This window comes from Mercenaria mercenaria, chromosome 4, assembly GCF_021730395.1.
Source record: "Mercenaria mercenaria strain notata chromosome 4, MADL_Memer_1, whole genome shotgun sequence".
Taxonomy (NCBI): Eukaryota; Metazoa; Mollusca; class Bivalvia; order Venerida; family Veneridae; genus Mercenaria; species Mercenaria mercenaria.
Genome location: NC_069364.1, coordinates 83,296,204 through 83,368,292, shown reverse-complemented (window position 1 = coordinate 83,368,292; position 72,089 = coordinate 83,296,204). Strand labels below are relative to the sequence as shown.

General features: G+C 34.9%; 1 protein-coding gene across 3 annotated transcripts; it reads right to left on the bottom strand.

Moving 5' to 3' along the window:
• Positions 1–12,634: 12,634 nt before the first annotated feature.
• On the bottom strand, positions 12,635–66,975 carry LOC123552322 (baculoviral IAP repeat-containing protein 7-like). Of its 3 annotated transcripts, none has more exons than XM_053541836.1 (8): positions 66,724–66,975; positions 39,458–39,523; positions 34,979–35,942; positions 29,966–30,126; positions 27,229–27,343; positions 25,445–25,626; positions 24,494–24,599; positions 12,635–23,792 (listed from the first exon to the last, which is right to left on the bottom strand). In XM_053541836.1, exons 3-8 carry the CDS (start codon positions 35,916–35,918, stop codon positions 23,596–23,598), a joined length of 1,701 nt encoding a protein of 566 aa, XP_053397811.1. In that variant the 5' UTR covers positions 35,919–35,942; positions 39,458–39,523; positions 66,724–66,975; the 3' UTR covers positions 12,635–23,595. The 3 variants fall into 3 exon arrangements, with proteins under 3 accessions (XP_053397811.1, XP_053397810.1, XP_053397809.1); XM_053541835.1 differs by lacking the exon at positions 66,724–66,975 and adding an exon at positions 59,714–59,758; XM_053541834.1 differs by lacking the exon at positions 66,724–66,975 and adding an exon at positions 48,988–49,077.
• Positions 66,976–72,089: the final 5,114 nt, after the last annotated feature.

Sequence of the window (72,089 nt, the reverse complement as noted above, 5' to 3'; positions counted from 1 at the left end):
AATATCCTCATTGCTTTGCAGGTAACGTCGAGTTTTGGGGGATGTTTAATTTACTGTGGTGTACTGTGGTATCCCTTGCGTCCGTGTGGCGCTGCTTGTTGCTCTACAGGTAACGTGGAGCAATAACGTGGTGCTTTACGAGTACGTCTGGTTTTCCTCCCGGTCGACTGGTTTTTCAAATAGCTTTCATTGGAGTGGCCATACTCTGCCAAAATATTGATAAAACTTTTATATTGAAAGGAATATTTCATAGGTTGAATTAGCACTGTTTACAGTATCTTACGTGCCGGTAATTGAAATATGTGACTGTATTCATATCTGAAATGTACAAATAAACATGTAAAAATGTGAATGCTACTTGTCTTCTGGTTATAATTTCGGGTAATAAAATAATAAAAATTATTTTGCCTAAAAATAATTACTTTTATTTTTCCCGAAATTTATGGCTATCTCGTTGCTAGGTGTGTTAGCTATAAACTATCGTCGTTGTCAAGTAATCCAGTTTTCTAGTTCCTTGTCTAAACATAACAGATTAATGATAAACGCCTATTCGTCAGGGAACCACTCGAGCGTTATATTAAATCGAGAGCACGTGCAATCTTCTCAGTTGAACTAAAGGTGTATTGGCTAGCGCTTCAGATCGATGTTAAATTGCCCACCCGCCACACCCCAGTAATAATAATAATAATAATAATAATAAAAATTGTTGTATACTACAATTCATTATATTTTGTACCTTTAATTCTGTTATGACAATCTGACTGTTTTGTGAAGTATTTATGTTGCAGATAATATGCTGCCATTGGGTGCCAACTCCGGAAGTGATCAGACTCCATGTACTTTCCACAGCATTAATTGAACGGATTCCTGGCTACAAAACAATTTGTGAAACAGACAAATCTAAAAGGATATCATTCTTCCGGATTGTTGCTTTATGAGAAATCAAAAGGACAATTTAGAATTAATACATGTATAATTTTTTATTACTAAAATTCCAGTTTAATCATTTCCATATTTATATTACAATTATTTTTATGTCACTCCTAATTGTAAGGGCCTGGAAGAATTCTGTCGACCGTGGGGGTGATCGGGCGTGCTTTGGGACGTTTTGATGGTACGGATGTTACGGTGTATATTAAAGGTATTGCTCTAGTGCCTTGGCAATATCTGACTAGCCTTGCTTAAATGTATCATAGCCTTGCTGATGTCATAGCCTTGCTCATCATATAGTATTTGCCTCGCTTAGAATTACAGTACGTTGCCTTGCTCCATTGGTCCGCTAAATGTTCCTCATTACTTTGCAGGTAACGTCGAGTTATGGGGAATATTTAATTTACTGTGGTGTACTGTAGCCTTGCTCATTATAGTATTTGCCTTGCTTAGAAGTACAGTACGTTGCCTTGCTCCGCTAAATATTGTGGTGTACTGTAGCCTTGCTCGTTGCTTAGAATTACAGTACGTTGCCTTGCTCCGTTGGTCCGCTAAATATTGTTGTGTACTGTAGCCTTGCTCGTTGCTTAGAACCACAGTACGTTGCCTTGCTCCGTTGGTCCGCTAAATATTCCTCATTGCTTTGCAGGTAACGTCGAGTTTTGGGGATGTTAATTTACTGTGGTGTACTGTGGTATCCCTTGCGTCCGTGTGCGCGCTTGTTGCTCTACAGGTAACGTGGAGCAATAACGTGGTGCTTTACGAGTACGTCTGGTTTCCTCCTCCGGTCGACTGGTTTTTCAAATAGCTTTCATTGGAGTGGCCATACTCTGCCAAAATATTGATAATAACTTTTATATTGAAAGGAATATTTCATAGGTTGAATTAGCACTGTTTACAGTATCTTACGTGCCGGTAATTGAAATATGTGACTGTATTCATATCTGAAATGTACAAATAAACATGTAAAAATGTGAATGCTACTTGTATTCTGGTTATAATTTCGGGTAATAAAATAAAAATTTCGTCCAAGAAATTAAAACTGTGTGCCCTTTCATATCTAAATACAAATGAAGTCTATAAATCTCATAGAAATATTATACTCTTTCCAGCTTGAACTTTGTGACATGATCTTGTGTGGGTAAAAATTAATGGTAAAATTTGAATTAAAAACAATTTGAATAAAAGAAAAATGTATAAATAAAATGTATTATGTGTGTATAACAAGGTCAAACTTGATCTTATATATATTAATATATATTTTTATAAGATCTAAACTTGCTTTTTTTGCAAATACAAGATTTTGTATTTTCACGCATGGTTGAGCTGCTTCTGAAAATACTTTGTCTGGTGGTTACTCAATAACATATGAGCCGCACCATGAGAAAACCAACATACAGCGTTTGTGACCATGCAGCACGGATCCAGACTAGCCTGCGCATTCGCACAGTCTGGTCAGGATCCATGCTGTTCGCTTTCAAAGCCTATTGCAATTAGAGAAACCAGTAGCGAACAGCATGGATCCTGACCAAACTGCGCGGATGCACAGGCTGGTCTGGATCCAAGCTGGTCGCAAATGCAATATGTTGGTTTTCTTATGGCCCAGCTCAATTATGATGATGTAGGCAGATATCTCTAATAATAGTAATGCTGAATTTTGACTTGTTTTGCCATGAACATAGGGATACATTTTGTTTTTGATTTTTAGCTCCACTATACGAAGTATAAGGAGAGCTATCCTACTCGCCCCGGCGTCGGCGTCTTTCCGCGTCCCCACCTTGGTTAAAGTTTTGGTGCACTTTCTCTTTTTTCAACTTATCTCTGTAATTACTTGATGGATTTGATTCAAACTTGAAATACTTATTCCTCATCATCATCCACATCATCTGACATAAGGGCCATAATTCTGGCACCAATATTTCATGAATTATCCCCCCTTTTCACTTAGATTTTCAGGTTAAAGTTTTGATGCACTTTCACTCTATCTCTGTTATAACTGAATGGATTTGATTCAAACTTAAAATAGTTGTTCAACATCATCACCCACATCATATGACACAAGGTGCATAACTCTGGCACCATTTTTTCCATGAATTATTCCCCCTTTTTACTTAGAATTTCAGGTTAAAGTTTTGGTGCACTTTCACTCTACTTCCGTTATTACTTCATATGACACAAGGTGCATAACTCTGGCACCATTTTTTCCATGAATTATTCCCCCTTTTTACTTAGAATTTCAGGTTAAAGTTTTGGTGCACTTTCACTCTACTTCCGTTATTACTGAATGGATTTGATTCAAACTTAAAATAGTTGTTCAGCATCATCACCCACATCATATGACTCAAGATGCATAACTCTGGCACAATTTTTCATGAATTATTCCCCTTTTTACTTAGAATTTAAGGTTAAAGTTTTATGCACTTTCACTCTATCTCTGTTATAACTGAATGGATTTGATTCAAACTTAAAATAGTTGTTCAACATCATCACCCACATCATATGACACAAGGTGCATAACTCTGGCACCATTTTTTCCATGAATTATTCCCCCTTTTTACTTAGAATTTCAGGTTAAAGTTTTGGTGCACTTTCACTCTACTTCCGTTATTACATCATATGACACAAGGTGCATAACTCTGGCACCATTTTTTCCATGAATTATTCCCCCTTTTTACTTAGAATTTCAGGTTAAAGTTTTGGTGCACTTTCACTCTACTTCCGTTATTACTGAATGGATTTGATTCAAACTTAAAATAGTTGTTCAGCATCATCACCCACATCATATGACTCAAGATGCATAACTCTGGCACAATTTTTCATGAATTATTCCCCTTTTTACTTAGAATTTAAGGTTAAAGTTTTATGCACTTTCACTCTATCTCTGTTATTACTGAATGGATCTGATTCAAACTTAAACAATTGTTCAACATCATCACCCACATCATATGACACAAGGTGCATAACTCTGGTACCATTTTTAGCTCGACTATTCGAAGAATAGTCTAGCTATTCTACTCACCCTGGCGTCGGCGTCGGCGTCAGCGTCGGCGTCACACCTTGGTTAAGTTTTTGCATGCAAGTACATACAGCTATCATTTAAAGGCATATAGCTTTGAAACTTATTTATTCTTTTTCTAGGTCAATTACCAACCTCACTGGGTCAAGTTCCATAACTCTAACATGTATTTTGAGCAAATTATGCCCCCTTTTGGACTTAGAAAATTCTGGTTAAAGTTTTACATGCAAGTTACTATCTCCAAAACTAATGCAGATATTGAATTGAAACTTCACATGTGTCTTTCGAGGTTATAAAACTAGTTGATAGCACCAAGTCCATAACTCTGACCTTCATTTTGGCCAAATTATGCCCCCTTTTGTACTTAGAAAATTTTGGTTAAAGTTTTGCGTGCAAGTACATACAGCTATTACTAAAAGGCATATAGATTTGAAACTTATTTTTTCTTTTTCTAGATCAATTACCTACCTCACTGGGTCAAGTCCCATAACTCTGACATGTATTTTGGCCAAATTATGCCCCCTTTTGGACTTAGAAAATTCTGGTTAAAGTTTTGCGTGCAAGTACATACAGCTATTACTAAAAGGCATATTGATTTGAAACTTATTTTTTCTTTTTCTAGATCAATTACCTACCTCACTGGCCAAGTCCCATAACTCTGACATGTATTTTGAGCAAATTATGCCCCCTTTTGGACTTAGAAAATCCTGGTTAAAGTTTTACATGCAAGTTACTATCTCCAAAACTAATGCAGATATTAAATTGAAACTTCACATGTGTCTTCGGGTTATAAAACTAGTTGATAGAATCAAGTCCCATAACTCTGACATGTATTTTGGGCAAATTATGCACCCTTTTGGACTTAGAAAATCCTGGTTAAAGTTTTGCGTGCAAGTACATACAGCTATTACCAAAAGGCATATAGCTTTGAAACTTATTTATTCTTTTTCTAGGTCAGTTACCAACCTCACTGGGTCAAGTTCCATAACTCTTAACATGTATTTTGAGCAAATTATGCTCCCTTTTGGACTTAGAAAATTCTGCTTAAAGTTTTACATGCAAGTTACTATCTCCAAAACTAATGCAGATATGGAATTGAAACTTAACATGTTTCTTCGGGGTTATTAAACTAGTTGATAGCATCAAGTCCCATAACTCTGATATGCATTTTGGTCAAATTATGTCCCGTTTCGAACTTAAAACTCTTTTGATATTTAACATTTTGGGTAATAATTTCCTGCTTCTGTGACAATATTTCGAATAGTCGAGCTTGGCTGTCTTACGGACAGCTCTTGTTTTATGAATTATTCCCCCTTTTTACTTAGAATTTCAGGTTAAAGTTTTGGTGCACTTTCACTCTACTTCCGTTATTAGTGAATGGATTTGATTCAAACTTAAAATAGTTGTTCAGCATCATCACCCACATCATATGACACAAGATGCATAACTCTGGCACAATTTTTCATGAATTATTCCCCTTTTTACTTAGAATTTTAGGTTAAAGTTTTGATGCACTTTCACTCTGTCTCTGTTATTACTGAATGGATTTGATTCAAACTTAAAATAGTTGTTCAACATCATCACCCACACCATATGACACAAGGTACATAACTCTGGCACCAATATTTAATGAATTATGCCCATTTTTACTTAGGATATACTTATATAGTGTTTTGATAGATTTTATTTTTACCTCTCTTATTACTTTAAGTTGATATTTTTGACATAGACTCAGGCTATTGTGTAATATCTTCATCCACAATTGGAGTCATTAAACACTCCAGTGACAGCTCTAGTTTCCTCAGATGTGCCCAGTTTCACTATCCAACATCGAAATAGTCGAGCGCGCTGTCTCCTGTGACAGCTCTTGTTCCTATATACAGTTATGTAGAAACACTAAAATACTCTGTTTTAATGTTATATCTAGGTTATAAGAATTGTCTAACTCGACTAATTCTTGAATGCATCATTTTGATGGAAGTGTCATGTTTTGTTCCAGCAAATTTCATGTTAATGTAACTGTCAAGTCATAAATCAGTTTGATTCTGAATTGGAAGTTTTTTCATCTTGTTTTTGATCATTGTCTTTATTAAATGATACAAAATTACAAATACAGTCAAACCAGCTTAAGGAGGTAGGTTACCTTGATTTTTGTATGTGCGCATGTCCAACCGGAAGCTTACGTGACGATTTACTATGACGTTTACGACAAACTAAATGTGTTTGTATATCCATTCTTCTGGAAATAAATCATGAACCTACCTCTGATCTTATGTTTAATGGCTTAATAATGCAGAAATAATGAATGAATTGCCGCAGAAACGCTTCAAAACATTGTTGCCTTAAAATGACGTCATGACGTTACGTGTCAGTTACCGCGCAAAATTAATAGCTTTTATTTGAAAAGTACGTTATTCTGTGCATTTTCTTTTTTTTAAACTATTTATAAACAAGCATTATTTGCTGAAATACTTTTTATTAGCCTTTTGCTCTGAATAATAATAAATATTTTGCTTCTTTTATGTAATTATATTGAAATGTTATGCGGAATTTAAGAAAATGGATGATGGTAACTGATGTGATTGGGAATATACCTTGATAAAAGGTAACTTATTACGGCTATTTACAAATAAAAATCGGACAGTTTGATTTGTTATATCTTTTCCCCAGTTTCCGTTCATAATTTGTTACTTAAATACTAAAACTAAGCTCTAAAACTGTTCAAATTTCAGTTTAAAATTGTGGTGTTTTGAATTAAATTGATGTTTCCATGGAAACGAAGCCCGTGACCTATATGTCTAATTGTAAAATTCAAAAGCGTTGATACTGGTCTATTTAAGGAACACAGCTTCGGCTTTTTATTTTCATTTCTACAATATCCATGAGAATTATAGCAGCATGCAGAACGATTTTTCAATAAAAATGTCAGACGATGGGCACCGCTGTAAGTAACGTCTTAAAGCTCTGAAATTTGTGTAAATAAATCCCATTCATACGAAAATATTACTTACGTTAGAAATAAGATGTTTTAAAGCTATATTAACAAGAAAGATAATTTTATATAATATTTTATATAAGAAATTATGATAAAAAGCAACATATAAGCTATTTTAAACATCTCTGTTGCCATGGTTACTCTAAACTTTAAAAAAACCATAGTACCATGTAAAGTTCTGGGTATTTTGCTAATTATATTGCCCAAATAATCTATGTTGGTCAATAACAGAATGGCACTGAAGTCGTTGAAAAACTCGTTTTCATACATAATTGTTGGGAAAATGAGAGAAAATGCGTTACCATGGAAACACGAGCCCCACGACATATATATTTTAAGCTTTTATTAGAAAGCTAATGCGCATACTAGTAAATATATTCATTATGCAGACTTCTACGGATATAAATGAAACCGAATTACACTAAAAAGTGTTAAATATCCGTATTTTCCTTCTGTTTTCAATATAAAATACCTTAAGAGGGTCATGTACTTCGAACCCGGATAAAAAATATACTTGAAGGGACAGAGATAAACGGAACTGAGATTGTAACAGTTAAATATTAAATTACACGAAATACAAAAAATCGCTGCGGTTCAACTAATTTGAATTTACCCTGGTAACAAGGTAACCTACCTCCTTAAGAGACCACTGTAGGCTGCATTAAGCAAAAACCTGTGTTATAAGACCATTAATTTTAGGTCCCTCTACAGTGCATTTCATACACATTGAACCTGTATTAAAAGACCATCTGTCTTATGAGACCACTTTTTTGCACTCCCTTATCTGGTCTCTTAAAACAGGTTTTACTGTATACGAAAGAGTATAACCTACAAGACGCCAGTGATGCTTTCCAAATGTTATCATATGCATGATGTCAGTACATTTCTATACAACTTCATCACTTTCTGGACCAAAAAGTGCTGTCAAGCTTTGATACATACCTGTTGAATCAGAAATTCACGCAAAGGATTTATTTTCACTTTATTTGCCAACTTTCGATATTCACAGGAATAAATACTTGCAAAATTGCTGTTATTTATGTAAATTACATTGTCACAAATTTGTCACACATCATGAATACTTTACCTTGCAAACCACTCCAGATTTTATTATTTGTGAACATATCTGATTTTACAGTAACCAAAAATTGCAACTGAAAATTGCTTATCTTTGATAATATTTTCTACTTTCCTGCTGTTAATTTTGTGTGTGGGGGGGTGGGGGGGGGCAGTTATAATATATACATAGTGTTGCTACTTAGTATTTTGTTATGTCTCTGAAGTTCAACAGTAAGAATAAGAAGTCTTGTTATAGCACTACAGTTAGATGACTGTATCATAAAACCTTTAATAGGGTGATTGTTGATGAACCATTTAGGTTTTTTGGCCATAAGGCCAAAGATCAAGTTCAGAATCACCTTAAAACTGAGATTACTAGAAAGCACTCAAACACAATTAACTTTATAGAATGTAGTTCAAAATTAATGGAGATTGCCCTAGATGAGAAGATGGACCCTACTTGTTTCTGGTCAAAGGTCAAAGCCATAATAAATCCATACCTTCAGAATGATTTCATATCAGTAACTAGACCAGTGAGGTTGTCTGCTGATCATTTCTAATATTTCTGCCATGTGTGAATGCCATACGACGAAGATCATTCACCATGACCTTGACCTTTGAAATACTAACCCTGAATTGACTAAAATTTGATTGTTCTAGCAGGCATAAAATAATTCAGATATTCATTAATGAAATTTTCTTTTATAAACAAGAGCTCCGCCAAGTGGGGCAATATACGCCCAAAGGGTTACATCAGAGGATGGGAGCAAAATTTAAAGAACTAGACTGTTGAAGCCCAAAGGACAGGAACAACAAAGGGAAGAAATTCCAAAAAAAATCTTAAGTCCGCAAAAAAATCCTTACCAGGTACAGGTATGTCAAAATACACCTAAAAATTGGGGGTACCATCCATGCTGTACCACAGAAAAAGGGTCACAGTTTTTCCCTACGGCCAAAAGTATAAAAGTTTCAAAATAAGCTGTTTATAGAAATATAAATGGGAGGTAATTCCAAAAAAAATTATTGTAAGTGAACAAAAAAGGTATCTGCCAAATAAAAACGAGATTTTTTATACCAGATTTATATAGCGCCCTTTTCATGATAAACACGTTCAAAGGCGCTTTACATATAGCACAGGGCGCGAAATTCATCCTCTACTAGTACAGACACAGAGCGATCTGACCAGAGGGACAGAGTGAGATAAAGCCCCCAGAACAGAGAGTGTGTGTGTGTGTGTTCGAGTTTAACGTCTTTTTCAACAATTTTTCAGTCATATAAACGACGGTGTCTACTTGTAGCAGTGAGCACAATGCCCAACTTTATAGTGCTGCCTCACTGGAATATCACGCCGTAGACACGTGGCATGATACCCCACCCAGTCACATTATACTGACACCGGGCTGACCAGTCCTAGCACAATCCCCTTAATGCTGAGCATCAAGCGAGGAAGCTGCTAGTACCATTATTTACGTCTTTGGTATGACGCGGCTGGGGATCGAACCCACGGCCTCCCGCACTCGAAGCGGACGCTCTACCACTAGGCTACCGAGGCGGTCCCAGAACAGAGAGAGATACAGGACTGTCTGGCTAACTAATAAGCTAGCTCTTTGCGAATAGACAGTCTGGTTCTTTAATGCGCCCGAGCATCTCAGAAATTTCCAGTGCCTGGACCAAGATTCAAACCCTGGACCTCTGGATTGGCAGTCAAGCATGTTACCACTAGACCACCGGCCCACCTATACAATATACACAAAGCAGTCATATTTGACCTTTGAGACCTAAGTGTGACCTTGACTTTGAAGCGAGTCATCCAAACATGCGCTCTGCACGTAGCTTGGTGTGGTGAACAGTTGTGCCAAGTTTCTTTGAAATCATTCAAGCAGTTCAAGAGTTACAGAGCAGACACAAAACAAACTGATGTGACCTTGACCTTAAAGCGAGACATCCAAAACATGTGCTACGCATGTCGTCTTGGTGTGATGAACATAAATTTTGTGTCAAGTTTCTTTCAAATCCTTCAAGGGATTCAAGAGTTACAGAGCTGCCACAAAATGGCTAATGGACGGACAGACAGACACCAGGGGTATGACATAATACGTCCCTTCGGGCCTATAAAAAATATAAGTCTGCCTAATGTTGATGAACATATATTCAACACTAATCTCTCCCACCCAGAAATGGAATAACATGTATTGATTTAGTGCCGTCCGTCTGTTTGTCTGTCAGTATGTCGCAAAGTTTGTCCATGAAACTCCCCAGACACCACAATGCAAATTTACACCAAACTTTACAACAGTGATCATTGCCAAGCCTAGTTGTGCATATCATCGGCAGGATCCGATTCATTTTCAGAGGAGTTATGGCCCTTGATTTGTCATATTTTTAAAGTGCTTACACTTCTTGCTGTATATCATTGGGCTGAACTTCACCAGAACACAGGGTACATTAGTCTGAAGCATAGTTTAGGGTAGCATTTGCATGTCCCAGTTCTATGATTTTCAACAGTTATGACCCTTGACTTGTCAAATTCTATGTCTGTGCAATTTCTCCTATATTACACCAAATTTCACACAAGTGATCAGTGCCAAGCCTAGTTGTGTGTATCATTGGAATATTATGAGAGTGATTTTCACTGAAATTAAGACCCATAATTTGTGGTGTTTTATGAAATATTCAGTTTACAATACCACCTACTAAATTTCCTTTAGGTCTTAGACAACCTTACATAATTTTCATAAGGTATCAGACCACTAAATTTCCTTTAGGTGTTAAACCAATAGTGTGACAGTTTTCCAGGGACTGTTCTTACACTGGGACAGGTATTAAGTGGTTTTAAGCAATGTGTACTAATCAGAGTGCAACACTTTTCCAGGCATGTCCTTATGTAGGACAGTTGCCAATGGTCATGTGACATTTCTCAAGAGGCACGATTATAATGCTGGTATGTGATAGTTCTTCAGAAACATGTACTAATATGTGGTAGTTTTCCAAGGATAGGCCCAATTGTGTTTGACAGTTTACCAGGGACATGTTCTTATGTGTACCAGTTTTCAGCAGACAGGCCCTAATGTGTAACAATTTTCAGGGACATGTACTAATGTATTACAATATTTAGGGACATGTCCTAATGTTTTGATAGTTTCCAGGGAAGGACTTCCTGTGTGACAAATTCCAGGGTCGTATTAATATGTTAACAATTTTCCATGGACACATACTCATGTGAAACAATTTTTCAAGGACATGACATTGTAATGTGTGACATTCCTCTAGGGACATGTCCTACTGTGTGGCAGTTTCCATGGGATATAGCCTTATTTGTAACAATTTTCTAGGGGCAGTTTTGTGGACACATATCCTATTATGTGATGATTTTCCGCAGGGAAATGCCTTGATGTTTGACATTTCTCTGTCCCAATAGTTTACCAAGGACATGTCCATTTCTGCAACAGCTTTTCAAGGACACCTTTTAAATCAGTGACAATTTTCCTAGGATATGTCAAAATTTGTGACTTTTCTCAAAGGGACAATTGTCCTAATGTGCAGTAGTTTTCCTGGGACATGTCATAATGTGTGCGAGTTTTCTAGGGACATTTTCTGATGTCTGACAGTTTCCGAAGGACATGTCCTAATGGGCAGTCATGGCTCTCGCGAGTGGGCGACTTGAGCGACATAGTCGCTTTGGAACTTCAAACTTCACTCAAATCTAACCTCAAAGTGAAATGCAAGTCGCCCGATTTTCTTTGATATCCACACTCGCTAATTACCGCTACCCTAACTTTTGACAATTTGCATGGTGTCAAAATGAGTGTCGAATACACATACACACACGCCGATAGCATAATTTTAAGCTCCGTCTACTTCAGGTACTTGCGAGATTTTCCACGAGAAGTGTGAAAGCGAATTAAATTATCAGATACAACAAAGTCAGTTGTGCTCAGCCAATTAGCACCGAGATTACATCTTTGACACTTTGCGTTAATTGTCAACATGTCCGAATGCAAAAAAAATGTTTTACGAAGAAATTGCTCATTAACCATGCGATTAGTTGTTGTCTATGGTAAAAGAACGACATGTAATGTAACTACATTAAATTGACTTCCATCGATGACTTGATTTGAATATGTATTTCTAGTTTACACAGTTTACTTCAGTTTTATTCAGGTGAGATACTGTTCGCCGAGTTGGTGACTCGGTGTTAATAATAAACACTTCGTACAAGATATAGCAAAAAAATGGCAGGTTAAATTTACAGCATCGTATTAAATGTTGAAAACAACTATTTTAATAATCTTGTAATGAAACAATAACCACTGCATGGGAAATGATCTAACTAAGAAAATGAATGGTCACATCAATGATTCTTATCTAGAAACAAGAAAATTACAGCCACCTTTCGAATCACTAAAGTCTCCCCACTTCTCCCTAAATCATCTTGAGGGAGAAGTGACTTCTCCCAAAAAATTGGACCTAGCTAGACCCCTGGGCCAGCAGACCTCCTGGTTCATGTGCGAAGCTTTCCAAAGACATTTTCTTTCATGCGACAGTTTTCCATTCATTTTGCTTTATATAATTCCTTGTTTTTCAATCGGGTTACAATATGATATCAGATTTCAGAAGAAAGAATCAAGAACACCTATTTTTTGCACTACTTTATTTACATAGCTACGTATTGCACACATGCAATTTAATTTATCACATTAAAAAGTAGTTTTTAAAGTTATAGTATTGATCATAACAATTACATACTGCCAGATATGGCAAAACCTAGAAAATACATACAAAGCAAAATCAGTGCTTTTTATTTTTCTCTGTAAACTTGAATAGATGTAATTAAGACAGCGTGATGTGTATGATGCCCATTAGGAGAATAACAATTATCATCTGACCTTGACCTTTAAGTAAATTAAAGAATTTTTATTTATAGCACAGGTTGCATCTTAGTGAAGTCAAATGGAACCAGTTGAAAACAACATTAGAAAGGTCTATGTAAAGTGCATTTCCTATTTTAAAACAGCCAAAACCCTAAAAGAAAACACTCATTTGGGAGTTTTGAATTCAGAATTGGAAAAAAACATACTTTTTTGCTTTGGGATTACCTCCTTATTTATAGGGGAAAAAAGCCCTGGGTTGTTTGTTTTAAGTTAAATGTCATTTTTCACAGTATTTCAGTTATGTTACTGCAGGCAGTTAATTTAACCAGTGTTCCTGGATTCTGTACTACCATAAACCTGTTCGCTGCAAGTAACTGGTAACTGACCCCAAACAAAACAGAAATAGAGGCCATAGACTTCAGACACAATGTCTTTATGAAATCATCACAGAGAATATACGCCTAACCAGAGGATCGAAATCACTACAATGCATTCCTTAGATCTTCGCCCTCCCTACTGAGCTAAGCTGGCAGTCTAAATTGGTGGTTGAGAGACAAAAGACTATCCATTTACACTAACAAATCACCCTGAACACTTGGTTCAGGTGCGATTGTAATAGCAATTTACGTAATATGTTACCATACATGTGTAACAACACATAATATTTACAGCATAGAAGAAAAGACAACAACACCACAGATATGTTTTGTACCTCCAACTTTTAACAGTGCAAAATAATGTACCTCAATTTTATACAATTTTTTACATAAACTTACATGACCTACACCACAGCCTAAGAAAGTGTTTTAAAAACAAGAGGGCCATAAGGTCCTGTATCGCTCACCTACTGACCTAAAGATCATCATGGTCATAAATGTGGCCTCTAAAGTGTTAACCAGCTTTTTCCTTTGATTTGACCCCGTGACCTAGTTTTTGACCCCACATGACCCAGATACGAACTTGACCTAAAAATCATCAAGTTTAACATTTTCACTAAGTTTCATGAAGATACAGTCATAAATGTGGCCTCTAGAGTGTTAACTAGCTTTTCCTTTGATTTGACCTAGTTTTTGACCCCACCTGACCCAGATTTGAACTTGACCTATAGATCATCAAGATTAACATTCTGACCAAGTTTCGTTAAGATATGGTCATAAATGTGGCCTCTACAGTGTTAACTAGCTTTTCCTTTGATTTGACCGGGTGACCTAGTTTTTGATCCTACATGACCCAGATTCAAAATGGACCTTGAGATCATCAAGATTAACATTCTGACCAAGTTTCATGAAGTTATAGTCATAAATGTGGCCTCTACAGTGTTAACAAACTTTTCCTTTGATCTGACCTGGTGACCTTGTTTTTGACCCTAGATAACCCAATATCAAATTCGTCCAAGACTTTATTGAGGATAACACTCTGACCAAGTTTCATTAAGATCGGGCCAAAATTGTGACCTCTAGACTGTTAACAAGCTTTTCCTTTGATCTGACCTGGTGTCCTAGTTTTTGACCCTAGATGAACAAAATTTCAAACTCGTCCAAGATTTTATTGAGGGTAACATTCCGACAGTTTCATTAAGATTGGGCCAAAAATGTGACCTCTGGAGTGTTAACAAGCTTTTCCTTTGATTTGACCTGGTGACCTAGTTTTTGACCCCAGATGACCCAATATCGAACTCGTCCAAGATTTTATTGAGGGTAACATTCTGACTAAGTTTCATTAGATTGGGCCAAAATTGTTAACAAGCTTTCCCTTTAATTTGACCTGGTGACCTACTTTTTGACCCCAGATGACCCAATATCGAACTCATCCAAGATTTTACTGAGGGTAACATTCTGACTAAGTTTCATTAAGATTGGGCCAAAAATGTGACCTCTAGAGTGTTAACAGTCAAATTGTTGACGACGGACGGATGACGACGGACCAAGGGCGATCACAAAAGCTAACCTTTGAGCACAGGTGAGCTAAAAATAACAATATAATAATAAAACAGAAATAAAATAACAATAGATTTGTGATGACATCATAGGATGCATCATCAATATCAAACCAAATGGCTTTCTTTGATTTAACTCTTATCATCATATACAGATTAAATATTGGAAATAAGCATAAACAAAGCACAAATTTAAGCTTTCGATTCAACATTTCAAATGTCAAATGTCAAAATAGTGACAAGTTTTTAGATAACAAATTAGGAATATTCATTTTGCTTACTAATCAATAATTACAGATGGTTGTAATAGTAAACACCTAAAAGAAGAATAATATAGTAACATACAAGTCCTTTATAGCATTTTTCTAATATTGTGATACATAATTATTATACCATTCATGTATCTAATCAAACTAATCTCAGCAGTCAGTGCCCCACTGTGTTACTACATATGTTTAGTTATTGTCGTCTTACTTTATATTTTTGTGTAAATGCCAATCGTTTACACATACATACAGACATTAATGTATGATATTGCTTTTGGGGTCGCTGCATTCTTGGGACATGACTATTTGTATTGGACCTTTGTCCTTGTTTTAAAGATCAGAAAAAAACAACTTAAGAACTTTACAGGCATAATCATGCAGCTTTTAAAAAACTTCCCTACTTCTAGCAAATAAACGGCTGATACAATTGGGTGCAAAGTTTTCAGGTTTTCAGTCAAATCATTGGAAAAAAGTCATTGCAATACACATCTCAACAGAAAATCAAGATTAAATACAGCACACTTGGATATAGCAAAATACACTCCTATATAATTGCCATTCTTTATTTCAAATAAATTCAACTAAATGTATGTCTATAGCACACTGGTGCCCCCCAGTCCTGTCACTGTATGCATATTTTCAACTAAGTCAAGGACCAATAACTGGTCTGACGTGTGAAATCCCAATTAAAACACCAGATGCACAATTTCACATGCTGAATCAATCCTGTGAGGTCTGATGACTCTAGGTCAAATAGTTTTATGTATGACTCGAATGCAGATGGACTGACAGATAGACAATTGGACAAAGGCAAATCTAAGTGCCCCCACACCACCCAAACAATTTGAGGGGGTCAACAAACAAAGTTATTTGGAAACAAAGATTTTACAATAGATCTTATCACAAAACTTAAGATTATTAGGGTGTGAAATAGCACAAACTAAGAAAAAACTAAGAAAAAAAAAGCAAATAAATAAGTGTTTAAATGCACTAAATAAGGTATGTGCACTAAAGAAATGGAAGAATATGCCACAGCACATATCATCCTAACATTCAGTTAAAATGGTAGTAAAAAGAATCAAGTAAATTAATAAAATGCTGTTATGATAATACAACAACCTAAAGTATGAAAGAAATGATTATCATGTGATAAATTCAAACTTTTTTTTATTAAGTTCACGTTTTATTTTTATTAAATGGGAAATGATATCAATTTATGAATTATATATACCACAAAATCTGAAAATCATAAAAACGTAGAAGTGTACTTCTGAATATTAAGGAAAGATATGAAAAGTTCATTGTAAAATAGAATCACATTGTAAGTGAATGCAATAAAAATATTAATTTCCATTGTACATATCTTGAATAAGTGTATTAATAACAATTTAATTTATTACACGACTTCTGATACAAATCTCCAGTCAGTAGTTTTTACCTAGGGCAATAGTTTTGAATATTGACCTGCGAGCCATTCAGTTTGTGCATAATATCATGATCTGTTCACTATTCAGATACAAAAATGTACAGAATGATCCCAAAGAGTCAACTATATACAAGTTTTACTCTTTACCGTAACTTACTTGTAGAAATATTGAAGTCAGTTAAAGGTACGCTTTCATTCCTTTCAGATATTACACTAAGCATTAGTTATATAATTTACTAGTGATGTGCTTATTAATCATGACATTGATGAATCATGAATAAACACGATAATTATGATGATGGAACTTTGCATCTCCAGACAAATTCTGACATTCTAAGAATGTCATTTAAAAACACTTAATTTAGTGATATAAAACTGTCTGGCAGGCAAAATTGTCACTCTTTGACTATTAATATGGAAGCAAAATGATTTCCTTTTTTTGAAAATGATGATACTGTTACTGATGGCGTTATGATATATTTAGCAAGCAAGACACGTAAATTAAAACAAGAGGGCCATGATGGTCCTATATCGCTCACCTGTTATCATTGCACTTGAGGACAAGAAGGTCCTCAGAAAAAATATCTAATTCCAAAGGACAGTAACAACAAAGGGAAGAAATTTAACCAAAAAGAAAAAAAAAATTCTTACAAGGTACAGATAATATTCAAAATACACCTACAAATTGGAGGTACCATCCATGTTGTACCACAGAAAAGTGGTCTTGGTTTTTCCCTACGGCCAATAATAAAAAAGTTACTAAAAATAAGCTATTTATAGTAACGTAAAAGGGAAGTAATTAAAAAAAAAATTATTGTAAGTGAAGAAAAGAAGGATCTGCCGAATAAATCTGTTGACATAAATGAAATTTCAGATCAGTATCTTCATTAGTTACGGAGATATACCCATTTTAATTTGAAATAAAGGGAGGTAATTTGACATAAAATTAGTCCATAGTTATCTACCCTGATTGGCTCAGTCCAACTAATGACAATAATGAAATTTCAAATAAGTACTATAAGTACTTACTGATATAAATCCATTTTGATTACAATCAGGGGAGGTAATCAGATATAAAATAACTGAACCTACGCTTGGATCTGATTTGTCATGGAATCCAAGAATTTTGTTGTTGAAGTTATTTTGGAAGTTTGTATCAAATAAAACCATAAATGAAGTCTCTATATGGCTGCAAAAGCCAAACTAGCCAATTTTGGACCTTTAAGGGGCCATAACTCTGGAACCCATAATGGAATCTGGCCAGTTCAAGAAAGGAACCAAGATCTTGTGGTGATACAAGTTGTGTGCAAGTTTGGTTAAAATCGAATCATAAATGAAGCTGCTACTGTGCAGACAAGGTCAAAATAGCTAATTTTGGCCCTTTCAGGGGCCATAACTCTGGAACCCATAATGGAATCTCAACAGTTCAAGAAAGGAACCAAGATCTTATGGTGATACAAGTTGTATGCCAGTTTGGTTAAAATCAAATAATAAATGAAGCTGCTATTGTGCAGACAAGGTCAAAATAGCTAATTTTGGCCCTTTCAGGGGCCATAACTCTGGAACCCATAATGAAATCTGGCCAGTTCAAAAAAGGAACCAAGACCTTATGGTGATACAAGTTGTGTGCCAGTTTGGTAAAAATCAAATCATAAATGAAGCTGCTATTGTGCAGACAAGGTCAAAATAGCTAATTTTGGCCCTTTCAGGGGCCATACCTCTGGAACCCATAATGGGATCTGGCCAGTTCAAGAAAGGAACCGAGATCTTATGGTGATACAAGTTGTGTGCAAGTTTGGTTAAAATAAAATCATAAATGAAACCTCTATCGTGCAGACAAGAAATTGTGGACGGACGACGGACGAAGGGCGATCACAAAAGCTCACCCTGTCACTACGTGACAAGTGAGCTAAAAATGAAAAATGTTGGGGTATATTTCATAAATCTGATTTTCTCTGTGATTACTTTGCAATCAGGCTTCTTTTGAACTGATTAAATGACAATGAAACTTTGAATTATTCCATATACTGTACTTCGCACTGTTCTTGCAACATGTAAATTATAAATAAACACGTTTTTAACTAATATAAGATAGACATAAACTTTTTCATGAATTCTGAAATACTGTCTTGTCAAAGTATCTAGCACTGATAAATGACAAAAATACAATATTACATATATATCTACCTCTATTGATGCTTTTCCATAATTGTGCTCTCTTAATCGAAATAATGACAACAAGAGATGTCCATAAAACAATCAATGCTTGACTATTCGAACTGTTGTCCCAGAAGCAGGAATATTACCCTAAATGTTAAAATATCTATAGGGTATTGATCCAATATCTGCATTAGTTTTGGAGATAGTAACTTGCATGCAAAACTTTAACCAGGATTTTCTAAGTACAAATGGGGGCATAATTTGGCCAAAATACATGTCAGAGTTATGGGACTTGATCCTGTGAGACCGTTTATTGACCTAGAAAAAGAAAAAATAAGTTTCAAAGCTATATGCCTTTAAATTATAGCTATACCTTCTTGCATGCTAGACTTTAGTGTGATGCCAATGTCGATGCCAGGGAAGGGTGAGTGGAACAGCTTGGAATATTCTTTCAATAGTCGGGCTAAAATTATCTTTCATGAAAATACGAAAAAATAACAGAGCAATAGCTCAAAGGAAAACCATCAACAAAATGATTTCATATACAGTCAAACCTGTTTAATATATAAATATAGTTTCTTCATTCTGGGGAAAGTCAAACTGTGACCTTTATTTACAAGTGGTGTATATTCAAAAGGTAAAATACAATAAATTTCTTGAATGGGACATATACCTTTTGAGCCAAATGGTCTCTGTTAACATGTGTTCTGTATGATAGGTGTGACTGTATTTTGAAACAAATACAACATTTAAAAACATTTCGAAACATATATATTCTAAAATACAACAGTATAACTAAATATAAGTTATAATAAATTCAGACTGCTAATTATGTACAGATTTTGGTAAATTGTACACCAGATGCCTCTAGTTACCTATGCGAACTGATTTTCTACATTTTAATGGATCAGCAAAACTTTTGTTTCATTATCCCGAACTGTCATTTTCTTACTTTTTTGAAGATAAATAAAAAGATCAATCCTTTAAATGAGCAGCAGAAAAATAATTTTCATTATGACCATAAGCATGGACATCAATTAGACAATATGAAAACTGATGGGTGAATAGTTTTTAGCTTGAATTACATTTTGTTGATTTTGTGATCTACTGATGTATTTGTAGAATTAATGCTATCTTTGAACCAGTCAATTTACCAAATCAGTAATCCTTGATTCTGTAACATTAATAACTTGATCACATGAATCAAGAGTTAGGGGAGTAAGAAGTATCCTATAAGACACCTAATTACTGGTAGGAATATAGGTGGTTGATGAAGAACAAAACTTATATAGCCTTCTAATAAATCTCAGAACATGCCCATACATAAACAAGAGGGCCATGAAGGCCCTGTATAGCTCACCTGACCTAGTGACCTAAAGATCATCAAGATAAACATTCTGACCAAGTTTCATTAAGATATGGTCATAAATATGGTCTCTAAAGTGTTAACTAGCTTTTGCTTTGATTTGACCAGGTGACCTAGTTTTTGACCCCACATGACACAGATTCGAACTTGACCTAAAGATCATCAAGATTAACATTCTGACTAAGTTTCATGAAGATACAGTCTTAAATGTGGTCTCTAGAGTGTTAACAAGCTTTTCCTTTGATTTGACCTAGTGACCTAGTTTTCGATCCCACCTGACCCAGATTCAATCTGGACCTTGATACCATCAAGATTAAGATTCTGACCAAGTTTCATTAAGATAAGGTCATAAATGTGGCCTCTACAGTGTTAACAAGCTTTTCCTTTGATTTGACCTAGTGACCTAGTTTTTGACCCTACCTGACCAAGATTTGAACCTAACCTATAGATCATCAAGATCAACATTCTGACTAAGTTTCATTAAGATATGGTCATAAATGTGGCCTCTACAGTGTTAACTAGCTTTTCCTTTGATTTGACCTGGTGACCTAGTTTTTGATCCTACATGACCCAGATTCAATCTGGACCTTGCGACCATCAAGATTAAGATTCTGACCAAGATTCATGAAGATACAGTCATAAATGTGGCCTCTACAGTGTTAACAAGCTTTTCATTTGATTTGACCTGGTGACCTAGTTTTTGACCCCAGATGACCCAATATCAAATACGTCCAAGATTTTATTGAGGGTAGCAATCTGACTAAATTTCACTGACTGGGCCAAAATTGTGACCTCTAGAGTGTTAACAAGCATTTCCTTTGATTTGACCTGGTGACCTAGTTTTTGAACCAAGCTGACCCAATATCGAACTCGTCCAAGATTTTATTGAGGGTAAAATTCTGACCAAGTTTCATTAAGATTGGGCCAAAATTGTGACCTCTAGAGTGTTAACAAGCTTTTCCTTTGATTTGACCTGGTGACCTAGTTTTTAACTCCAAATGACCCGATATTGAACATGTCCAAGATTCTATTGAGAGTAAGAATCTAACCAAGTTTCATTAAGATTGGGCCAAAATTTTGACCTCTTAGAGTGTTAACAAGCTTTTCCTTTGATTTGACCTGGTGACCTAGTTTCTGAACCCAGATGACCCAATATCGAATTCGTCCAAGATTTTATTGAGGGTAACATTCTGACCAAGTTTCCTTAAGATTAGGCCAAAATTGTGACCTCTAGAGTGTTAACAGTCAAATTGTTGATGGCGGACGACTAACGGACGGACAGACGCATGGCGACAACGGACAACGGACACAGGGCTATCACAAAAGCTCACCTTTGAGCACTTTGTGCTCAGGTGAGCTAAAAATAAGCATGTTTGTTTGGTATTTTAATATTTCGTTTACATAATGCTGGTCAGTTAACCTGAAAAGGGAATTCTACAACAGTAGAAGTCAGAATTTTTTTTCATAAGAACATATACAACAGACAACTTCCCCCAATACTCAAGCTTTGGCAGACAAACATCTTCAGCCATTTTGTCTTGTGTCAAATTGCCACAAAGGACTTCCGCCTAACCTTGGGATCATTTTTGCCTTCTGTAGACTGCAAGTTTTAGGCTCTCCCTACCAAGGGACTTGAGTGCACCCTAAACATAAAGAACCAAAGGATCTACAATAACACTGTTTTGGCTCTTTTTAGTATCAAGGAGCTTATTTTCATCTATACTTGACATACTTGGCCCAGTTATTCGAAACTTTAACTGACTATTAAACTAACCACCAGTTACATTTTGATTCAAAATATTAGCCTTCATAATAAACACTGGTAGGATGTTTTGATTGAACACTGTATTTTTTTTAGTATTCATAATTTTTAATTCATAGATATGTTGTACCAAGTCATCTAAAATGTTGAAATCAACTGTTAAGATTTTAAACAACTTGGTCCAGTATAAAACTTGTAAATATTGCAGGTTACAGCAAAAAATACCTTATCTTGCATTACATTTTGTGATTTACTTGGAGTTTTCAGAATTTTGTTTTCATATTAATATTTGCAACTTTTTCAAAGTCGCAAAAATTATGTTCTTCTCGAAGTTTGAAATCTAAAGTCCAACAGTATTTTTGCTTTAGTTAAAATACACTGATTCAATTAAGCATAGTTATGAAATATTTTCTATCTCTTTTCGGTCAGTTTCCAGGACAAATAAGAACCGACATCATTGACGATGCAGGTGTCTCGAAACCTTGATAAGAACCTGCCCCCTCCTCCACCGCCTAGGTAGTTTTATTCATTCAGCACTCTGTGCACTTTGTGACCCAAAGAGAGACAAATGTTTTTGAGTGGGTGATAACCTCGAAAATGAAGATATTGCCTACAAAAACTTTTCTCCATGTCTTGATGATAAGAACAAATAGCTAGACCACTTCTAGTTAAGTGATGACCCATCTGCTAGACCACTGCTTCCCATTGTAAATCTGATGTACTGACTTACTACAAAATCTTACACTTGCCTAGGATAATATAGCACACCCCCATATAAGACATATAGCCTGGCTGCAGTATGCTGGTGTTTTTGGTAGCAAGACAGTTCTTCTTGCATATAAATTAATAATTCTTCATGAAAAAAATAATCAAAAACAAGAGCTGTCTCCATAGGATGACACATGCCCCCGATGGCACTTTGAATGAACAGTTATGGCCTATGTTAGAGTTTAGGACCTTTGACCTACGGACCTGGGTCTTGTGCGCGACACGTCGTCTTACTGTGGTACACATTCATGCCCAATAATTTTAAAATCCATGCATGAATGACAAAGATATGGACCGGACATGCCCATCAATGCACTATCATGAAATATGACCTTTAACGTCTAAGTGTGACCTTGACCTTTGAGCTACGGACCTGGGTCTTGCGTGCGACACGTCGTCTTACTGTGGTACAAATTCATGCCAAGTTATTTGAAAATCCATCCATGGATGACAAAGATATGGACCGGACATGAATGCACATCATGAAAAATGACCTTTAACATTTTAGTGTGACCTTGACCTTTGAGCTACGGACCTGGGTCTTTCGCGCGACACGTCGTCTTACTGTGGTACACATTCATGCCAAGTTATTTGAAAATCCATCCATCGATGACAAAGATGTGGACCGGACACGAATGCACATCATGAAAAATGACCTTTAACGTCTAAGTGTGACCTTGACCTTTGAGCTACGGACCTGGGTCTTTAGCGCGACACGTCGTCTTACTGTGGTACACATTCATGCCAAGTTATTTGAAAATCCATCCATCGATGACAAAGATATGGACCGGACACGAAAATTGCGGACACACCGACAGACTGACAGACCGACAGACAGACAGACGGTTCAAAAACCATATGCCTCCCTTCGGGGGCATAAAAAAATAACATGGAAGGCAATAATTAAATACCATTAAACTATTATTTTTAATAAATTATACCATTAAACCAAAGCTACATTAATTTTAACAAACCATGTAATTATATTTTCGTTGTCTATAATAAAAAGATGATTAAAACCAATGTGCTTACTTTAACTTTTAAGCCCAGAATATTTTAACTCTTTGTTGAATACCCTTTCTACAAATAGGGCATTCTTGCACCGACTGTGCACAGTCTTCACACGTGGCGAGGTGCCCGCAAGGTAAGAATGTCATACAGAGTTCATTATCCATACATATTTTACAAAGCTTCATATCTTTAAGCTTTTCATTTTCCTGCATGACACTCTCGACATCTGAAATTAGAAAAGTAAATTTTAAAAATACCTGGTACTACTAGATACAACATTAAGAGGTTTTTACTTTTTGATAATCAGATCAATCAACAAACTCATCAACTCACTTGAAGTTGTGAAACATTCTTATGATAAAAAGAATCTGCAAGTTTTCTTAACAAAAACAATCTACTAACAGTTTTATAGGCTATTAAATATGGGTATGAAAACTATTTTTTCTCAAAACTGGATAAAAATTTTGATTTTATTCCCACACCTTATCATAAACAAAATATCACATAATCATTCTGATGAAAAAAAATTAAGTTCTAAGCCAATGTGTTACAGACGGCTAAATGTATATTGTGTAATTTTCTTTCACATTTCAGTTTTTACAATTTCATAAAACACAGATTGCTTGAACTTTCAACTCAAACCACACCTTTAAAAAATTAACAAAATAATAACTTTTAGGCAACGGTCCATTTAATGGCAACCAGCAAACTGCCTATTCTCCATATGGGATTTAGGCATTCTCCGCTTTTGACAGAAAGGCATTTAAATGTTAAGCTATATTTGCTTCTAGATAATGCCAAGTTACAGAAACAGAATAAGTAATCCCGTGGAATACATGTATGTCAATTGTAATTCTGGGTCCACTACCTTAATGAAATCATTCGCCTTGAGACAATGGTAACTGATATAAATAGAAATCACAATACCTTTATCTTTAGAGCTAGATGTACTAGATGAAGAGCTTGTAGGTTTATTAGAAGATGAACTAGTTGGTCTGTTAGAGTCAACAGTTTTATTCGCTGAACTCTGTCCCTGAATGAATAATGAAAATAAGATATTAAATATGGAAAAAGGCACTGCTTTTAAAGAACCATCAGCCTGAAAAATGAGTTAAATCTTTCGATAAGAAAATATCATTGCTTTAAGAGAATGTAGGATTCAGATAAACTCAGGAAGCCTGAAAACATGATTCATGCCAATCAAACATAAAACAGACACGTCACAATTAGTAAGACAGAAATATTCTGGTTGTAAAGATATTCAACATTTAACCCAGCCTCAAATTTCCAAGCCTTGCTTATGTCTTGAGCTATAAGATTAAATCTAAACATACATTTTTTTCTGGTATATCTATATGAAAGAAGAAGCTTCAACAACTTCTATTTAAGTAGTATTTTGTTTTTTCGTTGTGTGTAACATAACAGGGACACCATCATATGTCACATATTGACTATCCAGACTTTAATGGTGGAGGAAGACCAACAGATATCCATTCAGACATTATTACAGGCCAGGATGGGGACCTGGTAGAAGCACTGACTTTACATACTCCAGCTGAATAGCTATTCTTTAACCAAAGGTAGGTTTTGAACCACATCAGTGAGCTCTAGGCATGTGACTTGAAGTCGGAGAATTTACAAGTGAAATTAGACCTAACCACAGTGTGTAACCTACTCAAAGTGTCTAAATTAATTCAGATATGCTTTTGCTAAATATTCCTTCAGTTCAAATACATTTTGCAATGTCATGTATGTAGAATAATAGATCAAATATGGTAGCATCATTTCTTAGTCAAAGCAAGTAAGCTATTTTGACTTTAATGTCATTTTTCTTCAAAAATTAACATGGTTTCTTTTATCAGAATAATGCAATAATACCTGTGCAGGTAGAGCAGTTTCTTCCACTTCCATTTCTTCATCGTCGTCTGGAAGTGTAACTGGTGAGGCTGTCTCCTGGGTACCAGCTGTTCTGTTGGCTTCACGCAGAATCGCTTCCCGTTCTCTTTTTGTGTGCTCTATTGCCTGTTTAATGCTAGGAGCATCTACCAAATTTGCTCTGCCTGAAAATTTATTTATATTTTAAGATTATTTGATCTGCATCAAGAAATATGCACAAGTTCTGCTGCAGATATACTGCTTGACATTAGAAGCAAAATATTGGCGTGAACACCAGCATTTCTAAGTATAGAACAAATAATCTTTTTATTACAATCACATTTTTCAAAAGGAGTTGTAACACACATTACCCCAAAATGATGACCTGTTAAAGGTAACTGAGTATGTCATTTTGTATGCAGTGACCTTGATCATTGACCTACTCATCTACCGACTACAGGCAAATCATTCCATGAAGTCTGAAGAACATAGGCCCAAACATTTTCAAGCCATTTTCAATGTCAAGGTCACTTTGACCTTTACCCTATAGGTACTGACCCAGTAAGCTTTAGGCAATCATCATGTGAAATTTGACACCCATAAGCCCAAGCATTCTCTTGTTATGAATGGGAAGCCAAATGGTCTACTGACTGACCAACAGACTGACAGGTGGGGGACATAACTAACTATATACAATGAAATGACATAATACAGCCAATGACAATTTTCTCATATATAAGGAAAAATGTTAAACAAGACCATTGCTCAGCAATAAAAGTCCAGTAGTGGGAGGTGCATTAAACCTAACAGCTGTTGTAGAATTGTTATTTCTTTATGTTGCCTGTAGCAACAGTAAAACATAGCCTGCACATTCTTTACTGACAACTCACAAAACAATTTGATAAGTATCTGTCAATTCCATTGTTTCCAGAAATATCTCCTTTCCCCTTTCTGTTGGATATGATGCAAAGATGTGTGTACACATTCAAAGCTCTAGTCACCCCTTTAGGAGACATGGGGTGTACATTTTTTTTACATGACCAGACTTGTAAGCTGAATGTACCCCCATAGTTCAAGGAGAATACTTGCTGGGAACTTCATCAGTACAATCAGTTAACCTACAAGAATAATCAATGAATTATTAACATCAATATACATGTAGTGTGATTACTTAATTCATGAAATAGTTTGTGTTTTCAAATTGGAACAGTAAAGAATTACTGTTACATTAATAAATCAGACAAGAAAACTTGGAGAAAATTGTTATCACTGTATAAGACTTCTAGGGTTTCACACGAACCACAAGTTTAAAAAGGAATTCATGCATAAGGCAGATGGGATTCATTTAAATGTTGGAAGTATGTAGAATTAGGGAACTATAACACTATATACAGTCAAACCTGTATAAAGCAGCTAGACAAGAGAGTGACACAATGTGGCTGCTTAAGAAAGATGGCTGCCTCAGTCAGGTGGAAATTAGAAGAAAATGCTGATTCGGGCAGACACAGTTGTAGCTTACTAGCTGCTTAAGGCAACTGACTGTATTTACTTGTGAAATGCAAAACCAGGCTGAAACACACATTAATCTCCAGTAAACTGATAAATTTTCCCATAAAAGAAAATAAAACTAGACAAAATTTGCAAAATAATCAAAAATGTAAATGTAGCAAAATGTAATCTGACAAAAACATTTCTGACTTTATAGCAGGTACAGAGTATGACCTTACATTATAAATATTTTGAAAAATGCTTCAAATCATAAAGTATTAAAAAATTAGATATTTTACCAAATCTACTAAAAGCTTCCATCACTTGTTCCTGTGTGTACCCCTCCTGTAGCACAGATAGTACATGTGGTGTCCTTAATGCTTCATACACTGGTGGATCTACTAACAACCCATTCTGAAAAAAAAACTCTTCTTTATCTAAAGATATACTAAACATAATTTCAAATTTGAAAATTTGAACAATTACTATGTATAGTTTATGTACACATCAAAATCAACAAGTTTATTTGTATTCACAGTACTATGCATTCAGACAATACACAATACATGTATAGCTAAACACAAGTCATGATGACCCTGGATCACTCACCCGAGTAATATGAGCTACATGTTTCAAATAGGATTGGAACGATTACTAGGTTAATCGGATCCGATATGATTACTAGGTAAAACCGGTTTCAATTTTGCAAAACCGTTAATTGCTCTCAAACAATAAACATCACAAATACTTTATCTTTATACATTTCTTTATTAGTTATCACACAGTTTGCAAACGATAACGTCTGTAAGTTCCTAATGAAGTCAGCTGCTGAAAGTACCTTTATACGGTCATCAGAAAAGAAAACAGCAGAAAAGTCAGCAGGTCACAATCATGGTCAATGAAATTCAGTTTTACGATTTGTGTGCAAAACTGTGTATGTCATCAAAATTTCAAGGCTGTATCTTAAAACATAGGAAGTAGGTCAGTAGGTCAAGGTCACAGTCAAATGACATCATATTACTTGGGGACATCAGGTAATTATAATTAAACAGTCTTGGAAATAGGATCAGATGATTTTTTAGTATTTTTCCTATATAACTCACATAATAACTAAGTGACCACAGGGCGGGGCCTCTTTTAACCCCAGGGGCATAATTTGAACAATTTTGGTAAAGGACTATTAGACAATGCATCATACCAAATATCAAAAGCCTAGGTCATATGGTTTCAGACAAGAAGATTTTAAAGCTTTTTCCTATATAAGTCTATATAAAACTTGGGACCCCCAGGACAGGGCCTCTTTTCACCCAAGGGGTACAATTTGAAAAATTTTGGTTGAGGACCATAAGACAATGCTACAAACCAAATATCAAAGGTCTAAGTGTTGTGGTTTCAGAAAAGAAGATTTTTAAACTTTTTTTCCTATATAAGTCTATGTAAAACTTGGGACCCCCAGGGCGGGGCCATATTAGGGGGATAATTTTAACAATCTTCGTAGAGGACCACTAGATGATGCTACATACCAAATATCAAAGCCCTAGGCCATGTAGTTTTGTAGAAGAAGATTTTCAAAGTTTTCCCTATATAAGTCTATATAAACCATGTGACCCCCGGGGCAGGGCCATATTTAACCCTAGGGGGATAATTTGAACAATCTTGGTAGAGGACCACTAGATGATGCTACATACCAAATATCTAAGCCCTAGGCCATATGGTTTTGTACAAGAAGATTTTCAAAGTTTTCCCAATATAAGTCTATATAAATCATGTGACCCCCGGGGTGGGCCGTATTTGACCCTAGGGGGAAAAATTTGAACAATTTTGGTAGAGGACCACTAGATGATGCTACATACCAGATATCAAAGCCCTAGGTTCTTTGGTTTTGGACAAGAAGATTTTTTAAGTTTTTCCTTTCGGTTGCCATGGCAACCAGAGTTCTGCATGGAATTCAATTCTTTGAACAATTTTGAAAGGGGGCCATCCAAGGATCATTCCTGTGAAATTTGGTGTAATTCTGCCCAGTGGGTTTCAAGAAGAAGATTTTTTTTAGAAATTGTTGATGCACGACGCACTACGCACGATGGACATCAAGCGGTCACAATAGCTCACTTTGTCACTTCATGACAGGTGAGCTAAAAACGGGATGATTTTTTTAACAACTTAATATTGCTGCATGACATCCAATTATGGATGTAGCTCTACATGCACAATTAAATCATACACAATATATCAAGTGAAGCTGAACATATCTGAGGAAGATTTTATTCTTTTGAAGTAAATATCTAAAGACAAAATATTTAGTGAAATGCAGGCATTGTATATCTTTAACCATTTAAAGACATTTAGCAACTATCTTCAAAGGCTAAATGAAAGCTCTTCAGTAAAGAAAACTTTTATGACATACAAGTGAACAAATCAGGAGAGAGATAATTTATATTTTAATAATCATACACCGTGCAACCTCTCGAGAACAAGTACCCCTGGAAGGACTAAGTCGAGGACTGATTTCCTGGAAAGACTAAGTTGAGGACTGAATTGGAAACTGTCGTAACAGTTTTCCATTAAACCCTTGAAGTCTAAATTGTTAGCCTATATTATATACATGTCACATACATTTTTGAACCTAGGGCAATAATTTGAACAATTACGGTAGTCAGTACAACTCTGATATATCATACACTAAATATCAAGGCTCTAGCTATAATTCATTCAGAGAAGAAGCCTTTCGAACATCCAGGCCAAGTTTCATCAAAATCCATTTAGTGGTTTTGGAGGAGATGTCGTTTAAACAAAATTGTTAACGACGGACGATTTGACGGACTCACGCACGGACGACGGATACAGCATGATCACAATAGCTCACCATGAGCACTTTGTGCTCAGGTAAAAACAAAAAATAGTACAATATGTATAGAGAAAGGTACTGTCTTGAAAATAAAGGTTGATATATTAACTTCTATATAATGTGCTGATCTTCAAATTTCATTTCAAGTCCTTATTTCATACACTGTTTACAATGAACAACTATTTAATTACCTGTCTATCTCTTACATATCGGATATATTCATCTCCTTTTACAGCCCTGACATAGCCGCAATGGGAGAACCATTTAGCATGCTCCTCCCACGGTATATCCTGGGGCTCCCAGTCGTACAGCTCACCTCCACACCAGAAACACTTACATCTATCACCATGGCCTGTAAATGTATAATCAATCTTTGAACATTTATCAACCTCAGTATTAAATCTCAGCTAGCAATTTCATAAGAAACAATATACATGATATATGGTACTGGAAAACTAACCTGAATAAAACCCACCCCCACCCCTATCCCCCTCCCCACTGTATATCTACAGATTGATCAATCAAAACAATATTTATCATGTTTTCATTGCATACACTTTTGAACTCATGTGTCAATAACATGATTTTAGATTTAAGGTCTCTTCTGATAACAAGTAATTCACATTTTACTCATATGACACCAAAAAAAGATAGGTGACATCATATTTATATATATTCATATACATATATATATATATTTCAAAGATCCATTTAAATACATCATTATTTATCCGAAGTAAACAACTTTTATTGCCTGAAGATAGTCATGTAATACTTTGTTGTTGTTGTTGTGGGGGTTTTTTTTGTTCTTTTTAAATAAATTCATAATAAAGTATGCAACTGCAGGGACATGCCTGCAAATTCATTAATTTGTTTTTTTCTTTAAATACCAGCAAATACATATCAATATGGACCTATTCATATGATATAATAGTCTCTCAATGCTTAAATTAACCTAGTTTCAACTACAATGGTAATTCAGTCAGGTATAAATGTTTACATTTCAAACTGAAAATACCCAAATAGCATTGTGTTGATACATAGTTTCAAAAATATTCCCCTTTTAAGAAATGTATAGTAATATCATTAATATAAATTTCTATCCACCAGCTTAAACCAGGAAAACACAATGTTTTCAGTTATGAAGGAAATTATATAATGAAACTGCCAGCATTCTCAGATAAAATTCAATAGGATTTTTTTTCTGAACTGCTTGATCTTGAGGAAGTAAATAATCTGAATAATGAGGGTTTTATGTGTAGATTAAAAGTATTTTTTGTTTTATTCTTAGGTTTGCAGTTCTTTTTTTTTTAAACTGAAAAGTTTGGTGATTAAGTCCAATAGGTTTTAGAAATTTTTAAAAGAAAATTCCAATGTACTTAGAAGTACAAGAGTTTCGATATCGTCTCAAACTACTTGCTGTTGTGAGAAAAGTTTAATATAACTAACAGGCCAGTTTCATGTTTTTGTTGTTGTTTATTTTTTGCAGGTGATGGTGGGGTTTTAGGTCAAATGGCGACTTTCCAGCTTTATATTAAAAGACCCCAAGTGCCCGTGGGCATTGTTTCATGCATGGGTGGGAGCCTGAGTAGAACCACAAGTTTTCTATAAGATAACCGTCCTCAAAATGAAAAATCTACACCCCCAGCAAAGTTTTAAACCTACAGCGGTGAGGGGCAAGTGACTAATGGTCAGCAACCTTAACCACTGACCTACTTGTTTCATTAAATATATTTAAAAACAGTCATCATAAACTCAGCTGCTGAGTATAACAATGGTAATATTCATAAACCTAATAATCACATGAATACTGTTATTCCCCTTAAATGCTTTAAATAGAAAGGAACACTTAACACCAGATTGCTTTTACAAAACAATGGTCAATTAGAACGTGAATCTCTGTTGCTTTAGAAGTAAGATTTGTTGCTAAAAATAAAGATTTGGCTGTAAAAAGTCTCCCTGTCCTTGGAGTTAATGCAGTTATATTTTCTGGACCTTTGAGATCAGGCAGAACACTCAGTTGTTCTTTAACAGAATTCTGCTAAAACTGCTTGGGAGCATTAGGGGTGTTGCACATTCCATAGCCTTTCATAAACAGACTCAATCAAACTGAGTATGCAAGTATGTTGCTTCTATGTTTTCTATGCTTCAAAAGGATCTATTCACAGCTTTTATTATTTTTAACCTCAAGTTAAAAATTGATAATGGGACACTCCTGAATATCTATGCCAAATTTTTCACAAATGTGAAATATTTTCATTTGCTAGGTGTGTACCTTTAAAGAAACATAAAGTTACGTTGTAGTAATTAACAAACAGTTTCTAATCCAATACAGTCTTCTCCCCCCAACCCCACTCCCCCACAGAATTTTTGGTTAAACTAATGAAGACATCTTGAAACTTAAACTAGGATTTTTCAAATCAACAATCATTAATTTTTCATTATTCAAAAATTTATGGAAAACCTCGATTATTTGAATCAGATACAGTTTAACTAAACCTCTAAGTTCAAAATTTAATCCTTTAACCTTGAATAGAAAATAGGTAATTGTTATATTGTAATATGATCAATACAAAGTACCGTTTTATGTACCAGTTTATTGATACAACATGGTGTAACCTACATTGTAAGTATAACAGTTTGCTTATACCAAAAGTATTGATCAGAAAAAGAATCACACGTTTCCAGTCATTATAGAAATGATTTGAATTCTTCTGAATCTTAGAAACAGTTTAACATTCTTCTAGAAGAGTTGCCCATATGATATTATCCAGTCATGACTATGAATAAACATCAATATAACAAGGGCACCGCCTTGCGGGTGCTGACGCTCATCTGATTTTTTTGTATAATAGAAATATTGTCCTACCCATGATTTTCTAAGTCTAAAAAGGGCCATCATTCTTGCAAAAAGCAGGATAGAGTTATGTTTCTTGATGTACAGCGTCCGCTTATGATGGTGAAAAACTGTTGCAAGTTTTAAAGCAATTAGCTTTGATAGTTTATGAGAAAAGCTGACTTAAACATCATAAATACTCAACCAAGAAAACTGATTTTCTAAGTCCAAAAGGGGCAACAATTATTGCAAAAGGTAGGATGGAGTTATGTTTCTTGCTGTACGGGGTCAGCTTATGATGGTGAACAAGTGCTGCAAGTTTCAAAGCAATAGCTTTGATAGTTTAAGTGAAAAAGTTGACCTAAACATAAAACTTAACCAAGAAATCTGATATTTTCTAAGTACAAAAGGGGCCATAAATCTTGCAAAATGCAGGATGGAGTTATGTTTCTTGATGTACAGGGTCAGCTTATGATGGTGAACAAGTGTTGCAAGTTTCAAAGCAATAGCTTTGATAGTTTAGGTGAAAAGTTGACCTAAACATAAAACTTAATCAAGAAAACTGATTTTCTAAGTCAAAAAAGGGCAATAATTCTTGCAAAAAGCAGGATGGAGTTATGTTTCTTGATGTACAGGGTCAGCTTATGATGGTGAACAAGTGTTGCAAGTTTCAAAGCAATAGCTTTGATAGTTTAGGAGAAAAGTCAACCTAAACATAAAACTTAACCAAGAAATCTGATATTTTCTAAGTACAAAAGGGGCCATAAATCTTGCAAAAAGCAGGATGGAGTTATGTTTCTTGCTGTACAGGGTCAGCTTATGATGGTGAAAAAGTGTTGCAAGTTTCAAAGCAATAGTTTTGATAGTTTAGGAGAAAAGCTGACCTAAACATAAAACTTAACCAGGCAACACCGACGCAGACACCGACGCCGATCAAGATATGACAATTACTCATCATTTTTTTTTCACAAAATCAGATGAGCTAATAAAACAATTTCATATCCAAATCTAAAATAAAGCAAACATCAAACAGATCAATACTCTAGATACAAATCTAAAATTTGTTTGTTGTTTCAGACAGTGTTTAACACAATTTTCCAGAGTGTTAACTTAAAGGGAAAGGTAATGTTGTTCTTATGTTGATTCCATCTGCTAGGATTTCTTAAATCATTTGAACAAGAGGCCCTAGGTCGCTCACCTGAGAAACAAACCATAACAGTGTAAACATGTTTGACCTAGTGATTTCATGGAAACAAATATTCTGACCAATTTTCATTAAGATTGGACCAAAAATGTGGTCTCTTAAGTGTAAACAAATATTTTCTTCAATTTTACCTAGTGACTTAGCTTTTGAGCCAAGATGACCTACATTCGAACTTGACCTAGATTTGATCAAGGCAATCATTCTGACCAAATTTCATCAACCTCAATTGAAAAATACAGCCTCTATCGCATACAAAATGTTTTTCTTTGATTTGTCCTAGCGACCAAGCTTTTGACCCCAGATAACCCATATTCAAACTTGACCTTAAATTCATCAAGGCTATCATTCTGACCAAATTTCATGAAGATCAATTGAAAAATACAGTCTCTATTGCATACACAAGGTTTTTCCTTGATTTGACCTAGTGACCTAGTTTTTCAACCCACATGACCCATTTTCGAACTTGGCCTAGATTTCATCAAGGCAATCATTCTGACAAAATTTCATGAAGATCAGTTGAAAAATACAGCCTCTATTGCATACACAAGGTTTTTCTTTGATGTGACCTAGTTTTTGACTCCAGATGACCCATTTTAGAACTTGGCCTAGATTTCATCAAGGTAATCATTCTGACAAAATTTCATGAAGATCAATTGAAAAATACAGCCTGTATCGCATACACAAGCCATATGTTGACAGAGAGACGACAGATGCCGGACATCGAGCGATCACAAAAAACTCACCTGAGCACAAAAGTGAAAGAATTTCCAAAATTGGCTTAAAAATGTGAAAGTTATGAGTATTTAAATATTTGATCAGAATGGCAGCTATTTTGTTTCCATGGCAACCAAAAACAAAATGGCGGATTTGTTAAATTTCTAGATACATATCTGATTTGTATTTACTTATTTCTGTAAAATAGCTAACAACTTCCAAACATGAATCAGGCATTTCCTTAAGCAATGAGCACAAAATTTCTGCAACGTTTTACTGAAATATTCAAAACCATGTCTTAGATATGGCTCTGGATGAGGGACAACCCCAAAACTATATACCTTCGCCTCTGGCGTGTTATAAAAAACATGGAAGAAAACAAAGAGCAAACAGCGACTAAAGAGCCAAAAGTTTTATTTATAAAAGATGGAAGATAAAGCATTGACCTACCCATATACAGTAGCCCTGCCTTTGCCAATTCAATTGGTGTTTGTGACATCTGAGTTGGCCAACCTTTGAATGATCGAACTCTTTTGTATTCATCACCCCAGTCCCTGTACTTTGGTTCATTTGTTGTAACCGGGGCAGTATTTGGCTGACCAACACCAAACTGTCCTGATGGTACTGGTGGCAGACTCGACAGAGACCCCAGGGAACTAAGTCCGCTAGGTCTACTATCTGGTCTATTCAACGAAGTACTCTGAGTCGACGGAAGCTCCCCATGGGATTGTAATAAATGTGCCTGTACTGGTACTTTAACTGTTGTGTTAAAAGACTGTTGTTGAGGAGATGGTATATAAAATTGTGGCTGTGGTCTTTGGGTACTTGCACTTGCATTTTGTCTTTGCAAAGTAATTACAGACGATCCTGGTAATGGTTCATTTCCACACTCATAACCAAATGCAAAGGGACACTCTGGACAATGTCTTTTGTGCTCATCTTCGACAACATCTCCCTGCACCCAGCTAGATAAAACTCCTCGGCAAAATACACACTGTGCTCTATCATTAACATGTAAATAAATAAAACCGTTCCGTGCTAAGTCTTCTTTCCTAACAACCATATTGACTGGCCAGTCATAAAAGGTTTCCAGTCGTATTGCCTCCGACTTATATCCATCATAAATATTTGATATTTCCGGCACAATATCATTATTGTTTTTACGAAAAATTGAAACAGTTGGTCGATTTAAACTCGAATGCCCTGTTACAAGGGGGTGTCTTTGTGAGTAATGATCACCAATATTTGTGTGATGTAAGGACAGAAAATTTCCATGGGCTTGCTGTGTCTGTGTCTCCGCTACGGGTTCGGAGTCTTGTTCAACTTCTCTCGGAAGATTAGAATGAATATCATATCCACTTCCACTACTATTATTTCCACTTTCTGACATTGTATTAAGGATAAATCAGTTCATCTGTAAAAAAAAAAACAACAATTTTATGCACAATGTAACTCTGCATTAACAATATTGCTATATGTTGTGTGTCCGTGGCTATTTAAAGGGAACTTTTTAAGGCAATGTTGTTCTTATGTTAATTTCGTCTGCTAGGATTTCTTAAATCTTTAAAAGTAAACAGGACCATAACTATTCAACAAAACAAAGTAGGCCACAGAAGCTCTATACCGACACCTAAGAGTGCCATGACTGCTCATTACTGAAGGTCATAGTCACAAAGACCAAACCTAAGTACAGCACACACATCAATTCAAGTAGCAAGTTTGGTACATGTATGTATAGTAATACAAGAGTAACACTACATAATGTTCCATGGAAATATTACCCGGTACTAAAATGAAGAGCACAGAAGTCATCAATCAATAGCGGCTTAGCCTGATCTCACATTGATTTTACAAGTAAACACATTCTATGTATTATTAATAAATTATGATAAGGACCTATTGTGAAATGAAGGTGTGACAGTGATAACAATGAGATATGGCAATTTTTATAATTCAAGGGCACATAACTCTAAAATTGCTAATATAATCTGACCCATAATCTACCTTGAAAGGTATTGGTAAAAATGGTTAATATGATAAGGGAGCATGCAGAAATGAAGGTGTTCCAGAGTAAACATAGAGAAATATGCAATTTTTGATAAATCAAGTACCCATAACTTCTGACTTGCTGTAACTGCAATCTGGCCTAATATTGATCTTAAACAAAACATTATACACATTCTCTGTAAAAATAAATGGAATTGGTGAAGAAATGATGGTGTGCAAGTGTTAACATAGTAAAATATAGCTTTTCTAGTCAAAGGCCTTCAACATGTTCAATTATCAACAAAATTAAGGCATTCAAATAGGAAGCCCATAAAATATATATGCAAGTAGGTTTAGTCCCAATCAGTCCTATCAAGTTCCATTTAAATCACATCATAGTATAGAAGTAGTCCAGACAAACTTTATCCAAACAAGAGCACTGCCTTGCGTGTGCAGACGTTCCTCTGATTTTTTTGTCTCTGTATAATAGAAATATTGTCATACCCATGATTTTCTAAGTCCAAAAGAGGCCATAATTCTTGCAAAAAAGCAATGTAGAGTTACCGTACTTGCACAGTGCAGAGTCAGCTTTTAATGGCCAATAACTGCTCCAAGTTTTAAAGCAATAGCTTTGACCGTTTAAAGGAGAAAAGCTGACCTAAGCGCAAAACTTTACCAAGAAATCTGATATTTTCTAAGTCCAAAAGGAGCCATAATTCTTGCAAAAAGCAGGATGGAGTTATGTTTCTTGCTGTACAGAGTCAGTTTTTGGCGGTGAACAAGTGTTGCAAGTTTTAAAGCAATAGCTTTGATAGTTTAGGAGATAAGCTGACCTAAACATAAAACTTAACCAGGCAACGCCGACGCAGACGACGATCAAGTGAAGTGATGACAATAACTCAACATTTTCCCCCAAAAATCAGAGGAGCTAAAAATACTATAAGGGGCCTTAACTCCACTTAAAATTATTCAACTAGTAAATGCCAATTAAATGCAAAACTAGCACTGATACTGAGCATTTCTACAAAGTTTAATTGAAATCCCACCAGCAGTTTCAGAGTTAAGTCCAGACATTATTTTTTTACAGATGGCCAGACAGCACAAAATCAACTTTCTCCCCACATATGGGGATAGATATAAGCATAACAGCAATGTAATGATATAATGCTGTTTTAATGCATTTAATAATTTAACTCATTCTTGATTCCAGAGCCCATGTAGACCTTGAACATTTTAAATCCATAAATTGGTTACCAGTTAGCAAGAGAGTTGAATAAATCATGCTGTGTCATATTTTCAAGGTTAAAAAACAAACTAGCCCCAGATTATTTGGATTAATATTTTGTTCCTCAACATTTTATACATACACACAAGACTTAGTCAAAAAGGTGGCTACTGTCTTCCAAAGGTCAAAGGCCCAGGTTCAAAATCTTTTAGTTTCATTGGTTCTAAACTTTGGAACAGTCTTCCATTGGATATCACTAAAATTAACAAATTTCAATCTATCAAAAGTCATTTAATGCAAAGTATTCAGTGATTGTCAAATGTTTTCTTTTTAACGTGTTTTGATGCATTTTTATTGTTTAATGTATAAGTTTCTGCTCAGGATTTTTCTCCTTTTTTCATCTTATATAGTCACTTATTTTGCCATGACATGCTCTTTCTTTTACATTTTTATCAGAACCATTTTAAGTTTCGTTTTGTTTGATGAATTATCAAAGATATATGATCTGGTATTTTTATACTATTAGTAACAATATGATAAAATTTGATATACATGTAGTCTGACTGTGATAATTTCAATTTGATAATTTCAATTTGTGATAAAGATGTAATTTTTCATTTAAACAATATGTTTTAATAATTGCCTCTCTATGTCATGCCACTAATGCTAAGGACCTCAATGGAAATAAGAGCTTGCTCTTTATTGTGTTATCCTTTGTATTGGGAGCATGTCATGGTTTTCTTTTGCATAATATAGTATTTAATGATGCTTATTGTTTTATTCTATATTGTGTTTGTTAATCATGTTAATGTTTTCCTTTGCTGAAATAAATCTATCTATCTAATCTAACAGAAATATTTCAACATACATATTTGCATTATTGCTTCAGAAAAAAGACTGGGGGGAACACTGACATAAGGGCTATTCCATACATACAAGTGACATGCTGACTTATCATGGTCCCAAAAAATTCATGATGTGATCGTCTACAAAAAAATCTCATTGTGGCCAAATTCTGTTGTCCAAACATTTATGCTTCAAGAAAGCTTAACCTGATGCAGAATAACTCACAACATTGCCCTTCTTTTCTATATTAAATGTGCATGCAAAATCATTCACTGACCAGTCATAAACCAAATCAGCAAAACAAGAATGAAAGAAACAGGTAAAGAATTTATTTCATTGTTTACAATCTAAAATCTTCAAAAATCCTCCAACAAAAGATTGTTTAATACTAAACAGTATAAAATCAACTTTGTCTTTCGAAACTGCCAAATTGAATGAAAATTTGAAAGACAGAGTTGATCATACAAATTTTAAGTCATATATCTTGTAAAATCTATAAGGATTTTCATCTGGTCATTTTTAACATGATTTGATTGCTTAATTATTCTTTTACATGGAAATTTTTAAAGTTTTTCACTGAACCACATATATACAAACATTGCTAGCAAAATATGATAAATGTTGTACTAAACTGATACTAAAAGAAAAAAGATTAATTATAAGTACAAACAAAACAAATCAGTGATGGTTTTACCCTACAAACACTGCTTGAACTCTGCTAGAAATATTGCAATATGTTATATTGCCAATATTGCCATTCCACATGGTTAACATATGAGCTGAATTTTCTTTCATGTAAAATTAAACAGTTTATCCTTCCCTTCCTCTTAATGCTGTTTCTGATCAATAAATGATTGTTAAAATGCCAATACCTTTCCAAACAGGTTCCACAAGCAAATGTGTTGAATACTCTTATTTCAGTTCAGGATTGATCTAAGCTGAAACACAAGACAAACAAAATATAATCTCTCTCATAGCAGAAATGTACTATGAAATCAGAGTTAGGCAGATATGTTGTAATGGTGAAAGTTAGTGCCAAATTATCTGAATATCCATCTATGAATGAAAAACATATACATGACAAGAACAAGAACTGTCGAAGGACATCAACGCTCGACTATTCAACTGCCTTGTAAACTGAATGAATATTAAAGTCCAAAAAGGGGCATAATTTTGTAAAAGTGCAACACAGGGTTATAGAACCTGTACAATGCATATCAGCTGATGAGATTGGACAATTGTGTAAAGTTTCAATCCATTCCCCTAAGTGGGTACTGAGATACCAGCTTACATACAAAAACTTAACCAAAAACTGCTAATTTTGTAAAAATGCAAAGTAGAGTTATGGAACCTGTGCAGTGAACAAGTTTTTGAAGTTTCAATTCATTTCCATTAGTGGGTGCTGAAATACCAGCTTACATACAAAACCTTAACCAAAAATGTACCAGCTTACATACAAAACCTAAGCTTAACCAAAAATTTCCAAGTCAAAACAGGGGCATAATTTTGTAAAAAAGAAAAAGCAAAGTAGAGTTATGGAACCTGTGCAATGCATGTCAGATCATCACAGTGAACAAGTGTGTGAAGTTTCAATCCATTCCCACAAGTGGTTACAGAGATACCAGCTTACATACAAAAACTTAACCAAAAACTGCTAATTTTGTAAAAATGCAAAGTAGAGTTATGGAACCTGTGCAGTGAACAAGTTTGTGAAGTTTCAATTCATTTCCATTAGTGGGTGCTGAAATACCAGCTTACATACAAAACCTTAACCAAAAATGTACCAGCTTACATACAAAACCTAAGCTTAACCAAAAATTTCCAAGTCAAAACAGGGGCATAATTTTGTAAAAAAGAAAAAGCAAAGTAGAGTTATGGAACCTGTGCAATGCATGTCAGATCATCACAGTGAACAAGTGTGTGAAGTTTCAATCCATTCCCACAAGTGGTTACAGAGATACCAGCTTACATACAAAAATTTAACCAAATCAGGACGTAGATGTTGACGCATGGGTGAGTCCAATAGCTCTACCTATTGTTTGAATAGTCAAGCTAAAAACTGCCTAAACTCTGACTGCTTAAAGTGACCTTTACCTTCAGTCTTTGTAATCAATCTTGCAAGAGATACATTATTGTTTTCTTATAAATGTGAATGTGTTTTCATAATTTGTTAATTTGTAAATAATGAAAACTGTACATATTTGAATAAGAGACAAGGACAGTTCACACAAAAACCCAGTTTTCAAATTTGTGACTACAATCTGACCGCAGTACAAGATCTTACTAAGGCAAGATCTGATGACCAGACACTCTTTTTGAAAAACTAGATTTCCAATGTGGCTATGTATACAACAGAAGTCCTACTTTCAACAGTTAGGCCTAATACTAACTACTTCAAGAATTTATGTATGTTTGTATGTGACTGTTACAGCAGAATTTTAGTTATTCCATTTATATTTTATTTGAGCCTATGTATTCCCAATGTCCTATGTGCTCTTGTATACTTTTACAAGTAGAGTACTGAATGGGTAATTGCATTTTTGAGTGTTGGGACTTTTGGCCTTGTTTTCCAAAATATTAAACTTTTTTTCCTGGAATCCCACTTCTTATACTTTCTGAAATTCACTTGACAAAATCTTGGAAGCATGGCTCTAACTAGTCCTTTGATTGTGACCCTCAATTGTCTGTCCCCAGATCCTATAATACAGAGCACTGAAGGAGAAGGTTTTAATCAGACTGCCTGTAACTAATAAAATTTAAAAAATAATGGAGGCAGGTTCAAATATAAATGTTAAACAGAAGTAATACAATGATAAACAAACATGTAACAGTGGCTTTTACATAAAAGTGACCTTGACCCCAGTCATCACAAAAATAATCATTTCTGTCCTATTACGCAACTTATGTACTGAGTTCCATCACAATATCTCATACCTGGTTGGTTATTGCGACACATTTTTGTTTCTGCTGTTGTTAACAGCAAACTTAAATACAATCCAAAGCAAGATCTTCCTATAAGCATGCTACACAAAGTTTTTAGACTGTACCTCAGTGCTAAATAAAGTTACAAACAAGAAAATACCTGTACAGTAGTCAGTCGCTAGGCACTGTAGGCAGTATCATAACTGCAGTCTGCAGCTACCTGCTACAACACTTCCAGTGTGATCCTTTATGGACCTATTTATTCCACCATGATGCCAGACAGTACTGGGTAGAATCCCAAATCTTAAGTTTGTATATTAATTTATTGTGATCAACCTTGTCAGATGCTTTACTAAAGTCCATAACAATTTACAATTTCAAAGTTGTCAGCTGATAAGCTGAGTATCACTGAAAGCCATGCTGGTAATGCCTCAGCAGGTCCTTGAGTTTTGAAGCAATGCAGATGAGTGTGACTGGCCTGTAGTTACTGGCCTTACATTTCATACCTTCATACCTGATAAAGGATCACACTTTCAATGAGACAGTCATGTTTTTGGGCCTCAAAACAAGCTCTACCACTCAGTCCTTAAAGAATCTCATGCAATTTTGAAAAAAAAATTACTCCTATAACTGGACTTATTTTTAGCTTTGATATCCTAAATGTAAGATGATTCTATTATAGACTATTTGACATAATTTTTTCTATATAAGTTCATGAGATTGTCTTATACAGGACACGCAAATGACTGAAATATCAAACTGGTTCATTTTCCTGAATCCCCTTAAAGCTAAATGGCATATAGCATGAACTTTGATTCTTCATGGTTGCATTTGTATGTATTCATTAAGTTAAAGTATCTCTACTGACAACCATTCATTAATGTGCATTTGTACTTTCATTAACAGTTAACAAGCACCTTAGTGAACACATTTTCTCAAATTCTGTACAAGCTATTTTGTGGCAATTTCAGGCTGGGTTTTGTTTGGTAGTCAAGGTTCTTAGCTTCTTCACGGCATGTTCACAGCAACCTGTTTGCATAATGTTCGCAGCAACAAGTTCGCAGCAAAGCTAATTTGCATGTGAAAAGTGAACACCAAATGAACACCCCGCAATCATTGTATCTATTTTTTTTATCAAAAGTGTTCACATCATGTTCACCAGCTGTTCACAGCATGATCGCAACAAATGTTCACAGCAAACTATAATATTTCTGTAATGGTGGTGACAAAAAAGGCCTATGCCGTCTCTTTAAATCCTGGCTTTTTGGTGTGTACACTTGATGTTTTAAAAAGAATTATCTCTCTGAGAGACTGGCATAAATATTAAGAAAAAGCCAGTGAGAGATGATTTTTTTAACTAGTAGATCTAGCTCAAATAAGGTTTATTGTACCTCTGTTGTATGATCAGTGTCTGCATTAGGATATATACAATGATGCTAAACAAGAGCTGTCAGTGGACAGCGCGCTCGACTATTCTCAGTGCTTGATAGTATAATATAAGCAATGAGTAAAACTTTAACATTACAATAAGCATATTCTAAGTCGAAAAGGGGCCATAATTCAGTCAAAATGCTTGATAGAGTTGCCTCCTCCTTTTTACAGACTGGGGTCATGATGGTAAACAAGTATGCAAAATATGAAAGCAATATCTCAATGGACTTTGCAAGTATTTGGGGTGGTACGCAAACTTTAACATTTATTCTAAGTCGAAAAGGGGCCATAATTCAGTCAAAATGCCTGATAGAGCTGCCTCCTCCTTTTTACAGACTGGGGTCATGATGGTAAACAAGTATGCAAAATATGAAAGCAATATCTCAATGGACTTTGAAAATATTTGGGGTGGTACGCAAACTTTAACATTTATTCTAAGTTGAAAAGGGGCCATAATTCAGTCAAAATGCTTGATGGAGTTGCCTCCTCCTTTTTACAGACTGGGGTCATGATGGTAAACAAGTATGCAAAATTTGAAAGCAATATCTCAATGGACTTTGAAAATGTTCGGGGTGGTACGCAAATTGTTTGTTTCCGGTATCCCGACCTACCCTAAATTTTTGGCCCGACCCTAAATGTTTTTATGGCCTTGGAGAATATTTTTTTCAACTTTTTAACAAAAAGAGGTAAACCTGCACTTTTTATGCTGTAAACATAGCCAGTGATGTTAGAAATCAACTTACTGATGCTCTAAAGGCATAACCCCCTTATTTGTAATCATTTTTTGACAAAAAAATAATTTCCGAAAAGTCTCCCTTAATAAAAAAAATTTCCAAAAAAAAAAATTTTTCCGATCTACCTACCCTAATTTTTTTGAGCATGTTACCGGAAACAAAGAATTTTTTTTCAGGCCTAAGTCGAAAAGAGGCCATAATTCAGTCAAAATGCTTGATACAGTTGCCTTCTACTTTTTACAGACTGGGATCATGATGGTAAACAAGTATGCAAAATATGAAAGCAATATCTCAATGGGCTTTGAAAATATTTGGGGTGGTACGCAAACTTTAACATTTGTGTGATGCCCACGCTAACGCCGACGCGAGTAGAATAGCTCCCCTATTCTTCGAAGAGTCAAGCTAAAAAAGCTTCTACAGGAGCCCATAAATCGGGCTGGGGCAAAATGTTGCACACCCCAAATATCTGTGTCTTTGATAAAGTCAAAGCAAAATGTAAGTGTGCCTGTGCACACTGAGTGTGCATCAGTCTTTATCTGAGTTTGCTTACTGCTTGTATATTTTTATTTTTGTTGAAACCCTTGCTTTCAGCCAGCAATTTTTGTTTTCAGTACCTTATCTGCATTTTAAGCTTCTTTTATATTTTTACCATTTTTTATATTTTGCCTTGTTATCATAATTTGTTTTATGCATTTAGTAAGTTCTTTAGTAAAAAGGTTTCATATATATTTGTGTATTAATACTGCATGCCTTTTTATTAAGTTTCTATAGGAAAGATCACCGTGACGTCACACATTAAAATCTGTTTATCTGGTTGTGGGCAAAACAATGTTTTTACATCGTTTGTGTATGAAATCGGAATTTTTATTAATTATCTTTTTTAAATAAATAAACGTTTTAAATGACTTCAGTGTTATTTTCTCGCCAATCTGGGACCAAAATTGGGCCCCAATCCCAACTGGCATATAGTACTTTTTTTTCACAATTTCAAAGCTAAAATTCAAAAGTTAAATTAATTGTCTTTTTTTTTCAACTTTTTCAAACAAGACTGAAACACGACGCATTTGTAAAGGCCTCTGCCCCATTCCCAAATTAGTGGGAAAAACACTGGACATATAATTTTAATAGCGTTGTAGTGTTGTTCAAAACTTTTAACAAGAGGGCCGTCCGTGATGGCCCTATATTGCTCACCAGAGTTGATCTGGCCTACTGACCTAGTTTTCCCCCCCAAATGACCCACTTTCGAGTTTAACCTGAAGATCATCAAGACAAACATTCTGACCAAGTTTCATATAGATTGAGTCACAACTGTTGCCTTTAGAGCGTTCACAAACTTATTCTTTGATTTGACCATGTGACCTAGTTTTTGACCCCAAATTACCCAGATTAAAACTGGACCTAGAGATCACCAAGACAAACATTCTGACCAAGTTTCATAAAGACTGAGTCAAAATTGTTGCCTCTAGAGTGTTCACAAGCTTTTCATTCAGGGTTGGCATAAAAGCGGGAAATACTAGTTTTTACCAGGACAGCGGGAAATACAGGAAAATAGTGGGAAATACAGGTATTTCCCAGGAAAAAGTGGGAAATAGTGGGGAAAAGTCAACATCTCATTGTATGAGCAGAGACTTAAACAAATGTAATTCAGTCAACATGAAATATTTCTCTCAATTAAAAACAAATAAGATAAATATTCTTTTTAAGCACTAAATGTACTAAAATCAAGTCCTAAATTTTTATTTCAATTGTTTTTTTTTTCTTTTTTGTTTACCAAAAATGCCTATTACTATTGAGAATCAGAGCATCACATTGTGATGCCTAATTATACATTATTAACACCTTTTCACAATAACTGGGACTAATACTCTTTTCACACTATGTTGGCCACTCAATTGTCATAATCAGTTACCTGTACAATGTATAGGTAATCTATTAGCCTGAAGCTGTATTTGTCTGACTGGTAATACAATGCTTAATCTAGCTTCAGCTCTGCTGATTTCTAATCTTGGTCACTAATGTGGTCTGACGGTATCTCACTCATATCACATAACCAGTTAGATTTTGTAAGTGAAAGGGTAAACATGAAGAGGTTCAAGCTAAAGGAACCAGTTTGGGATTTTTACGATGTTTTTGAAGATGGTTCTAAAAAGACTGTGACTTGTAAAGACTGTAAGACAGTTGTAAGTGGCAAGAGTATACATTTGTTTACTTCTAATTTATCGATGTGACTAAAATGTTTGCAAATTTATTGAATTAATTTATATTAAAAAGTAAATTTTCATGCCAAAAATGTTCAAATATTGAGTATTTACCACTATTTCCCACTTTTGTGAAATTTGGATCATTTCCCAGGACGGGAATTACTGGGAAATACCTGTGGTAATTCCCACCCCAGGGAAATACTTGCCAACCCTGTTTTCCTTTAATCTGGCCTACTGACCTATATTTTGATCCCACATGACCCAGATTCGAACTTGACCTAGAGATCATCAAGACAAACATTCTGACAAAATTTCATAAAGATTGTGCCACAACTGTGGCCTCTAGAGTGTTCACAAGCTTTTCTTTTGATCTGGCCTACTGACCTAGTTTTTGACCTTACATCACCAAGATTCAAACTTGACCTAGAGATCATCAAGAGAAACATTCGGACCAAATTTCATAAAGATTGAGTCACAACTGTGGCCTCTTGAGTGTTCACAAGCTTTTCCTTTGATCTGGCCTCCTGACCTAGTTTTTGATCCCACATGACCCAGTTTCAAATTTTTCCTAGAAATCATGAAGATAAACATTCTGGCCAAGAATCATAAAGATTTGATCACAACTGTGGCCTCTAGTGTTCACAAGCTTTTCCTTTGATTTGACCGTGTGACCTAGTTTTTGACCCCACATAACCCTATAATCGAACATGACCTATAGATTATCAAGACAAACATTCTGATTAATTCTTATGAGTTTCAAACTTAAATTGTGGTCTCTAGAGTGTTCACAAGATTTTCCTTGATCTGGCCTACTGACCTAGTTTTTGACCCCACATGACCCAGTTTCACATTTGATCTTGAGATCATCAAGTCTAACATTCTGACCAAGTTTCATAAAGATTGGGTCACAAATGTGGCCTCTAGAGTGTTCACAAGGCAAATGTTGACGGACGCCGGACGTTGCCGGACAATGACCTGTCACAATAGCTCACTTTGAGCACTTTGTGCTCTGGTGAGCGAAAAAAACACACTGTAAGTTAAGCGTTAATAATTAATCCATTTTATTTCAAAATAATGATTAAATGCTTGTTTTATAAGCTTTTCATTGATCAAAAAATTATTGATACAATTTGTGTTTTAAGAAAGTTTAGGCCGTTAGAAAAACATGTCTTTTTACAGAAAAACATGCTCCGTATATATAAGACGATCGGCGTCTGCCAATCCGATCAATGTCTTATCAGGTCTAAAAATAGAAAATACAACAAATTTGTATACAAACATGATCTCTCATACTGAACTGACTGATTCCTTTTATAGCTTTTAGTATGATGTATTATTCTTATAATGCTTGTCTTTTGTTTGTACATGTATGTTACTGGATTATCAATCGGACTAAAGTACTTGATCTTCTAAACGAAGATCTGAGAACGACCCATTCACATTAGTCTTCTTTATATTTTGGATTTCCAGTATTGCTATTTTTATTTTATCCAATCAGACGAATTGTTCGAATGTCAAAGAGTAAGAAAAATGTGCAGTCATTCTAGGGCTCGAACCCGGGACCCCTCGCTTACAAGCAAGTGGCCTACCGACTAAGCAGCCGGCTATCTGATACATTACGACATAAGAATTGTAAATATCAAAAGTCAAGGCTAACGGGTAGATTTGCAAGATGTTGTAAGTTAGCTCTGATTGGCTAGCGAAAGGGTCTCAGAACGGGGCCCCTATGAATAGGTCTTCTCAGATCCTAGCGTACGTAATAGAGATGTACTTCATTCAGATTGCGGATTATCAATTTTTGTCAGATACAAGCTAAATAGCTTATTTTTGTAACGTTATTATAACATGTTATTTTAAATTGGAAGTGTTTAGGTCCGGTAACCGACGCCTAGCCTGCGTTCTAGTCGTTCGGTTACCGGGACGTCTACCCAAACCCTAAGGGATTTTCTAGTCGTCCAGAAAATTGATACTTAATGAATAAGTAATGATTTTATAAGTTTTAAATGTTATTTACTTAAAATATAAAATACTATCTGATTTTTCAGTCGATTAAACCAAGAGATCGGTTTGTTACAAGTCCTTTTGATTTTCCCATTTTTAGAAATGATAAAACATTGATCGCTAAACGTCCATATGCTATTTGTAAAAAGTGATGTTTTTTCTAATGGCCTAAACTTTAATAATTAAAACACAAATTTATATATATTTTTTGAAGACTGGAAAGCTTTAAAAGAGCAATTCATTCATTAATTTTGACTATAATTATTTCAAAATAAATTGGATTAATTATGAACGCTTAACTACTGTTTTTCTTAAAGTTTTGGACATCACGCTGTGGCTTTTGAAATTAGATGTCATTTAAATAAGCTATTCATTAAAAAATATTTGATTAAAATATGAAAATTGAAAGTATTTCAAAACTGTTTTAATTTTGAAAATCCAGTGAAAAAGTTGTTAAAATTAAAAAATTCCAGATGAACAGATTTTAATAAATGACGTCACGTCGATCTCGCCATTATTGAGTTCGGAAACTTCCATTTTATCGGCTGAATAATGCAGTGATTTATTGTAAATGTTTATAGTATGTATTTACACAAAATTTTGTTTGCAGGTAAGTATCGATATCTTAAGTAAATAACATTAAAACTATATAAAATCAGGACTTATTCATTAGGAAATCAATTACCGGACAACTAGAAAATCCCCTGAGGATTTGCTAGCCTTCCGGTAACCGGACGACTAGAACGCAGGCTAGGCGTCCGGTTACCGGACGGCTAGGCACTTCCTATATTATAAATAAAGATTATCTTATCTTACGTAACACAAATTTTGGACATGATAAAATTCAGTACTAGCAACCATGATTTAACAATTTTCATTTTCTGATGCTCCCGTCAGAGATCCATAACAACATATATAAACATCTCTTAAGACGAAATCTTTTCAGCTAATCTAAAATTAATGAATTTTGTACGGCATGTACGGGTGCTACTCCACGACCGAGGACTATAATTTGCACTGGGTCTACCAGTTTGTAGGGCGGAAGGTTACTTTCAGTGTGTGAAGTCTGCATGTAAATATACTAACTGAAAATAAAATCGATATAAAATTTACCTCTCGAACGCTAATCAGACACCATAACCTGCTGGCTCCAAATTAAAGTCGTTGTGTTGTTGTTGTTGTCAACAATCCCAATATTTTAGGAATTCCAATAGGGAAATCCCCAGATTTAAAAATAGAAGGGTGTGACATATTATTTCCCAGTCCCCGTACCGTACCTGTACCGTACATCCGTTTTTGTACCGAGAATTCAATATGGCATTTAAAAAAAAAGATAAGATAAGATCTATTTTGAGTCTGAAAGACAATTACAAGTAACCTTAGCACTGATGAGCTTTTTTTAACCGACTATAACCATATTATAACCAAAATGAAGTTGACTTAACATTTAAATTGTGCTACGAACGAGCTGAAACCCTGGTGCACCTCGTATTAAAAGGTTCGGAATTAAAATATATCAGAGACACGGTTTCCGGACGGCTAGACACTTCCTTTTTTTACAATTTCAACACGGAGTGTTGTTTGCCCATCTTCCATGTAAAAAGCAGTTGGAAATATAAATAGACTGCATTGAAAAGTGTAACTACGCCAAACCGGAAATGACCACTCAGTGTTACATGTGAAGTAGTCCAAAATGTAGTTCCATGCTATGGATGAAATCTGGTATAATAAGTGGCATGGGGAGGTGACAGTTATATTTTTGGCTTTGTTTTATGGCTTATTGTATTGAGAAAAGATCTAGACCATTTTCATTGTGAATTTCCTGGAATAAGTTTTATTCTTTGCGGTAAATGTCTACCTACGCGAAACCTAAATTGAAAAAGGTAAAAGCAAATATACAGATTCAATTTCAGTGTGTAGACATACAAGTCACGCGATGTAAATAGTGCTGTGATTTAGTGTACATTAATCCAGTACGTGTTGCACACTGCTATTCATTATTCTGTGGTGGTGGATATTCAGATCTACACATTTTACTTCACGCGACTGTTCTTCCAGAAGGGAGGTCTTGATTTGAGGATAACAGAAAAGGTTACATTCTACCAATTAAATTCCTTATTTATTTCATATTAATAACAAAACATTCAGACCTCATTTTCAGCACTTTAGAGCATTTCAATGATATGAAAACCATGCATATATGGTCATTTAGTATACCATGTCTTTTTATCAAAAATAGAAAAATATTGACATGTTATGTTGAATATAAGAAAAATAATCTGTTCTGAGAAACATCACCCTCTAAAAATGCCCCCATGAAAACAGCCGTTTAGCAGTTACGCGTAAGTAGACATTTTTCGCAAAGAATAAAACTTATTCCAAGAAATTTACAATGAAAATGGTCTAGATCTATTCTAGATCTATTCTCAATACTATAAGCAATAAACATAAGCCAAAAATTTAACTGTCACCTCCTCATGTCACTCATTATACCAGATTTCATCCATAGCATGGAACTACATTTTGGACTACTTCACATGTAACACTGAGTAGTCACTTCCGGTTTGGTGTAATCCGTCCAAAACAGATAAGGTACGAAGGTAGTAATTCGCCGGATATGACGTACTTCGTGGTCACTCGAATGTATAGTCCATATCATTACAAGGAAATTCATTGATGCAAGCATCAAAGACGCCGCCAAGTGTTGTGTCTGAAGTACATTTATTGCAATATGAGAAATCCCCTAATTATTAGTTTGGTTAGTCTGACTGGTTACAAATTATCAACATTAGCACATAATACAATATATGTTATAAACTGTTAAAAGCATGAAAAATAAGCATGATAGAAAAGTATAACCATGCAATACAAATCCTCTACCTGCAATGACATTGACATTGCGAGTAGGTGGTCCCTTTACATACAAAATTAAAGAATTTATTTCACCAACTAAGGTCAGCACCTGTGAAAAGTTCTTATATACTGGAGTATGTGTATGAAGTTTCACAGAAATGCAGTTAGTTGGGAAATGAGGAAATGTTGAAATATAATTATTTCAAAGTTGTGGTTCACAGAAACCATTATTTTTATTATCATATTATGTAATGAGTGTTTTCTATTCACTGAAGTTTCGTGGTCCTTAGTCACCTACATTATCTATTTCAGAATGCAGATTATACAGTTTCCGTTGCCAAAACAACCAAAAATTTTGTCCAAGAAAAGAATGATATAACATGAATAATCTCTATATTGCCCCTATTCACAAAGCAAATGTCATGAATCTTTCTTATATACTTTTGGAATATCATAGAATTCATTTTTTTTGGACCAACGGTAAACTTGATTCAAATCTAAAACAAACTATCTTTACAAGTTAAAAAAAAAGAAAGAAAAAAAAAGAAACAAGTAACAAGATATAATACAACCGGAGCAATTGACTAGTTATATGAAATTAATGAAAATATAAATTCAATAAGGAAATCTATTTGAAAATCACTGATCCTTTGATAAGTTTTTGTCCCATGGCTTTTGATATTTCGATCTAACCACATTTTAAAAAAGTATTAACTTGTCACTGACAAATTCAGCCAAATGATGGCCCTTTATTGCACACCTTAGTTGACAGTGAATATCTTTAAACAATAAGTATATGACACATAAGCAAACTTGAAAAAAGTCAAAGGTTAGAATCAAGATGAGTTTATAAAATATTTAGAGATATTCTGGCCAGTTGTACATGTGGTCACAAATGGGAAACTCTATGCTTCAAAGTTAAGGTAACCATAACAATTATATAAATATACAACTGTAAAAGGAATCTGCAAAAATGTGCGCATTCTGAAATTACATCACTGTACCTATCAACAAAGAAAATAAGACAAAAGATTAACAATAAGTTAACAGCGGCACTTCCTACGTTCATTTAAACATATATATGCTTATTGATTCCTTTATTTAATTTGTTAATACGTTTTTTCAAGGAATTTTATGCAGGCAAAGTGTAATTTTCCGTATTTTTATTTTTTAATATTCTTTTCAAAGATTGTAAAATGCATTTCATGAACGCTCCCTTGTCCGCAAATCACGCGTTGCAGTATGGTATATCTGCGGTGTGTTCTATTTATAGAAAATGAGATAGGTAAGTAGGTCATGCTAAGGTCAGAAATAGAAAACTTGACTTACAGAGTAACCTCCCTTATCAATAAATCGGATCAACATTTTGACGAAAATGTAAATTAAGAAAATATTTTCTGCTCTACAAATAAGGAGAGGAAAGACAGATAACATTGTTTTATATCACATAATAAGATGCATTACATACATTTCTTATGTTTTCTTTTTGCCATTTTTTTTTGTTTATTCACTAAAATCTATCGTGCAATATCGAGGGTCCTTTTACAAACTATTCACTGTGTTCAGTTTATCATTCGGACACTACATGTATTCATTACCATCTTTACATGGTCCAAATAAAAGTGTATCCCATATATACTCGACACCGCCTCCTTGCGGCGTCGAATAAAATGCCATTTATCCGCCTGGTATTTTCGTACCAGATATAACCTTTATTGGTGCCTGATTGTACAATGTGGACTGTCTGCGGATGATTTTAAGCTACGTTATATGTTTCAAACGTTGTGATGAAACTTTTTTGTGAAATGAAAGTGAATGTAGGATTTTCCTGATATCTTCCCGCTAGTACGCAATATTAGCGTTTTCATCACATATCTCAGTCACTTGACCATGGTTTCACTGCATTATGGTCAACCCCATATTTTTGGCATTTACTTATTATAATCAAATATATAATACAATATAAATCAATAATGTATTTTAGGCATTTTCTTAACTTAGAACAACACTCTCCAGGGAGAATGGCAAGTTTTCTTGCTAAGTTGCAAATAAGGGAAAAGTTAACATGTCACAGCGCTTTGACGTGATATTTAAGATAGCCTAAACGAAAATATGACCTGTTTTACAGCTGTAAAAACGTCTGTAAAAGACCTGTATTTTGAAAGTACAGCTGAAAATACCTGTTAGTAGAAAATGACCGGAAATATACTTGAAATTTACAGGTGTAAAACACTCTGGTCTCAAAAGTACTGCTGTAAAAATACAGTTGAAAGTTACAGCCGTAAAATCTAAATATAAAAATTACAGATATAACTTTTTTGGAGGGAAACATGAGTCTTGTCAGCCATCTTTAATGCATTTTGGTGGAATAACATGTAACTGAAATTCACAGTGACAGCACATCTTCTAAAATATTAAAAATTAAAGCGTTATGGAGTAAGTTCAAATGTTAAATTATATAATATAGTTGTAAAATGACATGTTTAAATACATCCAATAACTGTTTACACTATACTTGAAGCTGATAAGTTTAAAAGAAGTACTTACAAGATTGTCATATGTTTTCATGACAAAGAAAGTTTGATAAACAAGATTTGAATTTTGTTTGCTACACTTGAATTTTGCATTTGCTAAACTGTAAACATATAACATGCTGTTCTTTACTTAATAGATCACTGATATTATAATTACCCTTTCTAGAGAATTACAATTCATCCTAAAACTTTTTGTACAGGTCTTTTACAGACGTTTTACAGCTGTAAAACAGGTCCTGTTTTCATACAGGTCCAGGTCCCCCGTTAACGTAAGCAATGGGGTTGCCCTAAACGAGAAAACAGTGGACAGAACTAAACAAAATGGAATTTAGAAAGGGGATCTAAGGTTATGTAGCCTGCATATCAAAGAAACTGCCAAAAGACAGTATTAAAAAGCAGGTACCATAACCAAGGGGTGATTTTACAATACCCAAAGCTATAAAAGCGGTATGAAAAGTATGATGAAATCACACACCTAAAGGGGAAAAATAACTTTCGATGTTAAAGGGGAAATATCTGTGACACTTTGTATACCGTGATCTGGAAATGCGTTTTCGCATATATATGCAGGTCTGTATCTAAAAGGATTTTTTCTCTCAATTTTTGGGACTTTATCTCGTTTTACCCCTCTGGTCAGGAAGCTCTGTGTCTGTACTAGTAGAGGATGGATTTGGCGTCCTGAATGGCTGCCTTTGTACTATGTGAAGCATGAAAAGGGCGCTATATAGATTTGGTTTAACAATAATAACATGTAAATTCTTCTTCTTCCAGTGACGTGCAGAACCGTATTAAAGCAAACATACTAGCGCTACTGTGATTATTACAAGCGCAGTTAAAAAGGGTCAAAAATATCCAGCACTGGATTATGCAATTGCTTCCGCAATCCTAGTCTTGAACGTGTCCAAAATGGATGCTGTAACAATGCTGTTCGGCAGCTGTTTCCATTATAACGATGGAGGAATGGAAGAATGACTCCTGCATGACCTGTGTTCTGCATTAACCTCACTGAGTGGCCACGGGTAGACGCTCCGTGTGAGCGTAATTAAGGCATTTTGTCAATGACAACACTCTCCCAACCGAGCAAGGAGTTATAGTTTTCAAGTAACTGTATGTAATGATTCTATACTATGATGAAATTGCACTCATAAAACTTAAACAAATCTGATTCAGTAGGAAAATATCCTGGCTATACATGTATTTCAATCCACCATTTTCGTATCTTCTCGAATAGGATTTATTTTCTAAAAGCTGACTTCATTTTTTTAAAATACAGTTTAAATACTTCGATTGAACCATATCGATATCAGAAAATAATTTGCCTTTGGTTTAACATGGGACAAATCTTTGGCAAATTTGATATCGTATTTTGCAAAGCTACTTTTGAAAATTCTTCATGAAATTGACATATGTTTTCTAAGGTATTCAATATAATAATAACATTGTACTGTTTATGAAATTATATATACAATAAGCATGTTCCTTGGATGCACCGCAATAAATGCTTAATTATGGGTCAATGGCATGAGAGAATTCTGGAAGTTGTTGATGCAATGTAAATCTTGGTAATTATCTATTAATGCGTGAGAGGCAACACAGTCAGTTGAACACAGTATTCATACTGTTTTGAAAAAATTGCATTATATTCAGTAATTTGAAAAATATAACTCCTTTTTGTGAATAATTTATTCACCAGCACACAATCTTTAGTACTCAAATTCAAGCCCTTTTCAGCAGAAGACGACCATGACGTTCTCCAAACTGACACATTTACATGCCTGAACAGAGTTAAGCCAACGAGAAGAAAGGTCCAGCACCATAAATTTGACTTAAAAAGATAAAAGATTTCCCGGAAGCACAAAGCACTCCAGACACAGCCATAGAGCCATGCATCGCAAAGTAGGTCGAAAACAAAAAAGATGCTGTTAAGAAAAAGTATTGTAGACGGGGTGCTTCAAATATCCAACAAGTACATTTTGATTATACGCAAAATACAGAAAGGGGGATGCGGGAAGGGGTAAGGGGTAGATAAGGGACGGATGTAGGGGGAAAGTGAAGCAAGGACGAATATTCAAAAGGGAAAGCCACATTCCTTAAACGTAGTAACCCTACAACGTAAACCACAGCAACGCAGACATGCACGTACTAAAGACAAACACACACAAAAAACTAACATACATACAAGTCAGAAAAAAACAACACTGTGGGGCACCGTCCAAGACACGCGCGCGCGCGCACGCACCCACAAACAAGCAAGAAAAAACAATAGTCGGGCACCGCCTACGGACGGCCGGCGGCCATAATTATGGTGGGCACGATACCTTACTCCTAGCAAAGGGAGAGGGGGTGCAAATGCAACGGAGCGTAAATGCAAGGGCAAAAGATGGGAGGGGGCGATGGGGTAATAAGGAAAAAGAGGAAAGAAACGCCAACAGCAGAGAAGACAACATACGCAACACAAAATACGACACAGACAGAAAACATGTTGAAAATAGGGTCACCGCCTTGGAACGGTCAGTTACCTATATAAAGGAAACTGGGGGTTTAAACGCGTTTAGGCATGCCAACCTCGCACTTACCCTATTTTCAACAAGTTAAACAAGACAAACTACTAGCTGAGAAAGGCTCTAACAGTGACAAATTACCAGATCATATCAAGTAAAACACAAAATTAGGGTCAGTCAAAGGTATAATTACGCTAATGTACTCAACACCTTGTCTGAAGTCAGAGCACCAAGAGGCTAACTTTTAAGGGCATGACTAAGTAAGCTGCAAGACAAAATTCCACACCCTACGTCCGTTTTTATAGGATTTAGGAGAAAAGCATCAAGGAGTCTTACACTTTATTAGTCATCGCAAGCGTAGCGATTAACTGTAGAGGGGTCAATCACCGAACATGCACTGTGCTTAACGATTTTCGCATTGCATCGCATTTTGATAAATGTTTTAACTCATTTTACAACTATCTGATTAAAATAAAATAGAGAAAAGTAGAAACTTCACAGGTCGCTCAACACGACAAAAACGAAAATGTTGCAGGCTCGGTTTGATTGAGCCTGTTCATGGACGGCAGTGGAAATGCATGCTACCGTCCACGCCCTCTAGCCCCGGGTTGAGCAGAACTCAACATTTACACATGCTAAAAGTACAAAAAGCAATTTAAAGACATCCGCAGATGTATTCAAACGGCGGTGAACATGGAACCTTCAATGATACACGTGTTGAGGCTTGTAATTCCATGAAGAGCGGCGTTGGTTCCCCAGATAAAGTAAAGGGTTTGCCCTAAACGAGAAAACAATGGGCAGAACTAAACAAACTGGAATTTAGGAAGGGGATCTGAGGTTATGGAGCCTGTGCATCACAGGAACTGTCAATAGACAAAATTAAACAGCAGGTACCATATCCAAGGGGTGATTAAACAATACCCAAGGCTATAAAAGCGGGAGTATTGGAACCACACAGACCGAAATGGTCATATTGACAAATTGAACAGTACCAATAACACGGCATAAAAGTCGTGCTGAACGATCTGAGAAGATCGAAATATAACAGCCCTGATTGATTGTACGGGGAGACTTTTTACGGCCGCCACACGGCACAAACAACGCTGCTGTGATAATAAAATAGAGAAAAGTAGAAACTTCACAGGTCGCTCAACACGACAAAACGAAAATGTTGCAGGCTCGGTTTGATTGAGCCTGTTCATGGACGGTAGTGGAAATGCATGCTACCGTCCACGCCCTCTAGCCCCGGGTTGAGCAAACTCAACATTTACACATGCTAAAAGTACAAAAAGCAATTTAGAGACATCCGCAGATGTATTCAAACGGCGGTGAACATGGAACCAGTATTATTTTAAAAAACGCATGCCAATTTGTAAACAGATTCACAACTTAGCAATTCTAAGATGTAAATATTATGTGAACTACTTTCAGAAACAGTATTCTCAATATGGTGGACACATATGTTACCCACAGTACTACAACAAAAGTATCCATTGACTTCTTAATGACTCTTACAATGACAGAAGGACAGAGCTTCCAATAAGTCTAAATCATCAGACAGTGTTGAGAATATAATAACAGCGGAAATCTTCTTGTCAAAGAATCATCCACCAAGCAAAAAGCCACAATACGAAAAATATCACAAGCAAAAAAAGATCTAGTCATTCAACAAAGAGAAAAAAACGAAAACGCATCAGGTGTCTATCCACAACGGAACAGTGATAGTTTAATTTCTAGCGACGCTCGCATAAACGAAGACATTCTTAATCGTAAATAAAAGGCAGACTTCATGAACTTGCATACCTTACCTAAATGGGCTCCAATCTGTACGCCCTTGTGCAAGATATCAGAATTACATCATTTGGTTTGGGGGACACCGGTCTAATTTAGTTGACTTTACCATAATCAATGGATGGTACTGTCGATTTATAGCACTTAAATGAAAAATGAGTAATGCCTACTTTTGAAAATAATAAAGTCAATATTGATTTTAATAAACAAACCTTTAATTGAATAAAAGTTGGGAAATTTAGATAAGTGGTTGTTCATGAGTTTGCAGTCGACTTCAACATGTAATAACATTTAATTTATGTAAACGCCCACTGTAAATGTGAATTACAGCGCGAGCTACACATGCATAGGTGGAAACAGTCATGCTTCAAGTATCACAAAAGAAACCACCATATTGTATCTGATTTAATGAATAGTAATTACTAGTGAAGAATACCGAACTAGAGATACCTCCTGCTAATTACCAAGCAGAAACTGTAAAATGTAAGGGTCATAACTCCAGAGAAATTCACTGAATCATAAGATTCCAACGATATACACAACTAGGCTTGGCAGTGATAACTCCTATGAATAACGGTGGAATTCCAACTAGTGATATAGGAGAACTAGTACAGATCAAAGAATAAGGGTCATGACTCCGATGGAAATCATTTTATCACAACATGGCGATAATATGCACAAAGTTCTACGCTTCACACTAATTACTCGTGAGATTTGGAGAAGAAAGTAGTATAAACACTGTAAATGTTTCAAATCAAGGACCACAACTCTGATATCTCCTATATGTATTGGTGGAAATCTGCCCATTGGTGTGAGAAAATTTCCATAATATCATAAAATGGGACACACAAAGGGCCATGACTACCCTGAAAATCACTGAACCAGAACATACCAACTACAACAAGCCTTGGCACTGATAACTCCTGTAATGTTTGGTGGATATCCGCCCTATTATAAAAGAGATTTGGCTAAAACATCACAAAAATTGATGAATGAATGGCCATAACTCTGCTTAAAACACTAAATCGGAACATGCCACGATTTGCACAACTAGGCTTTGCAAATGCTCACTTTTCTGAAGTTTGGTGTAATTCCTCCTGGTGTTATCTGAGCAATTCCCCGAGCAAGTAAAATACGACGAACCAAGAGCCATAAACCCACTGAAAAGCAGTGAACTGGAACACGCCGATGATATGTATAACTAGGCATGGCGCTGATCAATCCTGTAAGTTTTGGTGGAAATCCGCTAAATAATATAAGAGAAGTGGCCAAAAACATCATAAAATTTCATTAACATTTTCAAGGGCCATCACTCATCTGAAAATCATCGGACAAGAATGCCGATGACATGTATAACTAGGTTTTGCAGTGATCATTCAGGTGAAGCTTTGTGTCTATCCGTCCAGTGGTGTTGGAGTAGTTGCAAGGGCAAATTTTGTGACATACAGATGGACAGACCTACGGGCAAACAGACGGTCAGCACTAAATCAATATGTCTCTCCCACTACATATGGAAGACATAAATACTTGAACACAAGTTGCACTCATTAAATAATTGCCATATAAAATTAGGCGTTTTTATGTCCTTGAATGTATTCATAGATATATTAGAGGTTTAGAAATTAGCATTCTATGAAGATAAGAAAGAAATAGCCATTTGATTATGAAGTGTTTCAATAATAACGTTATCAATTTAGGTTTCTTCACAAAGTCTCTAAATAAACACATGTGCTAAACACGGACTCGCATTCTCTATAGTCCCACCCTAGGTTTACTTTTTATTCTGTATATTGACTGATGAATCAAACAAATGACACCTCATCCATGGTTTCCTCTCTTATCAACCGAAAAAAATTGAGACCGACTCCTCTTGAACCATATTAATACTGTCTAGAATGTCACATCAGTAGATTTACACGTATAATCATTATTATGATGGAATGGGGTTTCGTTGACCTGTTGAGTACCCACCCCAGCCTCAAGTCAGGAAGATTCTAAGATCGCACGTTTTTATTAACATGCATACATTTGTTAATTTGAGTTTTATACTGTATGTTATTTTTGACTTGATTATTTTATAATTATTTTGCTTTAAATTGAATTTCTAACACAATTAAACATTCTTTAACCTACTTTCTGTTTCGACAAAATAATACTTACATGCTATAAATCGCCGCATTATATTATACTTCAGAACTGTACATTGTTACATTAAAACTAGACTGTTTAATACTTGCATTGTGGATTTACCAATATCAATATTTAGCTTCCTTGTAGCGATATGGGATCCCAATTGTTGTTTTGTAATAGTCCGAAAGTTTCCGGTATCGACTGATATAATAAGTAAAACAACTATTTTCGGTCTAGTTTTGAAAGAGTCTTTAGGTGATTAAAGATATGACCGATATTTGCATTATACTGTCTGTTGTTTAATTAATGTCCATCTATAACTGGCCGTCCATAAATATTAATTATGTTCGCCTGCTCACGAAAACTGAGCGCAGATTTCCCATTTATGATCAACGCTCTATTTATAATTAGCTCGATTTTTCGGGTGGTTATGGAATGCAATGAGCACATATCGTAGGACATGTGTTCATATAGCCAGCCATAGTTTTGCTGTCTGTACAGTCTGACAGGGAAGGAGGTTTCTGTCGACATTTGAGCATATTCCATCTATTACAATTCTAATAGGGATCAAGAATTTAATTAAACATTTTATATTCGAAAGGCTGCTTCTTAAGAAAAAAACATATTTCTAATCTATTTTTCGTGTTTCTTTCTAAGTACTAGGTCAAAAAATCTAACGTATGGTGGGTCCGAGTGGGTCACTACGCATAACATCACACTTGGCACTAATGATTTTGCCTTTGCGACCAGTGTAGATCATGATCAGCCTGCACATTCCGCAGTCAGACCAAGATATGCACTGTTCGCCATTCAGTCAGTATCTTTTTGGTAAACACCCTTTTTTACAGTAAATGGTAATTCCCACGTTGCAAGATGGACACGTTCATTATAGAAATTTAGCAAGGTAAGGGTTAAGTAGATACAATCCTGTGTCCTACTGTTCAAGACTTATTATAACAAGATAATTTTTTCTAACCCACATCTACTTCGTTTTACTACCTAGCTTACTCTACATTCACTTTTGATAACCGGCACTTGTGAACGTTTTTGTACTCCTCTAAAACAATGCACTACCCCGTTATTCTGGAGGACAAAATATGCTTGCGTTTTAGAAATACTTAAACTTAAAAGATAAGCTGTATTCTTTTGCTAATTTTCCATTCTTTGTGGCTTTACGGAAAACGGTTATCAAATTTAAAATGGTGCTTTATACACACATTAAAATGTAATTCAAAATATAATAAAATATATAGCTACATAATTTTCATGTTAAAATGTAATTCAAAATATATAAAAATATATAGCTACATTATTTTCATGTTACTGCGTGGTTTGTGTAGCGATTTTCATTTGACAAGTGTTTAGAACGTTCTTATCAAATCATCACGACTTGCAACTTAAAATATACATATATACTAAGTTTGAGAGTAGTCGAGACTTTTTTTTCTGTTGTTGACATGGAAGAGTCACTGTACCACAGCTGAGCTGTAAATATTTTATTAAGCAGAATCTGATGTGGTTTATCAATTTTTAATTTGTGTAAAATAAAAACATTTTTCAGACAAAGATTATATAAATCCATTTTCTTCTATAATGAATACTATGAGTAGATACGCCATCATTAATATGAATCTAATGTAAATATATATTTTATCTTTTTAAAATACATATCTGAGAAAATAAAGCTTTAATATATTTTCAGAGATTCACAGGGCGAATCATCAAAAAGGTATGTCATAACTTATCACCAAGTCATTCAAGCACGAAAAGAAAACGAACAGAAAACCTGTATAAGAAAACGTATTAGGAAAACGTGCAATGAGATGATATTTCTGACAAACACGAAAAAAGGTTATTTAATAAATGTAGCTCGAACAACATTCCAACTTGTTTAATCAAACAAGTCCCCTAAAACATTGAGCATTGAGTGCATGTCACAACCTCTTAAATCAGCGTTACCAGATGTAATTTCACAATAGCAAATTGTTAGGTTTTTACATTATTTTGATTTAATTATGTTGTATTATTGTTTATAATGATTTAATTGTTTATGAAGTATTATTTGATTTTACTTGAAGCCTTAGAAGGTGTTTCCTATCAATCCGGTAAGCCTTTTATCATTTTAAAACAACGAAAATAGTTTCTTACATGACATAGTGAAACAATTTCCCGACATGGGTTTGAATTCCTATCTTTGTGCCTGTGAGCTTAGTTTGTCGTCGCCAAGCCAAGCAAATGATGTTAGTTTAGTTGACTTTACACTAAAACGGCTAAACTTTTGGTCATGTTTTTGATAAATTGCAGAAAACTTTATCATAAAAAACTTCTGGATATGCATATATTGTCCAAACTAAGTTTGATGCTTCATATAATGATTATGTTTTTAATTCTATAAGATATCAAAAGGAAAGAAAAGATGGGAACAAATTCGAAGTAGGGCTTATCACCTGTGTAAGAGACGGTCCTTCTAAAACGTAGACAGGACTATGAATGTGAAAAAATAGATATATTGTGCTTTGAATTGTATACGGAAAACATAAAAGGAGTATTGTAGTTAATAAACCTCCAAATACAAAGGAAAAAGTGTTTTCACTCGACAAATTATTTTTAAATGATTACCATATTTTATTCTTATACTATTTAATTTTAATCTATCTCTGCACACCCTAAAAGCGCAGTTTCATATAATTAAAGGTTCCAGTTGTCAAATGAAAACTCACCACACTTTCAGTTTGGATGGTACTCTTACAAATAGGCCGAACTTATTCTGTAACACCAAAAAATCGGACTACTGTGTAATTGACTGTCACAATTGTATTGCCACTGTCACCAAGGAACACTGTAATACTTCTCATCCCAAATATGTACAGTTTAGATCTTTAAAACTTTCTATCAACAGGCGTTTAACAACGATTTATCATATATACTATGCGCGTAGTGAAGTGAAAGCTAAAAAAGTCATTAAGTGATCTATAAATTGACCTATTTATAGTTTGATAGGTAAAACTGCAGGTAAACATTGGCGATCCTCATATTTTGGGAAGAAATGACTTTATATGATGTCACTTACCTGAGAATAATAGACTTAATCAAACCGAGTCTGCTATTACGTTGTTTGTTTGCGTTTTATGCTACCAAAGGATCATTGGTATAATATACAGATAACTGAGTTAAAAGAAAACCCGAAACACTCTGGTTTGTGATTGGATGTTTAGACTATTTATTATTTTCCTTCTATTTTTTAGACACGAGTTTAAAAACAAATAGGATCAGATTTTCGTATCGTTCCATTCAGTGTTTTTCCTAAAACAAAGAAAAGATGGCTAATAGGCTCAAGCATATGCTTGGCTGCGTCCTCTGTTTTCAGGCATCTTCTTGTAAATTTCATTAAAGTTATTTAAGGCTTTTAATTTTGTGATAAAATCATTTAAAGCTGCTTTCCAAATAAGAAGAGAATATGCTTTCTTATATTGTTAGAAAAATCCTACTTTCAAGATTGAACATAAATTATTATCAGGGCAATGAAGGGAGGTAATCACAAACTTGGACTCAATAATAATTTCTACAGTATTAATCAGATACTCGAACCTATGACAAATATAGGAGAAAACAATTATCAAATATTTGATCAAACAAGTAGTTTTATTTATGATCATAATAAAACATTGTTCAGCCACATACTCAAAAATACATTATGGCCCTTTGATTAATATAACAGCTGTGTGACGGAGGAGACAAGTCGCCCATACTCAATGTTCTTATATTTTGTTGTTCTTTGTGATAATATTCCTTTAATAGTGTTAATAACATAAAATTAATGCTAGGAACAGTAATATTATACACTTTAGAGGTAGTTCAAAGCAAAGGTCTCAGCAAAGGTCTCAGTTTGTTTTAGTTGTGGTCAAGATTTGATTGATATAACAGATACGTATGTATTTTAGGTCTAGTTTTAGAATTATGGATTGTAATGCTAAATTTGTGTCACCAGCAGTGGGCCGAGCTATGGGGTTATTGAAATCTAAATCTAAGTCTTTAGATGGTCCGCCTTTTCAAGTTGTTTACTAAACTGTGTAACAGCCTTGTGTGGCCAGTTATTCGTTACGAGGCGGCTATTTGGGGAGCAAGAAATTTATCATGCATTGAAGCCAATCAGAACCGAGCTATGCGCTTTTACTGAAGGACGGGATGACATACTCCTAATACTGCTGTGCTGTGAGCCAATTTTCACTAAGCAGTTAAGATGTATTACTAACATATAGTGTAGATTTTCAGAGATGGACACTTCTCGTTTGAATAATTTTGTGTTTAATCGTGACTTAAGACATGCGGAAAGAGGTTGTAAAAACTGGCATCATATAATAAAAGAACTGTTTTTATCAATATGATTGTTTAGATTTTTTCGGCGTAGCTGTATAACATGGATTTTGACCTGTATTCTATAGTAAGAGGGGCACGGAACAGGTGCGCACTGCAAAAGATAAACCATTTATTACTAAGTCTTAAATAACATTGAATATTAGAAGGCACATATTAAATAGAGGGTATTTAGTCATTTTAACCCACAACTAAAATGATTTATTCTAACTTTAAACCTTTAGTAATTTATCATCTCAAGAGAAATCAAAAGTACACTTCTTTCCCTGTTGTGTACCTCGCTTTCATATGAATGAGTGGTGGATGGTTGTAACTGTAGTCTGGGTCGAGATATTGTATAAGAATCAGCACAGGACGTCGAATCATTTTGACCTTCTATTACTTAAAGGATACATATTGATCATTTAAGTTTGCTGCTTAGTTGAAATATTTGCAAATGAGTCATGTGTTCATAGATGCATATCCAAATCTTTTCTGTCTGTACATCCTGTTAAATTATGATTCTTCCATGCGCCAAAACATTATTACCTCTACGCCGTTTGTCTTTTTTAAAGACATTTCTTGTTTAATGTAGAAGTTAAATTAAGTAAATTGTCTAAGACGTTAACTGACAATTCAATGAAGGAGTTTTTTTATTTATCTTTTTTTGTGGGGGTAGGAGGGAGAGGGGTGCGGGGGGTGGTATTTATTTGGTGGTGGGGGGGGTGGGGGGGGGGGGGCTTTTTTGTTCCTTTTCTCAAGTGTACTAGTCTACAGGGTCTTTAGTAACAGATGTTGACTGGATATACTAGTTCCTTGTCACAAGACTCATTGTGTGTGTAGTAACAGTTCCTTCTATGGTTTGCATTTGTGCAGTTTTTAGCTTGATTATTTGAAATGTTTTAGGTATGATTATGTTAAAGGTTTCCAAATAGTCAAGTGGTGCTGTCATTGGACAGTCCTTGGCTTTTTAAAAATCATTTCTGCTTGTTACTTCTTTCTGTAATACTGTATTGCAGATATGATAACCATCTTGGTAACTAATGTATATAGTTTGAGAAGCTTGTTCTCATCAGTTTACACCTGATCTGATCTGGTGTAATAACTGATTTTGTATCCATTTTTTTTAAGTCATGCATTTTTTGTGCCAATATTTCCGATCATCTTTTATCTCATTTTCTTATGGAATATTTAAGGCTTATTAATGTCAAAAAGTTACATCGGGATTAGCACTTTCAGCTCAAAGTCTTAACTTTAGTAAGATAGACTGTGCAATGTTGTTGTAAATACTATTATAAAAGTTTTTTATAATTCTATATTAGAACGGTCGTGCAATTTTGATTGTATAAATATTGTTGTTTGTATGAATATATATGCAAGAATGAGTCTTAAATAAAGAATAAATATAATATAATAGCTATCAGCCAGTGCTAAGGGGCATATGTGGTGTTGCATATTTATTTTTCTTGCATGCCGGACAGGATTTTCCCGTGTTTTTTCCGGTGCTAGAAAAACTCATCTTACACCAGAGATTACTCATGTGAAGTTTGGTGTAAATCCGTCCATTTGTGCCAGAGGAATTGCATGGACAAATTTTGTGACATACAGATAGACAGACTGACCGGCAGAGAGACAAACAGACGGTCAGCGCTAAATCAATATGTCTCCCACACTACATGTGAGAGACATTAATACTTGAACACAATATGCACTCATTAATTAAGTGCCATATATAAGTGAGGCATTTTTATGTCCTTGAATGTATTCATAGATATGTTAGATGTTTAGAAATTAGCGTTCTATGAAGATACGTTTGATTATGAAGTGTTTCAATAATAACGTTATCAAGATTAGATTTCTTCACAAAGTCGTGTGCTAAAACACGGACTCACATTCTCTATAGTCCCACCCAAGGTTTTCTTTTTATTCTGTATATTAACTGACGAATCAAACGACATTTCATCCATTCCCTTAGAAAAGATGTTGTTTTCAATAAGAATACCATCTCAAAATTCTAACAACTGAAGATAAAGGTGCAGGTGCCGAATGAGGGTTCCCGTGCCGGGTGCAGGGAGTCAAGAGGGATCCTGTGAGGCAAAAATTGCACCGACTGATAGGGATCCCGTGCATTAACGAAATCGAAAGTAGGGCGTTTTTTAGGAAATATGATGAAAATAGCCACATAAAGTGTATTTAAAAATAAGATGGGATCAACGACTTCACATCTAAGGTACTAGATACTTGCTATATTCAAGGAAAGTCGTATTTCAGTTTCATAAACACCGATGTTCACACGAGCCAGTACCCTCCGTCTACATTACATCTTCGTTTGGACTTGTGTCAATGTAACGATAAAAAGCAATGGTATATAGCTAGTCTTCCGGTGGTTCATATGTTTTTATGCACAAACCTGTGTTCCTGACGAAAATTTCGATTTTCCGAGCTCGTTGGAGTGCATTGTTTACCACAAAGAAGGTCCTGTGCGCGAACAGAGAGGGATCCGTCAAAGAGGGATCCGATATGCGTACACACCGTGTATAAACATGTATATATTTTCTCATTTGAGTTTTATACTGTATGTTATTTATGACTTGATTTATTTCATAATTATCTTGCTTTAATTTTGAATTTCTAACGTAATTAATCATTCTTTGACCTACTTTCCGTTTCGATAAAATAATACTTACATGCTATATAGCGCCGCATTATATTATTCTTCAGAACTGTAGATTTTATTAATTTAGCTTCCTTGTAGTAATGGGATTCCAATTGTTTGTTTTGTAATAGTCCAAAAGTTTCCGGTATCGACTGATATAATAAGTAAAACAACTTTCGAAAGTCTTACGTTAGCAGAGGCTTTTATGACCGATATTTGCCTTCTTCTGTCTGTTGTTCAATTAATGTCCATCTAAAACTGGTTCTCCATCAACATAAGTTACGTTCGCCTGCTAACACAAACTGAGAGCAGATTTCCCATTTATGACCAATGCTCTATTTATAATTATTCTTGAAAGAGCTTTATCCAATGTTGTTTAAGTGGTGAATTTTACACAGAATGAGTGGATGAACATAGTGAAAGTCATTGTAAGTTGCCATCGTTTACCTTATAAAATTAAAACACTGGGTGGAAGTTGAATGCAAGTGAGTCCATTTCGTAGGACATCCTGGTGTTCATCTAGGCCATAGTTTACCGTCTGTGCAGTCTGACAGGGAAAGAGATTTCTGTCGACATTTGAGCATATTCCATCAATTACAATTCTAATCGGGATCAAGAATTTAATTAAACATTTTATATTCGAAAGGCAGCTTTTTAAGACAAAACTATATTTCTATTCTATTTTTCGTGTTTCTTTCTAAGTATTAGGTCATAAATTTAACGTCAGCGGGTCCGGGTGGGTCACTACGCAAAACGTTTAACCCTTAGGCGTAAAAAAATTTGTTTGTTTCCGGTATCCCTACCTACCCTAAATTTTTGGCCCGACCCTAAATGTTTTTATGGCTTGGAGAATATTTTTTTTCAACTTTTTAGCAGAAAATTGCAAAACTGCACTTTTTATGCTTTAAACATGGTCAGTGATGTTAGAAATCAACCTAGTGATGCTTTAAAGGCATAATCCCCTGATTTGTCTTCATTTTTTGACACAAAAATAATTTCCGAAAAGTCTCCCTTAATAAAAAGAAATCACCCCAAAAAAGATTTCCGACCTCCCTACCCTATTTTTTTGAGCATGTTACCGGAAACAAAGATTTTTTTAGGCCTTATCATACTTGACGCTAATGATTCTGCCTTTGCGACCAGTGTAGATCATGATAAGCCTGCACATACATGCAGACTGATCAAGGTCTGCACTGTTCGCCATTCAGTCAGTATCTTTTTGGTAAACACCCTTTTTTTACAGTAAATGGTACTTTCCAAATTGCAAGATGGACAGGTTCATTATAGAAAAGCAAGGTAAGGGTTAAGTAGATACAATCCTGTGTCCTACAGTTCAAGACTTATTTCTAACAAAATAGTTGTTTCTTACCCACATCTATTACGTTTTACTACCTAGCTTACTCTACATTCACTTTTTATTACCGGTATTTGTGAACGTTTTTGAACTCCTCTAAAACAATGCGCGGGTGTGGGAATTTAGCCAGAGCACAGCCAGAGTAGCCAGAAACCAGCCCTAACACTAAACCCTAACCCTGGCTACTCTGGCTACTCTTGCTAAGTTCATGTACATATACTCTACCCCGTTATTCTGGAGGACAAAATATGCTTGCGTTTTAGATATACTTAAACTAATTTTCCATTCTTTGTGGCTTTAGGAAAACGTATATCAAATTTGAAATGGTGCTTTATACACACATTAAAATGTAATTCAAAATATATAAAAATATATAGCTACATAATTTTCATGTCACTGCGTAGTTTGTTTAGCGATTTTCATTTGACAAGTGTTTAGAGCGTTCTAATCACTACGACTTGCAACTTAAAATTTGAGAATAGTCGAGATTTTTTTTTCTTCTGTTGTTGACATGGAAGAGTCACTATACCAGAGCTGAGCTGTAAATATTTTATTTAGCGGAATCTGATGTGGTTTATCAATTTCTGATTTATGTAAAATAAAAACATTTTTCAGACAAAGATTATATAAATCCATTTTCTTCTATAATGAATACTATGAGTAGATACGCCATCATTAATATGAATCTAATGTAAATACATATTTTATCTTTTTAAAATACATATCTTAGAAAAATAAAGCTTTAATATATTTTCAGAGATTCACAGGGCGAATTATCAAAAAGGTATGAAATAGCTTATCGCCAAGTCACTCAAGCACGAAAAGAAAACGAACAGAAAACCTGTATAAGACAACGCATTAGAAAAACGTGCAATGCTAGATGATATTTCTGACAAACACGAAAAGGGTTATTTAAACATAGCTCAAACAACATTCCAACTTAAACATATTACATTTTTATAAAGTCTCTAACTTTTGTTTAATCAAACAAGTACCCTAAAACATGCATTGAGTGCATGTCACAACCTCTTAAATCAGCGTTACCAGATGTAATTTCACAATAGCAAATTGTTAGGTCTTTACATTATTTTGATTTAATTATGTTGTGTTATTGTTTATAATGATTTAATTGTTGATGAAGTATTATTTGATTTTACTTGAAGCCTTAGAAGGTGTTTCCTATCAATCGGGTAAGCCTTTTATCATTTTGAAACAACGAAAATAGTTTCTTACATGAAATAGTGAAACCACTTCCCGACATGAGTTTGAATTCCTATCTTTGTGCCTGTGAGCTTATTTTGTCGTCGCCAAGTCAAACAGATGTTAGTTTAGTTGACTTTACACTAAAACGGCTAAACTTTTGGTCATGTTTTTTGATAAATTCCAGAAAACTTTATCATAAAACTTCTGGATATGCATATATTGTCCAAACTAAGTTTGATGCTTCATATAATGATTATGCTTTTAATTCTATAAGATATCAAAAGGAAAGAAAAGATGGGAACAAATTCGAAGTAGGGCTTATCACCTGTGTAAGAGACGGTCCTTCTTTTAGAAGGGTATAGACAGGACTATGAATGTCAAAAAATAGAATCTGTTGTGCTTTTAATTGTCTATGGAAAACGTAAAAGGAGTATTTTAGTTAACAAACCTCCAAATACAAAGGAAACAGTGTTTTCACTCGACAATTTATATTTAAATTATTACCATATTTTATCCTTATACTATTTAATTTTGATCTATATCTGCAAACCAGATAAGCTCAATTTAAATATGTGATATATATAATTAAAGTTGTCAAATGAAAACTCACCACACTTTCAGTTTGGATGGTACTCTCACAAATAGGCCGAATTTATTCTGTAACACCGCAAAATCGGACTAATGTGTGACTGACTTTCACAATTTTAATTGCCACTGTCACCAAGGAACACTGTAATACTTCTCATCCCAAATATGTACAGTTTAGATCTTATAAAAATTTCTATCAATATGCGTTTAACAAAGACTTATCATATATACTAATAAACTTTGATAATGTGGCAGTTGAGTCCAGGGGTGTTCAAAGATAATCCGTCATAGATCTATTGTAAAGCAAATATTAGATTTACCTGTATTGGAATATAAATAGTGTCGATTGTATTGAGGTCAACTGCCACATTATCAAAGTTTATTAATACCATGCGCGTAGTGAAGTGAAAGCAAAAAAAGTCATTAAGTGATCTATAAATTGACCTATTTATAGTTTGATAGGTAAAACTGCAGGTAAACATTGGCAATCCTCATATTTTGGGAAGAAATGACTTTATGATTTCACTTACCTGAGAAGAATAAACTAAATCAAACCGAGTCTGCTATTATGTTGTTTGGTTGCGTTTTATACTTCCAAAGGATCATTGGTATTATATACAGATATAAACTCTGCTTTATGATTGGATGTTTAGACTATTTCTTATTTTCCTTCTATCTTTTAGACACGAGTTAAAAAAGGATAAAATCAGATTTTCGTTCCATTCAGTGTTTTTCCTAAAACATATAAAAGATGGCTAATAGACTCAATCGTATGCTTGGCTGCGGCCTTTGTTTTCAGGGATCTTCTTGTAATTTTCATTAAAGTTATTTAAGGCTTTTATTTTTGTGATAAAATCATATAAAGCTGCTTTCCAAATACATGGCCAGAAAAATACTATTTTCAAGATTGAGCATAAATAATTCTGTCAGGACAATGAAGGGAGGTAAACACAAACTTGGACTCAATAATAATTTCTACAGTTTTAATCAGATAGTCGAACCTATGACAAATGTAGGAGAAAACAATTATCAAATATTTGATCAAACAAGTAGTTTTATTTATGATCACAACAAAACATTGTTCAGCCACATACTCAAAAATACATTATGGCCCTTTGATTAATATAACAGCTGTGTGACGGAGGTGATAAGTCGCCCATACTCATTGTTCTTATATTTTGTTGTTCTTTGTGATAATATTCTTATAATAGTGTTAATAAAATTAATGCTAGGAACAGTAATATTATACACTTTAGAGGTAGTTCAAAGCAAAGGTCTCAGCAAAGGTCTCAGTTAAATTGTTTTAGTTGTGGTCAAGATTTTATTGATACAACAGATACGTATGTATTTTTAGGTCTAGTTTTAGAAGAACTATGGATTGTAATGTTAAATTTGTGTCACCAGCAGTGAGCCGAGCTATGGGGTTATTGAAAGCTAAATCTAAGTCTTTTGGTGGTCCGCCTTTTCAAGTTTCTACTAAACTGTATAACAACCTAGTGTGGCCAGGCGGCTATTTGAGGAGCAAGAAATTTCTCATGCATTGAAGCCATTCAGAACCGAGCTATGCGCGCGGGATGGTGTACTCCTAAAACTGCTGTGCTGTGAGCCAGTTAAGATGTATTCCTAATATATGGTGTAGGTTTTCAGAGATGGACACTTCTCGTTTTAATAAATTTGTGTTTAATTGTGGCTTAAGACATGCGGTAAGAGGTTGTAAAAATTGGCATTATATAATCAAAGTACTGTTATTTTGTTTTATAAATATGATTTGTTTAGAATTTTTGAATGTAGAAGTTAAATTAAGTAAGACGTTAACTGACAATTCAGTGAAAGAATATTTAGATTCAGTGGATTGAGTCTTTGCATGTTATTTATGGCAGCAATGGTAGTGGGCGTAACAAACTAATAAATACCGTAATTTTAAATCCAGCTTTGAAACAGAGTCGTATCTTAAAATGAATTTACCGTAAACAGATAGCGTAAAATTGACTGCGAAATCCTACTAGGCATGCTGATAGTTTAAACACATTTTAATGGGTAAATAGTTAATAACATGTGTTCTGTGGTGTTTTCTTTTCTTTTCTTTTTTTTTTTGAGGGGTGGGGTGTAGTTTTGGCGCGGTGAAGGGGGGGTGGGGCGGGGTGCTGTTGTTCCTTTTCTCAAGTATACTAAAGTATTTAGTAACTGATTGTGACTGGGGCTATACTATTTTCTTGTTACAAGACTCATTATGTATGTAGTAACATTTCCTT

Bases quoted from the DNA above. Each gene is read 5' to 3' on its own strand.
- LOC123552322 (XM_053541836.1), bottom strand. From the start codon at position 35,918: ATGTCAGAAAGTGGAAATAATAGTAGTGGAAGTGGATATGATATTCAT. The intron at 30,127-34,978 runs GTAGGTCAATGC...ATACATTTACAG, and splicing joins GGCAGGGCTACTGTATATGG to GCCATGGTGATAGATGTAAG. The intron at 24,600-25,444 runs GTATTATTGCAT...TTATTCATTCAG, and splicing joins AAACTGCTCTACCTGCACAG to GGACAGAGTTCAGCGAATAA.